The 72,089-nt window shown below is 45.4% G+C and overlaps 2 protein-coding genes and 1 pseudogene across 3 annotated transcripts; 1 reads left to right on the top strand and 2 right to left on the bottom strand.

Annotated features, from left to right (window-relative positions):
- Positions 1-20,852: 20,852 nt before the first annotated feature.
- Positions 20,853-47,751, top strand: DPH7 (diphthamide biosynthesis 7). 2 transcript variants are annotated; one of them, XM_073599819.1, is made up of 10 exons: positions 20,853-20,934; positions 23,711-23,875; positions 26,707-26,843; positions 36,048-36,135; positions 36,332-36,423; positions 36,641-36,804; positions 37,306-37,378; positions 37,641-37,706; positions 40,569-40,735; positions 45,452-47,751. In XM_073599819.1, the coding sequence occupies exons 2-10, from the start codon at positions 23,735-23,737 to the stop codon at positions 45,862-45,864; spliced, it is 1,341 nt and encodes a 446-aa protein (XP_073455920.1). In that variant the 5' UTR covers positions 20,853-20,934; positions 23,711-23,734; the 3' UTR covers positions 45,865-47,751. The 2 variants fall into 2 exon arrangements, with proteins under 2 accessions (XP_073455920.1, XP_073455919.1); XM_073599818.1 differs by having other exon boundaries at positions 36,638-36,804.
- A 1,169-nt stretch (positions 47,752-48,920) lies between these two features.
- Positions 48,921-55,292, bottom strand: MRPL41 (mitochondrial ribosomal protein L41). The gene is made up of 2 exons (XM_073599821.1): positions 55,173-55,292; positions 48,921-49,506 (listed from the first exon to the last, which is right to left on the bottom strand). The coding sequence occupies exon 2, from the start codon at positions 49,495-49,497 to the stop codon at positions 49,090-49,092; it is 408 nt and encodes a 135-aa protein (XP_073455922.1). The 5' UTR covers positions 49,498-49,506; positions 55,173-55,292; the 3' UTR covers positions 48,921-49,089.
- A 6,196-nt stretch (positions 55,293-61,488) lies between these two features.
- LOC141109155 (5S ribosomal RNA) lies at positions 61,489-61,607 on the bottom strand (annotated as a pseudogene).
- Positions 61,608-72,089: the final 10,482 nt, after the last annotated feature.

The raw sequence follows: 72,089 nt of genomic DNA, 5'->3' as shown, positions 1-72,089 counted from the left end.
GGAAAACCGTCTTTAGTGTTAGGTTCCATATTGCCACTTGTTCCACCGGGGCAAAGGGATGGTCAGAGAGGACTTCAACGACCAGGGATAAATCCCATTTGGGAAAAGACCGTCTGACAGGTGGGTGAATCTTTTAATACTCTGAGGAAAGTGACTACTAAAGGCTCTTCTGCCCATCTTTTATTTGTTGCGGCAGAAATTGCTGCTACTTGCACTTTGAGGGAACTTAGGCCAAGACCCAGATCAAGTCCTGTCTGGAGGAAATCGAGAACATCTGATGTAGAAGGAAGGATTGGATCAAACTTATTTGAGGTAGCAAATGACAAGAACTTGTCCCATATTTTTGAATATATAGCATTGGTTGCTGGCTTCCTGGCTGCTAGGAGGGTTGTTATGACCCCTGGGGAACATCCTAGGGACTCGAACCTTCCCCTCTCAACCTCCAGATTCGAAGATTCAGCTTCTGAGGGTTTGGATGAACTAAACTGCCCTGCGTCAGAAGTTGAGGGAAAGGAGGGATCCTGATTGGAGAGCTCACACTGAGGCGCATAGCTAGAGAAAACCAGGGTCTCTTTGGCCAATATGGGAGTACTGCCAGTACCTGGACTGTCTCTCTGAGAAGTCTCAGGAGGAACTTGAATATTAATGGCCGGGGGGGGAAAGGCATATGTGGTGATGAACCTCCAGGGGCATGACAGGGCATCTACTTCCTCGGCTTGCGTATACGGCAGGCGAGAGACGAATCTGGACAGTTTGGCATTCTCCGGAGTGGTAAATAGGTCTACCTGAGGAGGATCCCAGAGATTGGCAATCTGACAGAAGACCTGGGGATGAAGAGCCCACTCGTTGTTGTTGTCCAAGAAGTTCCTCGACAGCGTGTCTGCTTCCGTGTTCAACCTTCCCGGGAGATACATCGCCCTGAGGTCTAGGATGTTCTTCTCTGCCCAGAGCATAATCGGCTCTACTTCCCTGAGGAGTGATGTGCTGCGAGTGCCCCCCTGCTTCTGCAGGTATGCGACAGCTGCCTTGTTGTCCAGGTGTAAAAGTACTCTCTGGCCTCTGATCTGAGATGCCAATGAAGTCAGTGCCAAGAACGCTGCTCTCATCTCCAGGATGTTGGATACTACTCCCTGGGTGGAACAGGACCATCTCCCCTGTATCCTGGTTTCCCCGCAATGGGCTCCCCAGCCTTGTCCACTTGCGTCGGACGTAACTGTGATCCAGGAGAGGGAACCCAGATGACGAGGTTTGGAGAGGTTTTCCGGAAGAGTCCACCAATGAAGGCTCCTGCGCATTGCTCCCGTCAGCAGAATTGTCTGAGAGAGTCGCTGTTTCTTCCACTGCGCCAAGAAACCCATCTGAAAATACCTCAAATGCCAATGGGCCCAAGGAATCATCGGTATACAGGCAGACATTGTGCCAATGAGGCTCAGGCATTGCGATGCCGTTGGGTACCGGCTCGCGATGGTTTTGACCATCTTCTGGATGATAATCCTCATCTTCAGGGATGGTAATGATACTGTCCCCTCCTGGGTGTTGAACATTGCACCTAGATAGATCATCCGCTGTGTAGGCGCAAGCTGACTCTTCTCTGAGTTTATCAGCCATCCTAGTTCTCTCAGGGACTGGAGAAGAATGTCTCGGTGATACACCAACTGACCTGGACTGCTTGCTAGGAGGAGGATGTCCAAATATTGGTATATCCTCAAACCCCTCTCCCGCAGGGGAACCAGAGCGGATATTAGAATCTTGGTGAATACCCTGGGGGAGGTGCACAGACCGAAGGGCAGGGCTTGAAACTGCAGGTGGATCCGTCCTACTGCAAATCTGAGATACTTCTGAAAGGCAGGTAGAATTGGCACGTGTAAGTACGCATCCTGCAGGTCGACTGAGATCATCCAATCTGTTGGTTGTACTGCCTGAATAATTGTTTGTAGAGACTCCATCTTGAAGCTTTCTCCCTTTTTAGATCTATCACAGGCCTCCATCCACCCGTTCTCTTTGGGACCAGAAATAGAGTGGAATAGAAGCCTACGAAGCGCTCTGCCAAGGGAACCGGCACAGCTGCTCCCTGAAGTTGGAGTGACGATACGAAGTGTCTTAGGGCTTGAGCCTTCAGTGGAGAGGATGGAATTTCTGTTCTCTTGAAAGAATTTTGGAGGTGGAGGATGAGAGAAACTCCAAAAGTGCCCCCATTGGATTGTTGACAGGACCCAGGGATCCTGGCATTTGCTGGCCCAGACTGGAAAAAAGAATTTTAGCCTGGCTCCCACTGGGAGTGTCTGGGCTAATCTGGCGTCAAAAGGATTGCTTCTGCTCATGTGGAGGGGCCTTGGACTTTCTGCCCAAAAAGGATGCCTGAGTGCCCCTCCAGGGTCTTCTGCTGTCTCTGGACTGCCTTGATTGTCTAAAATCCCTAGGGTTTGACTGGCGGAACCTGGAAGAACCCCCTCTGGATCTTTGCATCCTTCTGTCTTGGGGAAGCATACCTGACTTTCCTCCTGACAACCTAGGTATGGCTTTATCCATCTTGTCTCCAAATAATGCCTTCCCGTCGAACGGGATTTTGCACCAATTTTGCTTGGAAGCCAAATCCGCCGTCCAGGGTTTCAACCACAAGGCCCTTTTTGCCATTACTGAGTGCAGCATAGATCTTGCTGAACACCTAATCGTGTCTATAGCTGCTACTCCGACGAAGTCTGCTGACAATCTAATTTCCTCCAAGGCTTTAATTATGTCCTCCTTGGGGACGTCCTGGCGCAGAGCCGTTTCAATGTTATCCGTCCAAGCTCTAATGGCATTAGACACGGAGGTGAGGGCGATCGCTGGCTTACATGCCGCTCCTGCAGCTAAATAGCTCCTCTTGAGGTCCAGGTCGATTCGTCTGTCAAGAGGATCCTTGAAAGAAGCAGAATCTTCCATAGGCAGGTAATATTTTTTGCGAGTCGCACCACTGATGCGTCTACCACAGGCATGGAGTTTAATGACTGTGTTCCCGACTCCGGTAAGGGATACAGTTTATTGAAACGGCCCAATGACAGCTTTTTATCAGTCTTTGACCACTCATTTTGAATGATTTGACTAATTTCTCCCATCAAAGGGAAGTTAGCCTGTTTCCTTTTAAGGAATGGGAAGTAGCTTTTTGCTTCCTGGGGAGGTTCTTCAGTATCCTCCCAGGATATTGCAGCTCTAACTGCCTGGATGAATGGCTTTACCAATGAATGGCTGAAGCCAGAAGGATCTGACAAATCCCCCGAGAGGTCTTCAGGTGGGGAATCTCTGGCCAGTCGGCCTGATGGAGGTAGAGGAGTACTGGCTGTGGAAGGACCGGGAAGATTAAGTTCAACATCCTGAGCCTGAGACGTCTGCGGGACTGGCTGGGCGGGAACCAAGGCCGCAAGCTCAGAGAAGGAGTCCTTCATAGTTCTTTTGAGCAGGTCCACCATCTGTTGATTTTCTAACTCGCGGCTGGACGCATAGTCCCTGAAACAGTCCTTGCAGACTACTTTGTTCGGCAGTGGACTAGCCCCACAGTCCAGCAATTCTTCTTCTTATAAGATCTAGGAGAGGGGGACCGATCCCGTCTTCTGGATCTTGATCTATGTCCAGAAAAATGGGACTCACGTCTTGACGAGCGGGACCGGTGGCGTGAAGAACGAGATCTGCGACTTGGGCTGTCGTCATCGCGGTGCCTTGAGGATTTTTCTGTCCTTGGAGTGGGCAGGGCAATGATTTTAAGAAAAAACCATGTCAGGCCAGCGAGCGCACTTTTTTTTTTTTTTTATACTCGCGTATAGGTGGTCCCATACCTAACGGAAGTGTGAGGATCTTTGTTGCGAGATGAATGGCTCATTGCGGAGTTGGGCATAAGGATCCGCTGCGGAAAATAGCAAGAAAGGTAAGGAAATAAAAATAAAAAAAAAATAAAAAAACTTAAGAGACACATTACCCATTTTGTTCTTTCCCTTTTTTTTTAAAAAAAAAAAAATACTTACCACAGAGCAGCTTAGAGAAACCTAGCAGGGCACAGCCGAGGAGACTCTGACTGATAGCCCTCAAAGCTGACCTTAAATACCCTAAGGGTGGGTGGGGCAGTCCCCATGAACCCCCAGACTCTCTCTCTTCTTTTTTTATTTATTTATTTATTTATTTTAAACTTTTTAGAAGAAAAGGGCAAAAACTGGCCCTTTTTCCAGAAACAAAGATGGCCGCCGGGGCGTCAAGAGCCCGTGCATGCGCAGTAGAGCCAAGGCCGCAAATCCGGATCGCACATGCGCAGTACGGCAGAGGGGACGCCGGACCGTGCTGCAGGAAGGTAAACAGAACACAACAAGGCCCCCACAGCAGCAGGGCAACGGATGTCGATCCTAAAGGCAGCAGCATGAAAAACGTGACAGGTACTAAACAAAAGGAACTTATTGCACCCTCTTAAGTGTATATTTTCTTTTCAAAGGGAAAAAAAAGGGAAGGATACAGAAAGGGAAGAGGGGAGGGAAAAGACATATGCATCTTTCTTTCTTTCTTTTTTTTTTTTAAAATGAGAAATGGAAAAAAATGAAAAATCACAAGCCTGGAAGAATGGGAGCTGATCCTTTTGCGACTCCTTTTGCCTTCATCATAAGATATGGTGGCAGACTGCGTTCCTGTGAGAAGACTCTGCAAGAAGACCCCAACAGATCCACAGAGGGGTTCCCAGTCTTATCAGCGCTGTGAGCGGCCCAAGAACAGGGACTGCGCACGGGAAAGGCTAAACCCGGCGGACGCTGCCAAAGGCAGAGGTATGGACATACTGCTACTCTTCACCAGCACAAGAGGTATGAGGAAAAAAAGGAGAATGTTGGGGGAGGGACTATGCCTTTAATTTATGCTATTCACTAGTCCTGAGGGAGGAGTCGAGACGGAGCTCTATCACTAGTATGCTGCCATGGAAGCACCAGGAAATATAAATGACCAACTATATGGTTAGGGAGCAAAATCTCTAATCCACTCAGAGAATAACAGACAGAAGAGATATACTGTATATACTATTAGAGGTTGAAGCTGGTAAATATCTTCAGATTCAGAGTTCAAATTTTTTTTATGTAAAGAAAAAAAAAATGTAAGACTGTTATGCCAATTTTCAGACAGTACTGTATTGTATTATATGCTGGCTATACGAAAACATTGTCTTCCTTCAAAAAAAATTTTATTTTAAGATTTTCTAATCATTTGTGGGGTCAAATCAACTTTCATTTTCAACCACAGTGATGGGAAAATTCGAAGGAGCAGAATAGAAAACTTCTTGGTCAAAGGAGTTTTCAGACAGTGTATTTGGTTTTCGTTCAGAAATTACATTCATTTTAAAACTGAATGTTAAAAGCAAGTGAAACTTTCAAACGACATTCTTTCATTCAGTGAATGTAAAAAGATTTTTCATATGAATATTCTTGTCTGGCCATACATCGATACGTGTATGACCAGCATAAGGCTCGGTTTACACCTATGCATTTTGCATTTGGTTTATGCTTTTGCTTTTTTTTTTTTTTTTTTTTTTTTATAAATTTAATTATTAGATTTAAAAAAACGCAAATCGCTGCAAAAATGCACTACATGGGTTTCTGCAGCTTCTCCACTGAAGTATATTGAACCAAAAAAAGCACTGTTGTGCGTTGGAAAAAAGTCCCTGACCCTTTCCAAATATGTAGCGAAAAAAGCATATATGTGAATGTGTCCTATAGGAAACCCATGTTAAATGAACATTTAACATGTGTTTCTGCAAAATAGCACCAAAAAACACAGGTGTAAACCAGGCCTGAGACGTGTAGTAGTAGTAGTAGTAGTAGTAGTAGTAGTAGTAGTAGTAGTAGTAGTAGCAGCATGCTTTATTAGCATATAAAGGGCTTTATTGTACAAATAGAGCAGATAATCGCTACTATAAGGAGTTCATTTATTTATACTGTGAAAGTAATAATATAGATTACTTATATCATATATATAATAATACACCCAGAAGTAGGATATATGGGCATTTTAACAAGGCGTCAGACATGAAGCTATATAAAGGGTGGAAGGGAGATTTAAATCTTTTATATTAAAGTAGTACTGAAAGCTGAGACTTTTTTAAATGGATATATTCATTTTAAATTAAATGCACAATACTGGTAAAAGTTTACTTTAAATGTTATTGTAATAGCCTTCCATTACCTCCAGTCTATCAGCCTCCACTTTCTCTGGGTTCAGATGCTGATCTTCCCTGCACACAGTCTTTAACCACTTCACGATAAAACCATAGCCGAACGACAGCTACAGCGCGGCTCGATAACTCTGGGAGGGCGTACTATGATGTCCTCCCAAAATCGCGCCCCCCCTGGGGCGCGCACACGGGAGTATCCATGACCGCCCGATCATGGTAAATGGCCGCTGACAGCGGTCGTTTACCACGTGATCGCTCCGTCAAATGACGGAGTGATCACTTTTAATCAAACCTGGCGTCATGTCCAGTTCCTCTCTCCCCTCTCTGTACCGATCGGTACAGTTTGAGGGGAGAGATCGGGTGCTGCAGCACTGTGGGCTGGATCTGTAGTGCCCACAGCGCTGCTCTGTGACAATTTGGGGACTCATCCATCCATCCATGCTCAGCAATACTCATCCATCCATCCATGCTCAGCCATCCATCAATACTCTGCGATACTCATCCATGCTCAGCCATCCATCCATAATCAGCAATGCTCAACCATCCATGCTCAGCCATCCATCCATACTCAGCAATACTCATCCATCCATCCTCAGCCATACTCAGCAATACTCATCCATGCTTAGCCATCCCATCTACCCCCATCCATACCCAGCCGTACTCAGCTGTACCAAGCCGTACCCAGCCATACTCAGTCATCCCATCCATACTTAGCCATCCCATCCCCGGCTCATCCATCCCCATTCATGCTCATCCATGCCACATCAGTTCTCATCCATGCCATTACAGTGCCTCAAAAGTGTAATAGATAGTCAAATTAGATTTGAAATGTATGCCCCAGAACACCTGACGGTGCTCCCTGCATGTTGGGCCTCTCTGTGGCCAGGCTGTGGAAAAGTCTTACACACATGTGTTATCGTTATACTCGGGAGGAGTAGGAGAATCTATTTTGGGGTGTAATTTTTGGTATGCACATGCTATGTGTTAGAAATATTGTATAAATTGACAACTTTGTGTTTCCATTGTCCTGATGCTCCAGGGCCTTTAAAAGTGCTAGAGGTAGTCAAGAAATTATACAGTATGTGTACTTTATGCTCCTAGAACACCTGATGGTGCTCCCTGCATGTTAGGCCTCTGTATGTGGCCACGCTGTGTAAAAGTCTCACACATGTGGTATTGCCATACTCAGGAGGAGTAGTAGAATGTATTTCGAGGTGTAATTTGTGCTATGCATATGCTGTGAGTGAGGAATAACCAGCTAATATAACAATTTTGTGAAAAAAAAAAAAAAGAAAAAAAAAGAAAATCTTGATTTTGCAAAGAATTTTGGAAAAAAAATTACAAATTCAAAAAACTCACCATGCCTCTTACTAAATACCTTGGAATGTCTACTTTCCAAAAAGGGATCATTTGGGGGTATTTGTACTTTTCCTGGATTGTTAGGGTCTCAAGAAATGAGATAGGCTGTCAGTACTTCAGGTGTGATCAATTTTCAGAGATTGGCACCATAGCTTGTGGACTCTATAACTTTCACAAAGACCAAATAATATACACGGATTTGGGTTATTTTTACCAAAGATATGTAGCAGTATAAATGTTGGCCACAATTTTTATGAAGAAAAATTACTAATTTGCAAAATTGTATAACAGAAACAAAGAAAAATGCATTTTTTACAGAATTTTCGATCTTTTTTCTTTTATAGAGCAAAAAATAAAAAACCCAGTAGTAATTAAATACCACCAAAAGAAAGCTTTATTTGCGTGAAAAAAGGACAAAAATTTCATATAGGTATAGTGTTGCATGACTGAGTAATTGTCATTTAAAATGTGAGAGCGCCGAAAGCTGAAAATTGGTCTGGTTATGAAGGGGGTTTAAGTGCCCAGTGGGTAAGTAGTTAAAGTAATTTTTTTTTTTTTAAACAACAAACATGTTATACGTACCTGCTCTGTGTAATTGTTTTGCACAGAGCAGCCTGGATCCTCCTCTTCTCGGGTCCTCCACCAACGCTTCTGGCTCCTCCTGCCTTTAGAGTGCCCAGGACTACATGTCCCATGAGGCATTGCTCCTCACACATTCACAAGTTCTCAGGCACTTACTGACATGTATGGACGATGTACTGAGCTGTATGTGTTCTGCACTGTATTTCCTGATATTTAATCAATTAATGCATTCTGTATGCAGGCCAACTAATCGGCTCGCCGATTAATTGATTATGAAAATAGTTGACAACTATTTTCATAATTAGTTGTTTCGGCCCTAAGTGAATGCTTCCTAAAATTTCAGGAAGCAATCATCAAAGCCCTTTTGTATCCAGCTGGTGCTGTGGTCCAAATCCAGATGCAGTTAGCTGGCTGCATGAGAGGCATTTCCAGATGTCCTCCCTGGTACCCCGACACAAAAGTCACCCCAAAAAAGATGTCTAGTAGATGCGTAATAAGGTTTGAAACCTGATTTTTCTGTTCCTGTCCAGGCCAACCTGGTCTCTGCATCAAGGACTGCTTCCATCGCTACCATACACTAGTGGAGTTTTAGTCTGGGGCACACAATTCTGCACAAGAGGAGTCTCAAGTGATGTTAGGTAGTCCAGAAACCATTTGAGAGACACTAAAATCAGAGGCTGGCAAGGTTCTTGTTCTAAAAAGTTGAAATTACAAAAAAAAGTTAAAGCAGGAAAAAAATAAGTTTTCATTGAGGTAATGTTATATCCTTATTGTTAACCATCGTTGTTTGCTTTGCAGGAACGCCAATCGGCTGCAGCACCGGTCTGTTTTTCTGACACCAACAGGATGCTGCTCTCACAATACATACGTCAGTGCCTGCAGCGCTGCAGGAGGAGATTTCTCTTTCGCAGTTATATAAATGAATGTGTATGCCCAAGCATGAGGGGCTTGGGGTGGTCAGTAGGCGGATCATTCCTGTGCTTCGGCATATCGTTTTTTCACTTTTTATCCTGGCAGAGATTTCTTCATCCACATTGATCTATGTGAATGGGGGAATCTGTTAGGTTCTTTTTTTCGTTCAGCCAACATTACATGTATGTACAGCATTAGAAAAATGGGTGGATGTGTAGTGGAAGATCCTAATAGTGGGCATAAAATGCCAGGACAGTTCAAAACACCCCCTAAATGAGGGGGTCAGCAAGCGGCTGCAGCAGTGGGAACATGTTACATGTCCCACCAGTGAACTTATTCATTACGGGGAAAAGTTCCCCATATAAGCTGTCACTTTTTGAAAAGAGGGGCCCCACCCACATGGCCACGTCATTCATTCTGGTACAGTGCTTTCCAGGCTACTAATAAAAAAAATGGTAAATGCACTTTTTTTTTTTTTTTTTTGCCTGCAATTTTTTTTTTTTTTTTTTTTTATTTAGCTGTATAAATAAAAAAAGAACAACCCAAAATAGATGCAAATACTTTAGTATGTTAGTTGTTTTATGTACCCGTAGTACAGCCCAGAAACAATGGTGCACATTTTTGCTTTTTTTTTATCCTACCTAAAACACACTGACACTAACATTGATACTAAACCTAAAAACATTTTTTACCTTAATGCATTTTTTACATTAGGATAAAAAAAATGTCAGTTTCCCTGTGCCCCCTACATGTGTGAAGGAGAAGAGAGGGGAGAAGAGATCAGCGCTGTGCATGGCTGCATCTATTCTCCCCTCTTTTCCTCTTTACACAGCATTTTAGCAGCAGCAGCAGGATCCGTTGGCTGCTGTCAATCAGATGCAGTGAAGAAGAGGAGGCGGGCCTAAGTCCCGCTGTGTAAGGCTGGCCATACATGTTCAATTTTCTTGTACAGTTTTCCTTTAGATTTACCCTAAACTATGTAGTGCAAGGGCCTGCCTTATTGGATACAATTGTAAGTTGTTTAGTATTGACCTCATATAATATGGTTTTTGGTAAATCTAAAGAAAAATTGTACAAGAAAATTGAACATGTATGGCCAGGCTAAGTCTATGGAGCGGGGCTTCATAGATACACAGGTCGGGAGCGGGCACGCACCATTTGTCCATATAGCAAACTGCTTGCTATAGGGACAAAAAAAAAAGAAGAGGAGGAGCCAAGATTGACGCCGGGGACCCAGGAAGAGGAGGATCGGGGCTGCTCTGAACAATACACTGTACAGAGCAAGTAAGTATAACGTGTTTGGTATTTTAATTTAAAAAAAATTCTGACTTTAGTAACACTTTAACCACTTCAGCCCCGGAAGGATTTACCCTCTTAAAGGGTTTGTGAACCCATTTCTAAAAGTTATGCCAGCCCCTCTATTAGAGGCTGGCATAGCACACTGTGTTAATCATTATTTTAAAACGAGTGTTGTAAATACCGATTTTTAGCTGTCTTCAGGCCAGTCACATGACTCGCGGCCGCTTTCCAGCTCCGACGGATGACTTCTGTGGGAGGGGCATTGATCTCCCTCTGACGTTAGCAGGGGGGGTAAGCCCCCCGAGGGTTTTCACACTGGAGCGGTGCGCTTGCAGGACGGTCAAAAAAATCCTGCAAGCCGCATCTTTGCAGCGCTATAGGAGCGGTGTATAAGAATAAATTAGAATCACTTGCAGAATTGAGCGATAGTGATTTGTGGGGAAATCCGTCATCGAACACTGAAAAGTAATGACAGCGACAATTCTGCAACTGAGCAAATTTCAGTGTTTTTGATTTGGTTACATTATTGAATAATTTTTATTATTATTATATTATTATTTGGTATAATTATTTATAGTGATTTATTATATTATAATGTATGATTTTGTGTTTCAAACTTTATCATACCTGGAATGTCTACTAGACTCTGGTTTGGACAGATTAAAGTGAGTTATTCCTAAGAATTACAGGCCTACAATATAAAACCCCAAATTTCCATGCAAAATAATTGTACCGCTTTGAGCATCAAAAATCTGAAATAATCATACTGCCAGGGAGGTTAAACACACCTTGAAGATTCTGAGGCCACATGGAAAAAGATGGTCAAGTGAGACTAAAATTGAATTATTTGGCCTCAACCCTGAACAATATGTCTGGTGGGAATCCAATACAGCATACAGTACCTACATCCTTTACCTACAGTAAAGCATGGAGGTGGTAATATCCTGTTATGGGGGTTTTCTCTGCAGCAGGGACTGGAGCACTTGTCAGGATTGCATGGCCTAGTCAGAGCCCAGACTTAGAATCGATTCACATCTATGCATGCTGCTTTTGAGCATTTCTGCAGTGCTTGCCGCGTTTTTGGACATGCGTTTTTTACCGCGATATGCGTTTTGTGTTTTTTCTCTACGCTGTATATAGCTGGTTGTTAAGGAGGGGGCTGGGAAGCCGGCCGCCGTGTCCTTAACAACCGACGAGTCAACAGCTGTCAGCGGGCTTCCCCGCTGAATGTAAAAAAAAAAAAAAAGAATTGCTGGTTAAAAAAATATATTGTGAAAAAAAAGTGTAGGGTCCCTGCATTTCTGCAAAATGCTTCAAAAAACACATTAGTGTGAATAGAGCCTTAAACCCCACTGAAAATCTGTGGAATGACTTGAAGACTGCAGTCCACAAATGGTCACCATCAAATCTAACTTAAACAGCTCTGCAAAGAAGAGCGGGCAAATATACTAAAGGCTGTAATTAAAGTAAAAGGTGTTTCAACAAAATACTGACACAAGGGGGTGATCCTTTTTCCAGCTTATTGATTCTGTTTTTTTATTTTTTCTGACATGTTGGTGTTATATCTTTCACTTGGATGTTATAAGTTGCACTAGTAAATATAGCTGGATAAAACAAAAACTGTGTCTGTCTTAATTTCAGGCTGCAAAGCAACAAAATGTGATTCTATACTCCATTGTAAATACATTTTAACCACTTGCTTACCGGGCACTTATACCCCCTTTCTGACTAGGCCGATTTCCAGCTAAGCAATGAGAGACTAATAGTGCCCGCAGCCATTCACATGTAATCAGCAGTGAGTACCTTCGGATGAGCGTTTCTGGACGCAGTTTACTTCCATGGCTGATCATACAGTAATTGTTGCCTGATTATATGTGAATGGCTATGGGTGCTTTCAGCCTCTCATTGTTTTTATGAGGCTTTCCACACGCAGAAACCTTGCTGAATCTCCTGCAGAAATTTTGTAGTCTGCCCCTACATGCAAATGTGAATGAGGCCTACTTTTTTTTTTTTTTTAATACTTTCCACATTTGTTCGTGCATGTGCGGCTGGAGAACTGGTTCCAGTGACATTATCTGCTGCTTCGATTGGCAGGCAGGAATGGCCAGATTTAAGGGGAGAGGTTTTTCCCTCCACGTTTGGGCATTGGATCATCACCACTGGCAGAGTGGGGAGGGAAAGTATTCAGATTCCCCTAAATTTTTCACTCTTTGTTATATTGCAGCCATTTGCTAAAATCACTTAAGTTCATTTTTTTTCCTCATTAATGTACACACAGCACCCCATATTGACAGAAAAACACAGAATTGTTGACATTTTTACAGATTTATTAAAAAAGAAAAACTGAAATATCACATGGTCCTAAGTATTCAGACCCTTTGCTCAGTATTTAGTAGAAGCACCCTTTTGATCTAATACAGCCATGAGTCTTTTTGGGAAAGATGCAACAAGTTTTTCACACCTGGATTTGGGGATCCTCTGCCATTCCTCCTCTCCAGTTCTGTCAGGTTGGATGGTAAACGTTGGTGGACAGCCATTTTTAGGTCTCTCCAGAGATGCTCAATTGGGTTTAAGTCAGGGCTCTGGCTGGGCCATTCAAGAACAGTCACGGAGTTGTTGTGAAGCCACTCCTTCATTATTTTAGCTGTGTGCTTAGGGTCATTGTCTTGTTGGGAGGTAAACCTTTGGCCCAGTCTGAGGTCCTGAGCACTCTGGAGAAGGTTTTCGTCCAGGATATCCCTGTACTTGGCTGCATTCATCTTTCCCTCAATTGCAACCAGTCGTCCTGTCCCTGCAGCTGAAAAACACCCCCACAGCATGATGCTGTCACCACCATGCTTCACTGTTGGGACTGTATTGGACAGGTGAGCAGTGCCTGGTTTTCTCCACACATACCGCTTAGAATTAGGGCAAAAAAGTTCAATCTTGGTCTCATCAGACCAGAGAATCTTATTTCTCACCATCTTGGAGTCCTTCAGGTGTTTTTTAGCAAAATCCATGCGGGCTTTTATGTGTCTTGCACTGAGGAGAGGCTTCCGTTGGGCCACTCTGCCATACAGCCCCGACTGGTGGAGGGCTGCAGTGATGGTTGACTTTCTACAAGTTTCTCCCATCTCCCGACTGCATCTCTGGAGCTCAGCCACAGTGATCTTTGGGTTCTTCTTTACCTCTTTCACCAAGGCCCTTCTCCCCCGATAGCTCAATTTGGCCGGATGGCCAGCTCTAGGAAGGGTTCTGGTCGTCCCAAACGTCTTCCATTTAAGGATTATGGAGGCCACTGTGCTCTTAGGAACCTTAAGTGCAGCAGAAATTTTTTTGTAACCTTGGCCAGGTCTGTGCCTTGCCACAATTCTGTCTCTGAGCTCTTCAGGCAGTTCCTTTGACCTCATGATTCTCATTTTCTCTGACATGCACTGTGAGCCGTAAGGTCTTATATAAACAGGTGTGTGGCTTTCCTAATCAAGTCCAATCAGTATAATCAAACACAGCTGGACTCAAATGAAGGTGTAGAACCATCTCAAGGATGATCAGAAGAAATGGACAGCACCTGATTTAAATATATGAGTGTCACAGCAAAGGGTCTGAATACTTAGGACCATGTGATATTTCAGTTTTTCTTTTTTAATAAATCTGCAAAAATGTCAACAATTCTGTGTTTTTCTGTCAATATGGGGTGCTGTGTGTACATTAATGAGGAAACAAATGAACTTAAAGCGGAGCGCTGCCGAAAATTTTTTTTTTAAAAGTCAGCAGCTACAAATACTGCAGTTGCTGACTTTTAAAACATGTACACTTACCTGTCCAGGGCGCCCGCGATGTCGGCACCCGAGGCCGAAGCGTCTCTCCGTCCTCGGGTGCTGCCGCCTCCATCTTCGGTAAGGGAATCAGGAAGTGAAGCCGTGCGGCTTCACTTCCCGGTTCCCTACTGCGCATGCGCGAGTCGCGCAGCGCAATACGGATGGTCCCTGCTGCCTCTGGGACCCGTGTGTTTCCCAGCAGGCAGTGGGGAGGGAGCAGGAAGTGGCGTAAATAACCGCAGATTCTGCGGCTATCTATGCCGGAAGTGGGTACAGATACCTGTAATATACAGGTATCTGTACCCCCCTCCCCCCTGAAAGGTGCCAACTGTGTCACCGGAGGGGGGGAGGAATCTGATGAGTGGAAGTACCACTTTTGGGTGGAACTCCACTTTAAATGATTTTAGCAAATGGCTGCAATATAACAAAGAGTGAAAAATTTAAGGGGGTCCGAATACTTTCCGTCCCCACTGTATATTATTTTCTTGTGTAAGTGAGAGCCCCTTTCTCTTCACTTTGGACCAATGGGACATTTTGAGATTTGAGTTTATGATGCTTTTATTGTTACCTTAGGTCCCCTATTTTATACTTGGAGACTTGGCATGGTGCCCGCAATTGGAAACCATAGAGGAAACTGGGTGTTGGGGGGCACATCTGTATCCATCTGCATTCGCAATCTTCCTTCTTTCTCTCTCTCCGGCTACAGAAACAGGTGTTTTAAGTTTTAATTGAAAAAGAAATACCCTCCTTGTTATGGAGGGTACACACAAGACAAGAATGGCATCACAGACAAGTATGCTCCAAAATAGTATAAAAGAGTATAAATCTTTATTACAACATCATTGTTTATGAAAAAAAAAGTGTTAAAAAGCATTGCCGCTAAAACATTACACAAGGACCACAGCATAAATGTGGGAGTATAACCTTCATATTATGTATGAGCTACAGAGACAAATGACGCATTTCGAATGAGATATTATGTAGATCATGGGTGCTCAACCTGTGGCCCTCCAGGTGTTGCGGAACTACAAGTCCCATGAGGCATTGCAAGCCACTGACAATTACAAGCATGTTTTCCAAAGACAGAGGCATGATGAGAGATGGATGGATGGATCAGATCCTCTCCATATGAAGACATCAGACAGGGCACTGCAGCATCTTCACCAACCAGGATACATCCGAGGCAGCCACCGCAAGCAACGGGGAGCAGTGAGTTCCACTTAAAGCATTACAGGCCCATTACCCCTGCAGGGGTACCAGGAGTCGGTGAGTAGGAAATCAGAAGGGGGAGCACAAAAGTCACCTGGCAACAATTTATGCACAAAAGTCACCCCTGTAAATTCCTGACCTGATACAGTGATAAACTTATGGGACTATTGCACTTTATTGTGACTCAACCTGTTGCAGCATATGCTGGATCCAGATCTCACTATATGAACTGTAGTGCATCTATATGGTTCACACTCCAAGTTTGATGTATGTACATTTGAGGCTGATGCAGAAATACATATCCTTGGGATCAATATACACCACTGCGATGCATACACTGTAGCATATATTTCAGATGTACTGTAACACTTGAGGTGCATCCAAGTGGTTGGTATATCTTAAAGGTTTGAAGTGTACCTAACTGGCTGAGTGCTTATCATTGCTATATACAGTTGTTATAGTGCAAATTGATTATTCTGGGAATATTGCACTCATTCAGGTACTTTACCTATACAATATTTCTGTTATAACTTATATATTATATTGTATTTATATATACACACAACAACAATACCTATTTTGCAGGAGACTCAGAAACGCCTCCTACCCATTCCCACTAGCTACCAACTATTGGGATATTCCCTCTTCATATACTGATTGAGGTGATATGTACATTGGTGTGTAAGACTATAATAATATAAAACCACCTCTAAGGTTTTTTCCTGTATATGCTTAGCAAATCAGGTTTTCCAGGTAGCACTATTCCTCTCTTGAATACCAATAATGGGGAACTATTCCTCCTGTTAATATTAAGAAAGTGGCACTATTCATCTCTCTAAAGCCAAAGATGGGGCATGGTTTACTCCCACTGATCCCAGGGTGTCTTCTTCTCTCAATTTCCACAGTCTAGCCCCCACTAAAGTCTGGGCAATAAACTGGCCCTTTGTTTAAAAAGCTTGGAGACCCCTGATCTAGAAGAACAAAATGCATGCCTTCGTTCCTGCCTCCTGAAGAAGTGGGTTATACCGCAAAACATGTAGAGAATTACACTATGTGTGGAGATCTTTTATTCCTTGTTTTGTACTATACACAAGGTTCTGGGGTGCTAGATCTATGTATATATAGTTGCCAAGAGAAACACTCTCCATGGTTTGAGAGGCTATGTTTTTACTGCATTTGTATATACAGTATTTATTGGTGATTTTAAACTTGTATGTAATAAAACTTTTGAGACAGCATTGTGGCAGGGCCATCTTAATAGCATCATGGGCCCCTGGGCAAAATAATGTACTGGGGCCCCTACCAGCCTGCCCCAATTTACGTACCTACTCTCAAGAATTAAAGTATAAATAGTTGATAGAATTAAACATATATTTATTAGTACTTTCAATACAATCAATTTTAAACAATAAGAAAACATGCCATTAAACAAGGACTAATCAACACAAAGGGCACAGTAGAAGGGGGGTTGGCGGGGCGGACAGAAGGGCACAGTACAGGGGGAGTCAGGAAGGCACAATATTGGGATCAGGAGGGCGCAGTACAGTTTATGGGACACTGCCTGGGCAACACGGCCATCCCGGGACAGCTTAGTAAAAAAGCGTCTCGCCAAATTGACAGTTGGCAAATATGATGTAATGCAAGATTATCATTGCATTAAGACAGCCCTGCATTGTGTTATGTGTGGATGGCATACCGAGAAAGTCCATTTTCATTTCTACTAAATACTTTTCTTTCCAGAGAACTTTTCCTGCATTTGGAAAATCTAAACATAGGAGTGTCAGTGTAAATGAAGCCAAGCTGGTAATTTACAATATGAATTTCAACCAGTTCCTGATGAATGGGCCAAATTCGCTTAGTAGGTGGCCCTGCTGGCTTCCTCCTGCCTGACATTTTCAATGAAAGGAACCAAGCTAAAAAGTATCAGCTGAACAGTGGCTGCATCCAATCAGTCCAATAGGACTACATAAGGGTCCCTTCACATTGATGCCTTCTTGCTGTGTTTTTACCTTGCTAACAACGCAATAAAAATATTTCCATTTAAATCCTAAGGGATTCTGCACACCCCTGTGCTGTGGGTGCATTGCACTTTGAAAAATCCTGCATGCTGCATTCAAAATGACACCAAAAACGCAGCTCCCCATTGAAATGAATGGAAAACATGGCAAAAAACGCATCAAAATCGCACCACAGTTGCATTTTGGTGCATTTTTTGAGTCACATGTCCATGTTTCAAAAGTGCATGCTGTTATTAGGGCCACTTATGTGAACTTGATCATCAATACCCGGAACCAGGTGGGGACTGCGGTCATGTGAGACTCATACACAATATTAGATTTTCTGTAGATTTTTGTCTTCAGATTTATCAAAACCATGTAGGGCAAGGGCCTGCCTGATTGCATACAAATTGAAACTCTTAAGGTTTGACCTCATATTATCTGGTTTTGGTAAATAAAAGACAAAAATCTGCAGAAAATCTAATAGTGCGTATGGGGTTTAAGACAATTCTCTGACTTCCTCAGGCTTCTCAGAGAGTTCATATAGGATAAAAAGCAAGGTGCGGCAAAAACTAAGTGCAGCAGAAGATGCAACAAATGGTATATTTTAGGGTTTATCGGTGCCGATACTAGGCATTTTCGCAAGTATCGGTACTCGCGAAAATGCTCCGATACCCTAACCCAATACCGGAAGTGATGTGAACTGGACACATCAGTCGCAGGCTGTCCGCTACATCTGTGCTAGGATCGGGGCTTTGTGATAACGTGTCTCCCTGCGTGCAGTGCAGTGACAAGGGAGATGGCGGCGTCCCGGCTAGTACGGTCAGGGACGGGAGGGGGGCCTCGGAAGGTATTCTGCACTTTCTCTGACCTGACCCTGATGCCTGGATCCCGACACCCCCGGATGATCTGGCTGCAGAAGCTTGCAGTGGGGGATGTCTGTGCTAGGGCCGGCCACTTCACATTAGTACAACAACGGTAAGGCATGTGCACTATGTAGCTTTTAAGGGAGGGGGGAGAAGATGAAGGCAGTAGAGGAGGTGTGACCACGAGTCAGAGTTGAGGAGGGGTGGATGGGGGATCATGTGGATGAGAATACAATGGAAAGGAGTGGAGGAGGAAAACTGAACCCTGCACTCTGCATGTAATGTGCCTGGACCCTGCACTCTGCATGTAATGTGCCTGGACCCTGCACTCTGCATGTAATGTGCCTGGACCCTGCCCTCCAAACCCCCTGTACTGTGCCCACCAGCTGCCACCTCTGTTCCCATGTGTCCCAATGACCCTCCCAAACCCACCATCTTCCCCTAGCGATCAAAGCCTTTTCCATCCCAACTCTCCCACCCTACAGTCCCTATTTTACCCAGCACTCAACTACCCTGCCCTCACTAACCCCTCTACTCCCCCCCAGCCCTCACCCAACTCCCTAACAACCTTCCCGCTCCCAAACGACCTCCAACCTACTCTTCCTAGGCAATAAGTATCGATAATTGGTATCGGTGAGTACTCGGTCTTAAAAAAGTGGCATCGGTGCATCCCTAGTATATTTAATTAAAATCAGCCAATTGGCTACTCACACTTTTATAAAAATCAATAGGCATATAACAGTATAACACTTTGGTCACTCAGCGGATCCCTGGTGGATGGTGGTGTGTAGATGTTGACATGAGAGGAGAGGAACAACCGGCTGGACATCCGTCCCGTCATCTCGGAACCAGTATGGAATGCACTCAGAGAAACATCGGAAGTGACGTCAGAACATGGAGATAACATTTCCAAGTATCCGCTTCTTCATCAGATCTAAATGGGTAGAGATCAATAGCCGTTTAGATCTGATGAAGAAGCGGATGCTTTGAAACGTTATCTCCATAGAAGACACTTCACGGCGCTTTACGACTGGCTGCGATGTACATTGTGCTAGTTCTCGGTTACCCGTGGCAACTGCATTACTTCTCCTGCTATGCTTGCCAAGTAGACCATTTTATAGTAGCTTTGCTTCATACCCCACATGTGCTTTACTGACCCTAGTTCATTTGATACACCAGGAACCATCATGCACCCGTTTAACTTTAGACCAAGCTTAGAACAGTTGATGCAACTTTACTTAAAGTCTTGGCCATACAGTTCAACTTGAACAAAAACATTAAAATGCCCCTATCTACCTCTAATTGGCTGCCCAGGCATACCTCCAAAAAGGTAGTAGTCCAGTTTAGGTATTCTCCAAGTCCTGATTGATCTCCTGATCTCAGGTGCCTCTGAGGGGCTGCAAGGTGCAGCAGTCCTCCAACACATTCACGGCATGTATGGCTAAGAGTGACTCCCCAGACCTCAGCCTGCCCCTTTTTAATATCACAGGTGGGTAGTTTGGATCCAAAAAGCCCGGAAACAGATGCACACAAGTTACCTCTTTCCCCCATCTTGGGCCAGCCACTAACTGAAATAACATTATGTAGGCGACCTGCCTACATGCCAACCAGAAAGCACACCGGAAACGCGTGTGCGTTTTAACTCATTTTTTCAACGGAGCAGTGTGAAAGCACCTTAAAGAGGAGTTCCAGCCTGTACAAAAATGTTATAGTCAACAGCTACAAATACTGCAGCTGCTGGCTTTTAATACAAGGACATTTACCTGTCCAGGTATCCCATGATGTCGGCACCCGAGCCAATCCATCCATCGACTCCGGGTGCAGGCGCCGGCATCCTTACTAAAGGAAAAGATAAGATAAATACTTTATTGTCATTGCAATGCAAATTACAATGAAATTCTATAAAAGCTCCACACATATATAAACATATAACAAACTCAACATAGGTTTGCCCCCCCCCCCCCCATATAAAAAGCCTAAAAAGAACCACCGCAGCAAAGCCCAGCCTTGCGGCTTCATGGCTGTTTCCTACTGCGCATGCGCACATCGTGCTGCGCTTTCTGAATGGTTCCACTGTCTTCTGTGACCTGTGTGTCTCCCAGAAGGCAGCGGGGGGAGGGGGGGGGTCGGAAATTTCGTAGATCGCCACACGATTGTGGCGATCTTACCCGGGAGGGGGTACCTGGTTTTGACAGGTATCCGCTCCTCCCCGAAAGGTGCCAAATGTGTCAGCCGAGGGGGGAGGAAGCAAACAAGCAAAGCTTCCCATTTTGGGTGGAGCTCCGCTTTAACATCTCCATCTCGTCTCCATAATAGGGTGAAGGTGTTTTGTAGTCCACATACATAGCAGGGAACAATGCTAACCGATAACAGTCCAGGCAGAGTGTACAGGACATGATCAGCTCACAAGATTTCTGGCTGAAAATCTATTTTATTTTTGCTCTTGTCAAGTAGAATAATGAACATTTTCAGTTTTATATTTCAGAGACCAAAAGGGAGTAAATAAGAGAACTGTATTGTTAGAAATTATACACTTAAATTAAGCATCTAAGCTAAAACAGCTGGACTTCTCCTAGCTGACTGGGCAGAAGGCAAGGATGAGCATTCACACCCTGCTCTCTTCTAAGACATTCTCTATTGGCTGAGCCTCCTGTCAGTCACTGTGCAGGGAGGCGGATCCCAGCACTGCACAGACCCGGAAGTAGTTGTAGTTCTTGTGTTGCTGGCAGTGCTGCGTGCAGGTGAGTCACATGTACATGGAATGTATGTTGTGTTCATGTCACATACATCCCATCTCCTGTACAATGGACACTGACACTGGAAGGTGCTGTGTACACATTAATACTTATAGCACACTCATACAATTTGCAGCATCATCCAAAATGCTCTACATATGTTGTTATTTTTCTTACCCATTTATTCACCTGTCTCTGTTATTGGTGATCTGTACATATGTAGAGCATCCTAGCCTGACTGCAGCAACGAGTCACATACAGTACACTTTACTTTGCCCTCAGGAGAGGGTTTTTTTTTTTTAACTTTAAAGAAACTGTAAAGCCAGTGGTAGTAAATGAAAAGGTTACGTTCTCCCTCCCCTTTCTTCTGTCTGTGTCCCATTGAGAAGAGTTTTTCCCTTCACTTCCGGTCCTGCAGGAGAGGCATCAGGTAAGTGAGAGGAAATCTCTCCAAGGTGAGAGGAAGGCCCCTCTTAGACAGCTGTCACCAGGACAAGGTGCCCCCATGGGAACATTTTCCCTATTTTGTTCTGGTGACAGCTAATGTTTTGGATTTTTCATTGTCTTCTGTCTTGGTCAAACAGACAAATAGGATAAATCTCTCTAGCAGGTGTACACACTACAATAACCCCTACCTCTGTGTAAGGACCCCGCTGTCCATCACCCTCTGCTGCTGCTGCAGGACCTCGCTATCCACTGCCCTCCACCAATGCATAATCCTGCTGTCCACTCTCATCCACCAATGCAGGACCCTGCTGTCCGCTTTTCCCTGCCAGTGCATGACCCTGCTGTCCGCTGCCAGTGCATGACCCTGCTGCCCTCTGCCGGTGCGGGACCCCGCTGCCCTCTGCCGGTGCGGGACCCCGCTGCCCTCTGCCGGTGCGGGACCCCGCTGCCCTCTGCCGGTGCGGGACCCCGCTGCCCTCTGCCGGTGCGGGACCCCGTTGCCCTCTGCCGGCGCGGGACCCCGCTGCCCGCTGCCCTCTGCCAGTGTGGGACCCTGCTGTCCTCTGTGGTGCGGGACCCTGGTGCCCGCTGCCAGTGCGGGACCCTGCTGCCCGCTGCCAGTGCGGGACCCTGCTGCCCGCTGCCCTCTGCCAGTGTGGGACCCTGCTGTCCGCTGTCCTTTGCCAGTGCGGGACCCTGGTGCCCTCTGCCAGTGCGGGACCCTGCTGTCCTCTGTGGTGCGGGACCCTGCTGCCCTCTGCCGGTTCGGGACCCTGCTGCCCTCTGCCGGTTCGGGACCCTGCTGCCCTCTGCCGGCGCGGGACCCTGGTGCCCTCTGCCGGCGCGGGACCCTGGTGCCCTCTGCCGGCGCGGGACCCTGGTGCCCTCTGCCGGCGCGGGACCCTGGTGTCCGCTGTCCTCTGTGGTGCGGGACCCTGCTGCCCTCTGCCGGCGCGGGACCCTGCTGCCCTCTGCCGGCGCGGGACCCTGGTGTCCGCTGTCCTCTGCCGGCGCGGGACCCTGCTGCCCTCTGCCGGCGCGGGACCCTGCTGCCCTCTGCCGGCGCGGGACCCCGCTGCCCTCTGCCGGCGCGGGACCCCGCTGCCCTCTGCCGGCGCGGGACCCCGCTGCCCTCTGCCGGCGCGGGACCCTGGTGCCCGCTGCCCTCTGCCAGTGCGGGACCCTGGTGCCCTCTGCCAGTGCGGGACCCTGGTGCCCTCTGCCAGTGCGGGACCCTGCTGCCCGCTGCCAGTGCGGGACCCTGCTGCCCGCTGTCCTCTGCCAGTGCGGGACCCTGCTGTCCGCTGTCCTCTGCCAGTGCGGGACCCTGGTGCCCTCTGCCGGCGCGGGACCCTGGTGTCCGCTGTCCTCTGTGGTGCGGGACCCTGCTGCCCTCTGCCGGCGCGGGACCCTGCTGCCCTCTGCCGGCGCGGGACCCTGGTGTCCGCTGTCCTCTGCCGGCGCGGGACCCTGCTGCCCTCTGCCGGCGCGGGACCCTGCTGCCCTCTGCCGGCGCGGGACCCCGCTGCCCTCTGCCGGCGCGGGACCCCGCTGCCCTCTGCCGGCGCGGGACCCCGCTGCCCTCTGCCGGCGCGGGACCCCGCTGCCCGCTGCCCTCTGCCAGTGCGGGACCCTGGTGCCCTCTGCCAGTGCGGGACCCTGGTGCCCTCTGCCAGTGCGGGACCCTGCTGCCCGCTGCCAGTGCGGGACCCTGCTGCCCGCTGTCCTCTGCCAGTGCGGGACCCTGCTGTCCGCTGTCCTCTGCCAGTGCGGGACCCTGGTGCCCTCTGCCAGTGCGGGACCCTGGTGCCCTCTGCCAGTGCGGGACCCTGCTGTCCGCTGTCCTCTGTGGTGCGGGACCCTGCTGCCCTCTGCCGGTTCGGGACCCTGCTGCCGGCGCGGGACCCTGGTGCCCTCTGCCGGCGCGGGACCCTGGTGCCCTCTGCCGGCGCGGGACCCTGGTGTCCGCTGTCCTCTGTGGTGCGGGACCCTGCTGCCCTCTGCCAGCGCGGGACCCTGCTGCCCTCTGCCAGCGCGGGACCCTGCTGCCCTCTGCCAGCGCGGGACCCTGCTGCCCTCTGCCAGCGCGGGACCCTGGTGCCCACTGCCAGTGCTTCTGTATTTGACCCATTAAAGAACAGGAACACTTTTGGTAGTATGCAGTAAAATATGTTTTTTCTTTAAATGTTTGCAGTGAACTCTCCTGTTATTATATACAGCTCAAACATAGAGACTTTTTTTTTTTTTTTTTTAGGTCCAATGTACATTTGTGTGTACATATGTTGTAATTTTGTAGAATATTTATTAAAGGTTTATATGTTTGCTCTGGTATTAGGAGAGGTAATGTCCACAGACAGACATGGCGGTGACCAGCAAGACTCAGACATTGCAGGTCACAGACACGGAGTACAGTGCGGATGCTGTGGAATGGTGTCCTGTGGATGACTGGAACACAATCCTGGCCTGTGGCACCTATCAGCTGAAGAAGCCAGACAGTGATGTGAGTACTACATACTTTTCTATTATTGGCTGAACTTCTACGTCGACTGTTATTTCCCTGCTGAAAGTGAGGAAATGAAAGTTGCAAGATGGAACAACACTGGGTTATAAGGCACTTCTCTAGACTTTTCATGTCTATGCTTAATCTGCAAACTGCCAATCTGCAGCAGTTGGAGGATGTAGAGAAGCTAAAATCTGTTTCATCAATGGCCATTTTGTACCAAGAAATTTGAACTGCCTGTACCTGAAAAAAGACAACAAGGTAAAATTGAATTTCACTGAGGAAGGGCATACACCTGATTGTACAATTTTATTTGGATCTCCCAACAACTGTCATACAAGGACCTGCCAGATTGGATATAAATTAGATTGTTCAAATAGACCCTTGCTTTACACAGTTTTGGTGAATCTACTTGAGATTGTACAACTTGATTGTAAAATGTATAGGTAAGATCTGAATCTTTATGGACCTCATATGTACATAAACAATTTTCCAAGAGAGTATAGCTGAGAGATGGCTCCGCTTACCAGAGTGGTATCACAAGTCCCAGAGCCTTTTGAAAAGGTGCTCTCATCAGTACTGCCTCGGTCATGTGTTTATTCCACACTATAAGGCACTTCCCCTGTTATTTTCATATGAATCGTTAGCCAGATGTGCAAAGGACCCCTGTCTGATTGGCTAGATCAGAGGGGTTCTGTAGACCTGAGGCTTTTGGAAGAGAGGAGAATCCCTAGTTAAATATATCCCACATTATGCATGTGTTCCAGGTCCCTAAAATGGGGTTGGACTGTATCATAAAATATTAACACATTGAAAATATTATATACATCTAGTTGATCTCTTTTAGGTGCAAATAAAATAATACTATATAGTCCCTTTAAGGAGAATCTGTCACGAGAAGTAAAACTGCAGGTATGAAGTGCATGTACCTAACAGCACACACAATTGCTGCAGCCTCCCAACCCTTCCAGTCATGGCTAGCTGGTGGACTGTTCTGATACCTCCAAGTAGTGTCAGAGCTTTCCACTAATCCTGGATCCTACACATTTCATTGGCCTATCGCTATGACGGGCTGCCATTCAGACCAATAAAAATGTGCAGGTAGGTGAGGTAGGAAGGCGCAGGCAAGCTTCAGCACTATCAGGAAGTGCTGAAGCTTTCCTGGTCAGAACTACCTGAAATTCAGCTATTGCAGAAGGTTTTGGGGAATACCATTGGTATGTGCCTACTAAGTTTTGTTACCCATTGATATGTCTCTAAAGTTGGCTTCTTACCTACACGTCTGCATTATCCAGGATTTTTATTTGCTCTAGGCAGGTTTGTTGTCTTGTGTTCATGTACCCTGCTCTTCCCATCAGTAGACCTTACATAAAAAATGGACAGCGCACTGCCCCAATTTGAACTAGCACCATTAAAAACTATGGCAAACCTATCTATGTGCACATCTGATCTTGGATATGAATTTTAGATATCTATCCCTTTCTCCTTCTTGATAGAAAGCAGTAACTGGATGCTGCTGATGAATCAGAGTCCCTTTTTAAAATGGGGAGTATATACTTTTTAGTCATTAAGGGCTTAAATAAAGCATTTCTAAAGTCCATTATTTTAAACTAAATTAATAACCATGTTATACTTGCCTGCTGTGTTCAATGGTATTGCATAGAGTGGCCCTGAAACCCCTGTTCTGGGGTCCCCCGCTGGTGCTCTGTGCTCCTCCTCTTCTGTGTCTTGCGCCATAGCAAGCCACTTGCTGTAGGAGCAAACGTGCGATCCTTAGCTGAACTGTGTTCACCGCCCACTGCTCCCTGGCATTTGCCTGACAGCACCCGTGCACAGCCCTGGATCGATTGAGAACTCAGGTAGGTCCATCCAGCAATGTGCACGAGAGCAGCAGCTCTCCCAGGTCTCGCCTCATTGGCTCACACTGTCAATCATAGCCAGTGAGGAGAGTGGAGGATGGGGCCGAGCAGCGCTCTGATTGTGCTGCTGTCAATCGTAGCCAATGAGGAGAGTGTGGTGGGGGGGAGGCCGAGCCGCGCTCTAATCGTGGCTCCAGAGTAAGCCTGTTCGAGTTCTCCCATAGCAAGATGCTTGCTATTGGGGGCACTTGGCGGGGGGGGGGGGGGGGGGGGGGGCGGGGAGCAGCCAGGACTGCTGGCAAGGGACCCAAGAAGAAGAGGATAGGGCAAAACCATTACATAGAGCAGGTAAGTATGACGGTATTAAAGGAAAAAAAAAAGAAAAATGCAAACCTTTAGAATCCCCTTAATGCTGGGAACTAATTAAGGTAAATGTTTTAGCTTTAGAACCACTTCAAGCTTTATAATAATAATAATATTATTATTACTACAGTAACATGGCAACCAGCCAAAATATTTATTCCAGGTACCTTTTATAGCCATCAATTTACGCAATGCTTTACATACACGTTGTACATTCACATCAGTCCCTGCCCTCAAGGAGCTTACAATCTAAGGTCCCTAACTCACATTCATATACTAGGGCCATTTTAGACTGGAGCCAATTAACCAACCAGCTTGTCTTTGGAGTGTGGGAGGAAACCAGAGTACCCTGAGGAAACCCAGGCAGGAACAAGGAGAACATGCAAACTCCAGGCAGGTAGTGCCATGGCTGGGATTCAAACCAGCGACCCTTTTGCTGCTAGGCGAAAGTGCTAACCACTACACCACTATGATCATTATTATTTTGACCGCTTACAAACTAGCTAAAGGTGAAAGATCATTGGTTGCTGTGAATGATGACTCTTAATCGCCTCCTCACCTTGAGCATTACTGTGTTGCCTCCAAGTAACCTGTTGTTTTACCCCATAGCATGGCGAGGAGAAAAGCGATGATCCTCATATGCGACTGGGCCGTCTTTACCTTTATAACTATGATCCCCACCAGCTTTTCTCACCTGTATCGGAACTGCAGAGGATTGAAACAGCTGCCATATTAGACATGAAATGGTAAGGATGCTCTTGCCATATAATCTTTCCTATTAAGCCCAATACAGTGTATACATTGTATATAAATGTTTAAACAACTTTACAGGATGTGATGTAAATAAGGGAAAGGCTTTCATATACAAATCAGTTTAGCCACTTCAATACAGGGCACTTATACACCTTCCTGCCCAGACCAATTTTCAGCTTTCAGTACTGTTGCAGTTTGAATGACATTTGTGCGGTCGTGCTACGCTGTACCCAAACTAAATTTTTATAATTTTGTACCCACAAATAGAGCTTTCTTTTGGTGGTATTTGATCACCTCTGCGGTTTTTATTTTTTGCGAAACAAATAAAAAAAAGACCGAAAATTTTGAAAAAAATAAAAGTTTTGCTTTTGTTTCTGTTTAAAAATTTTGTAAATAAGTAAGTTTTCTCTTTCACTGATGGGCACTGATAAGGTGGCACTGACAGGCCCTGATAAGGCGGCAGCGATGAGGTGGCACCAATGAGCGGGCACTGATATGCGGCACTGGTAGGCGGCACTGATATGCGGCACTGATGGGCACTCATGGGTGGCACTGATGGGCGACACTGATGGGCACTGAAAGGCTGCAAAGATGAGTTCTTATGGGTGGCACTGCTAGGCACTGATACGTGGCACTGATGGGCACTTATACGCCGCACTGATATGCCGCACTGATAGGCATCCCTGGTGGTAGGCATTGGAGTGGGCACTGATTGGCAGCTGCCTGAGCATTGATTGGCAGCTGCCTTTGCACTGATTAGTATGTCCCTGGGGGTCTAGGGGGCATACCTGGTGGTCCAATGTGACTGGTTTCCCTGGTGGTCCTGGGTAGGATCCGAGGGGGGGCTGTGCTGATAAACAATCAGCACAGACCCCCCCCCTGTTAGGAGAGCAGCCGATCGGCTCTCCTCTACTCGCGTCTGTCAGACGCGAGTGAGGAAAAGCCGATCACCGGCTCTTCCTATTTACATCGTGATCAGCCGTGATTGGACACAGCTGATCACGTGGTAAAGAGTCTCCGTCAGAGACTCTTTACCTAGATCGGTGCTGCGGGGTGTCAGACTGACCCCGCAACAACGATCGCCGCGATGCGCGCCCCCGGGGGCGCGCAGCGGCTCAATATCCTGCGGACGTCATATGACGTCCAGTCAGGATTTTGAAACCACTTTGCCGCCGCCATTCTGCTATATGACGGGCGGCAAGTGGTTAAGCACTTCCCGCATATGGACATACCCAGGATTTAGTTGTTCTACCATTGCCATGGCTGCAGCTGTAGCCATGACATTGGTATCTTTTTTAGAGCTGGCGATGCTCTATAATGTAAAAGTGATTCGAGGGACTAATACAGCCGCTTGGCCCACTTTTACATGTGGCAAAAGGGGGTTCCCAGACCCCACCGTCACCTTCCCAAGCTCTCCCATTCCGGGGAACCCGAGACTGAAACAGGCGGTCGGAGCAGCACACCATAGAGATGTACACACACATTCGAACATGAATGCACACATTGAGGATGCCTACATACGAAAACATTGAATTGCATGTTACATATAACCACAGTCTAAGGATATAAATTTTCAGGGTAAAGTGGGGCAGCACTGCAGAAAATTACTTTTAATCCTCATTTTCCAGCTATGTACTCTGTCCTATCTTTAAAGTACAATATACTTAATGTATAGGTTAAACCAATGGTTACATTAAAGTGTAGTTATACCCCAAACATTTTTGGATTAAGTGGGGAAGGATTAGGACCCCTCTCAGGTTTAACTATTATCTAGAACTCTGTTAGAAAGATTTTCTGTACGAGGGACAGCCTTTTACAGCACAGTAGCTTACCAATCTTCTTCAGCATCTCAGATTTCTGGGCCTGTAAAGATGTCATCTAGCGATATATAAAACCAGCGGGTGGCGTGGCTTAGCAATGGCTGAGTAAGGACGTGCACTAGAGGAGCTCCCGGCTAAGCCCGACCTAAAACGGCCACCAGATCACAATCAACCCATGCAAGCATGGCAAGAGCGATCTTAATCGATACAGGACAAGATTGGCGACCCATGGGACCCGACGCCAGACTTTTCAGCCCCGAAATCCGGCGCTATCTCAAAGCGACTCAGAGAACCTCACCGTGCGCCATTTTAGCAGCACCACGTGCGACCCATATGGAGGCAACCACCAGCACATCGCCTGCAAGCCTCTCAACACCCTCTCCAGGGCTAGACAATCTCACGGAGACCCCTTCTGCCTTCCGACCTGACATGGACAGCCCTTGCCAGAGCCGCATCGATGCAGACCTCCGCGCCATGCTGCAGGCCCTACCCACACGGGCGGACATTGAGGCCCTGATCCTCCGGATAGAAGAGACGCACATTAAAGATATCCAAGCGGTAAGAACAGAGCTGCACTCCCTCACGGACCGAGTGACCATGGGGGAAACCTCGATTTTCGCGCTGGAATCCCGAATGGCGACCCTAGTGCAAGACACCCAAGCTCTAGAGGCCCAGGAGATGCAACTGCACCTAGAGGAAATGGAGGACTGCAGTCGCCGCAATAATTTGCGACTGCGGGGACTACCTGAGGCCACGGGTCCAGAAGATTTAGCGGAGACAGTCACGGCCATATTTCACAGGATTATGGCCACCCCACAACCATCACTGGAAATTGACAGTGTGCACCGTACCCTGGGTCCCAAATCCACAGACCCTGCCAGACCCCGAGATGTCCTGTGCCGCCTGCACTGCTACGCACACAAGGAGACTATCCTTCGGAAAGCCTGGGAACACGGGGATATTGAATTTGATGGTGCGCACATCCAAATTCATCCAAATTCTCCCAGACGTCTCCAGAGCCACATTACCATGCCGGGCATTATTGAAACCAGCTCTGGAAATGGCAAGAAGACACGGATACACCTATAGATGGGGCCACCCTCTGGCAGTCATCATCCGTTCAGCCCAGGCCACCTTTACGCTTCACACGCCTGCAGACCTCCCGGCATTCTTCCCTTTCCTGGGAGGAGAACCAGTACAGGTACCGAACTGCCTGCAGAAGATACCGAGACCGATTGGACACTCAGGCCCCGCGCTGGGCAGACTCAACCAGCCTGCCCGCTCTCAGAGGTCCCAGGGGAGGCCCCACGCGCCATCCATCAGCAGAGCATGCGAGTCGTAGGTACACCCCTTTAGACTCTACAACTTGTAATACATGGGATGTTCATGCTATACCCCCCCCCCCCCCCCAACACCGCAGCTGATCTAGCGATGAGGAACTGTCACAGAGGGCCGAGCTGCTCCGCCCCTGCACACACACCCCCCCCCCCCCCAGCCTGCAGCTTGGAACTCAGTCACTGCCTCCAGGCGTAAGACGATATCAACCAGGACCCCAATCCAGGCCCTGGAGAAACGGTTGAAAACTTGTTATACCCCTTAGATGTATACCACAGCAAACCCCCACTTGCAAAGACGTGAGTAGATATGTGCAGTGCCCAGTCCAAAAGTCATTACACTCCTACTGGCCTGACTGCAGACAGCACTAACTGCCTGTTACGAGAGTGGAAAGGACTATGCTTTAAACGGCTTCCCAGGAAGAGAACACTGCACCCCCCCACATACGCGGTAGTCTGGAAGGACATCTCTCCCCCTGCACAATAAACTCTCCGTTACAGGCAATACTCAAGCAGCCTTCCAAGACAGGAACCCCCCAAGAATAACAGACGATAATGAACATACAAACGATATGGAGGGTATGAGAGCCACTGTTACTGTGGAGAGATAAGACGCATTATAAAAGGGAGGAGGGACTATCGGAGGGGGGGGGGGGTGTCAGGGGATGCCGGACTTTGCGCGAGACCTGGACTAACGGCACTACAATGACCTTGATCGAGCAGGGTAGCACGATACTTACCGGGATACCTTGCTCAAAGAACATAAGGAAACAAATTTTTCGGTTACGGGGAGGGGGGGGGGGGTTGGCTGTGGTAATGGAAAGCGGGTTACGCCCCCCCCCCCCCAGGGGTTATTTCTCCTCGAAACACCTAATAAGAGCGGACCCACAGGGATGCCGACATTGGTTGGGGGAGGCGGCTTGAATGGGGAATGTTCCCCACGAGCATTGTCACCCTGAACGTGGAGGGACTTGACGTCCCTGAAAAGAGACGGATGTTATTAAACGACATGAAACGCATGAAAGCAGACATAGTACTACTACAAGAAAACACTTTCCCCGTCCTAAAAAATAGATTCTACCCGACAGTATACCACTCTAACTATTCGGAGGCCAAATCTAGAGGAGTCTCCATCCTGATCTCGGCAAAACTCCCTTGGTCCCTAATAGATATGAGAACAGACCCGGCGGGAAGATTTTTATTCCTCAAGGGCCTGATTGGTGGAGTAAAAGTGACCATTGCAAACCTCTATGCCCCAAATAGTCAACAAGACACCTTCATTAAAAAAACACTTGGAGGAACTCCAGACATATTCGGAGGGCCAGCTCATAGTGGGAGGATACCTTAATATGCCCCTATTGACACTACATACTACACAGCTAATAGATGCGTGGCGACTTTTCCACCCAGGCGAACGAGACTACACAGTTTACTCCAGACCACACCACACATACTCGCGCATAGATTACTTCCTGATCCCACACAACCAACTGCAGGCAATCAAAGACACCACCATAGGCTCCATCACCTGGTCGGGCCACGCTCTGGTCACACGCTGATATGAGCTGAAGGACTTCTATAGGCGACAGAGGAAGCCGTGGAGGCTCAACGAGAGCTTACTACAAGACCCAGAAGTGCTGACAGATGTAATCAAAGAAATCGCACACTACTTTCATACTAATAATTCCACTGACAGTGACAGGGGACTAGTGTGGGAGGCACACAAAGTGGTGATCTGCGGGGTGCTTATAAAGCATGGAGCAAGAATAAAAAGTGAAGGACTGCACAACTAACCTCCCTCCTTAACAAACTACAGACTTTAGAAGCTAATCATAAACAGACCCCAACTGGCCCACTGGGAGACTAACTCGACACTGTACGTACACAAATCACTGACCTTGTCCACTTTGAGGCAAAGGCGGCGCTCCAAATTTGCCGCAAAAAAATATACGAATCGGGCAATAAGTGCGGGCAACTGTTAGCACAGTCGATACATACCCAGAAACTAGCATCCTATATACCACACATAAATTCCCCTACGGGGCAAAAAGCATCACTACCCCAACAAATTACACGAGAATTCAAATCATACTACGAGTCTCTCTAGAACCTACCAACAACGCAACCCCCCCCCCCCAGACCGTATGACAGATTACATTTACACCTCACTAAATGCCTACCTTGCCAACAGAGACGCGCAAACTACTAGAAGATCCCCTTATATTATTGGAGCTCCAATTGGCGATAGGAAACACCAAAGCGGGGAAAGCCCCAGGACCTGACGGCCTAACTATTCAATACTATAAGGTACTACTCCCATCCTTATCGACCTCAGTAAAAGGTAAAACATTCCACAAATCCACATTACAGGCCCAAATATCAGTTATCCCCGAGGAAGGTAAAGACCCGACCCAGTGCGGGAGCTACCGACCAATATCCTTACTCACTCAACACTGACCTTAAACTATTTACCAAGATAATAGCCTCCAGACTGCAACAACACCTACCACAACTGATTCACCTGGATCAGGTGGGCTTTGTACCGACCAGGGAAGCAAGGGACAACACTACATAAGTCCTGAACCTACTATACTCGGCCACCCTCACAAAAATAACAAGTGTCTTTATAGGCACTGAGGCTGAAAAAGCGTTCGACTGAGTAAGTTGGGCTTTCATGTTCGCAACATTACGATACGTGGGCCTAGGCAGTAATATGCTGAGTTGGGTCTTTGTGGCATATACGACACCGACAGCTAGGGTCAGGGCTAACTGTGTGACTTCAGACTCATTCCCATTCACGAACGGGACAAGACAAGGGTGTCCGCTTTCGCCCCTTCTCTTTGCATTATCCCTAGAACCATTCCTGTGCCATGTGAGACAGAACCCTAACATCACTGGAATTGCAATAAATCAAACCCAACATGAGGTGTCAGCCTATGCTGACGACCTTATGTTCTCACTCACGAAACCTAATATATCCCTCCCAAACTTGCTGAGAGAATTTGCGACTTCTGGTACGTTATCTAATCTAACAATCAATTTCTCCAAGTCGGAGGCGATGAGAGTAGGGATACCACAAACACAACTTGCACACCTCTAGGCCAACTTTAAACTGAAATGGACAAACACGGCCTTGAAATACCTTGGCACACACATCCCCCCAAACATTCGCACAACTTTACGACCTTAACTTCCCGCCCCTTCTGAAGTCTGTTAAAATCCTACTCAACCAATGGCACACAGGCCTACATTCCTGCCTTGGCCGCTGCAACATACTAAAAATGTCCATCCTCCCTAAATTCCTTTACCCTATGCAAGCATTACCAATTCACATACCCGCTACCTACTTCAACCAAGTGCAAAAAACATTCACAGAATTTATATGGGCCCGCAAAAGACCCAGACTCTCCAAAAAATTACTGGTCCTCCCTAAACAACATGGTGGCCTGGCACTACCAGATATACGTGCCTACTACCGGGCAGTACACTTAGGAAGGCTGATAGACTGGTGCCGACACCAAATTATGGACTCAACTAGAGCAAGCGCAAAGTTTAGCCCCCCCCCCTAGTTGGAACTCCATGGTGCCACTTGGCCCTCCCAGCAGAAATTAAATGTCACCCATTGATAGGCAACACAATACGGATATGCGCCCAGCTTATATCACAGAAGTCACTATCCTCCCAAAACTCTCCCCTATACCCCATACTGGGGAACCCCCAGTTTATACTGGGACTGCAGGATGTAATCTTTCGGGGTCTGAGCGATGCAGGCCTATGCCAAGCCACCCACTTTAGCTCTGGGGGACGTTGGAAAACGAACACTGAACTCTCTGACCCCACAGGACCATACCGCTTAGATTTCCTGAGATCATCTCAATTGCGACACTTTCTTAGTACCATAAAGCCCCCCCACCGACAGCAACCAACCTCTTACAACTTTAGAGGAACTCTGCACGGACTCTGGGGTGATGACACACATACACTCTCCCTTGCTTATAACCTCTTAAATACACCGCCAGCAGAATTCCTCCCCCCAGGACTACTCAAATGGGAAAAGGAACTGGATTGCAGATTCAACACTAACAAGAGACAACACATTCTTATGCCCCGTACACACGGTCGGACATTGATCGGACATTCCGACAACAAAATCCTAGGATTTTTTCTGACGGATGTTGGCTCAAACTTGTCTTGCATACACACGGTCACACAAAGTTGTCGGAAAATCCGATCATTCTGAACGCGGTGACGTAAAACACGTACGTCAGGTCTATAAACGGGGCAGTAGCCAATAGCTTTCATCTCTTTATTTATTCTGAGCATGCGTGGCACTTTGTGCGTCGGATTTGTACACACGATCGGAAATTCCGACAACGGATTTTGTTGTCGGAAAATTTTATAGCAAGCTCTCAAACTTTGTGTGTCGGAAAATCCGATGGAAAACGTGTGATGGAGCCCACACACGGTCGGAGTTTCCGACAACAAGGTCCTATCACACATTTTCCGTCGGAGAATCCGACCGTGTGTACGGGGCATTAGGCTCACACACAAATCCTCCATTTGCGCAAAAATTCAAGAGACCAACTACAAAATGTTATCACACTGGTACAGAACCCCAGCCTTACTCCACAAGTACTTTCTGGCAACATCTGACCTCTGCTGGCGCTGTAGGTCAGCCAAAGAAATGCTACACATTTTCTGGTTGTGTCCCAGACTAACACACTTTTGGCAGGTGATTAGGGAAAATTTACAGAACGTAACATCCCAGATAACCCCGCATTTTTTCTCCTACATGTGTCCAACATCCCAGAAAAGATATACAAGAAATCTGTAATCCATCACCTATTGGATGCTGCCAAGTCCTGCATCCCACTACACTGGAAATCACCACAACCGCCAACCATTGCTCTATGGCTTGAAAAAGTAGAAGAAATTTACAAAATGGAAAATCTAATCCTCACAAGCCAGAACAGGCAGGAGAAAATCACCAAAACCTGGCAATTGTGGAACATGTTCATATATTCAGATGAGGGCCAAGCCCTACGAAGACAAACACTGACCACCATAACCCTAACCACCCAGGTAACCCCAATCTAATATCAGACAGAAGAAGCTGAGCGCCTCTTGGATAGATATACTCTGGAAACTCCAAGCCTACTCCATGCTTGCGGGGAACCCCTCCCCCCTTCATCTCTTCACCCCTTTCAACAATCTCATCCCCTTTATCCTCCCCCCCCCCCATTTCTCTATTATCTTCTATCCACTGCGCTATCTCTTCTTCTACTATATTCCCCACCTCCTTACAGTAGGACACTCCTACGCTACTTTAGAAAAAGGAAAAAGAAGGGACTGAGCCAGCGGGACATCACCCAACCACATTGCACCTTAAGTGCACATTTAATTCCCTCCAAAGTGGAGGAATTTGATAACATCAAACACTCTCCCCAGGAGTCTGTTAAGTATACAGGGTTAAATCATTAAATCAGAATGATGAGAGGCTCTGAGAGCAATTAATCCACACTTGTCTTTATTCAAATCAGTTCACAAATAACCTCACCATGTACATACTGACCTCCAGCTGCAGCTCATCCACCCACTCCTGGGTTGCCAGATAACAATAATCATATTAATGGAGTACTACTATTTGTAAATTGTTGTCATGGCATAGTAATACTCCTCCTTCTGTGTATGCAACTTCTTTCTGCTCTTCTTGATTGGAAATTTCACAGGTGTTCAGGGTTAATATCAACAGCAACCTCTGCAATCTTTAACGATACAGTACTGGATTTGTGTTATTTTCACATGTACACAGATTTTCCATTTAAATTGCCTCCTCTGCCCCCCTTCCACCCCCAGGCCCCATAGCAGTGGTGTGGGCTGTAATGGCTATTGTTACACCACTGTCAGTATCAGTTCTGAAGGGAAATGAGAACTCAGCCAGTGTGTGGTGGAATATTGGAAACAGTCAAATTCCATTCAGTATGGATTTTCAAGTTTATCACCCATCAAGCAATTAAAAACGAATATCTTATTTTCTGTCTAGGTGCCACATTCCCCTCTCAGAACATCCTGTGTTGGGCATTGCTAACGCTAAGGGTGCATTAGAGCTTTATAAACTACAAGGCAGCGGGGTAAGTGTGTACATAATCCTTCATCTAGTTATACTACTGTTTAGTCCCTTGACTTGGCTTATGACAAACGCAAAGTACAGTATCGCAAAACAGCCAATCAGAACTCCTATTTAATTAATTGGCTCTATGATGTATTCTATGCGTAGCTGTTCAGCAGATCGGGTTTCTGCAGTGACTGTTTGGTTTTTTTCAGTAGGAAAGTTGTCAGGTGGAGCCTGTGCACAGCATAGATGTCGGTGATGACTGCCTGGCATTGTCCCTTGACTGGTCCACAGGAAAAAGAGAAAGGTAAGTTATGAAGAAATTGGAACAATTTGTAAAAAAAAAAAAAAAAACCCATAGTGTCCAATTAGATTTCAGCTGCAGTTTTATCTATTGACACTTGGAAAAAAAACTTTTATCTTGATATAAAAACGCCTTCTCTGTCTTTTTTTTTTTTTTCATGTTTTACACCAATCTTGCGTTCAGTTTTGTGATGTGTGCCCTGCTCTCTCCTGTTCAGTAGTTCTCCTATAAAGATCATCTGCAGCGACTCAAAGGGGCGCCTAAGTTTGGTGCAGGTAGAGGGATCCTCACCGTCCCTGGACATCCAGTGTCAGTGGGGAGCCCATGGCTTTGAAGCCTGGATTGCTGCTTTCAACTACTGGAATTCCACTATGGTGTTTTCAGGTGTGTGTAGAAACCGTAAATCTGTATTTAATATGGAATGATGTGAATGTATAAAGTAAAATGTTCTTCATTGTAAAGTTTATGCTGTCTTTTTTAATGTGTGCAAACTGTGTGTCAAGCATGTCCAAACCCTGGGATAGGAGGTCTGGGAAAGAGGACAGGACTTAGGACCATGGAAGAGTGGGGAGACATATCCAAGGAAGGGGACACGGGACTGGGGGCCGTGGAAGGGGACAAGGGACTAGGGAAGGGAACACTGCGGTCCGGGGAAGGGGACGGAATAGAAGTTGGCAGGGGGCAGGGCTGAAAGCCAACGAAGAAGACAAAACTAAGCCCTTTGAAAGGGGACAGAACTTGGGAGCATGGAGGGGGGGGACTGATGACCCTGGAAGGGCACACGACCAAGCACTGGATCCATGGCACTAAATAACATTGCATGCCATTTGGTTACAGCAGGTGAAAGTCTAAACCATAACAGCCATTCCTTATTTCTCTGGTCAGGTGGAGATGATTGTTTATTGCGAGGATGGGATACAAGATCTACACCAGACCACCCAATCTTTACCAGCAAACGGTGAGCACAAACTATTGTGTGTCCTAGTTTATAATGTATTAATGCTATCCCATTATTTGTGGTTAATTAAAACTTGGCTGTTATAGTTGTCAACATATAGGATGCTCACATTCTCAGCTATAACAGAATTTAGTGAAGAAAATCTATAAAATCTGGTTACAATTGACAATGACCTCCGTGATCAGTACTATCTTTCCAATAAGTGAATGTGACTGTCCCCAATGACAATTTGATGGTTTGTACTTGCGTCTCTCATTATCAGACATTCAATGGGAGTGTGCAGCATTCAGAGTCACCCTCTTCGTGAGAATGTTCTGGCAACAGGAAGGTGAGGAATCTGGAATCTTCTCTTTTTATATTTGAAAAACTATTATCATAAATAAGCTGTTTGTAAAAATGTATGCTTTGTCCTCCTCCCCAAATTCTTGTACTTCTTGTGGCACGCTCCAGCTTATATACCCCTTAGGCTCTTTAAGTCTATAGAAGCCCTTCTTAACTCCTTCGTATGGGGGACGACCCGACATAAATTGTCCTGGCAAGCACTTAAAAACCCCACTGAGCTAGGGGGTGCGGCGCTGCCAGATTTCAACATGTACTACCTGGCTGCACAATTGTCTCACTTTTTCTTTATAGATAAACAGGACAAAGAGCGATACCTAGCCCTGGTATGTTCCCCTCATGCCCGGGGACTAACACACCCCTTCCAAATTCTTCTTAAAGACTGTAAGGGAACTGGGCAGCTGAGTGGATGTAAAAGTCTATTGTATCATCATTGGAAAATATGGGAGGTAATAGGCCACAAACTGAAAATACCACTTACGCATTTTCACACACCATTATGGGATAACCCTAGCTTGCAAGAACTATTAACTATCCCCGATTTTAGTATATGGCTGAACCAGGGGATAAGATATTTATCTGACGTCTATTGTGATAATGTACTTAAATCATTTCAACAACTCAAGGGGGAATTTCATCTTCCCAATTCGATGCACTTTCGGTACCTCCAGCTCCGCCACGCCCTCCAAACACAGTTCAGTGATGACTCCCCTAATATAGAGTGCCTTGATGTTCTATGTATTATAACAAGCCAAGACTCCCGCAAACATATATCGGTGTTCTACAATTCTCTACTCCGACCTTCCGCAACCACTTTAGCATATAATCTGAAAGAGCGTTGGGCCCGGGACGTGGGGGAGTTGGAGGATGACGAATGGGAGGATGCATTGAGTACTAGCAAAAAGGTGTCCACTAAACTATCTGATCGCACCACACAACTGTATATTATGCATAGATCATATTTAACCCCCAATAGACTGGCTAAATTTAAACCTGACCAGAATCCATTGTGCCCTAGGTGTAATAGCCCCTCTAGCACTTTCTTCCAACCTCTCTGGACGTGCCCAGTGATACAGGATTATTGGTCCCAAATAGTTAAGTTCATACATGATGAGATGGGATCTCATCTGACGCTATGTCCGAAACAATGCCTGCTGGGAATATTCCCTGACCCTGACTCGGACAAATTCCACAAAATATTCCTACAAGAGGTATTGTTCACAGCTAGGTTACTTATAGCGAGGAAGTGGCTGCAAGACGCACCACCGACGCTTCAGGAATGGATCTCAGCAGTCAACCAGGTCTTGCCATATAAAAAAGAGATACTGTATATGTTCATAGGAAATGCCCTGCTAAATATGGTAGGATTTGGGATACGTGGCTGGGAAATGCAGCTACGTGCACAGAAATATCTAGTGACCCATTATAGTCTGGCTCCTGTATAAGGATATTTGCAAACCTTGTATTTGAGGTATGTGTGTACCCACATTCACTATGTATTCCATAATAACATAATGCGTGATATCTGACTTATGCACGACATGTAATCAGGCCACACCCTTTTGTTGCTTCCACATATTGTATAATTGTAATGATGTTGTATGTATACCATATGTGTCTCAATTTTTTCAAATAAAACACCACGTTATTTGTAAAAAAAAAAAAAAAAAAAAAAAAAAAAATGTATGCTTTGAATCCATTCATGGTACATGCAAGTTTTTGAAGCCTGCCTGCACTACTCCTAGTTCACCAGAAGATGGTAGTGAAGCGTCTCATTTCATTGTCACCCCAGTCCCGATGAGAAATTCCGTATATTTTCCGTACATCAAAGCCTATTTGGAAAACAGAAGTGAAGGAATCACATGAAGGTTTTGGCCACAGCAATTAACCAATTTTTTTATCTATTTATAACTGCAGAAACAAAGTGTCTAGGACTAGTTGTGTTCAGCTCATCTTGATAATTTTGGTGGGTTGTGGAATTTTTTTTTTAATATTTTCTGCTATCACTAAATTTATACTTTGTTATGCTGCATTTGTTCTCCATCTGCAAACTGTCTTGTGACCCTTCTACAGGTCACATTCGTTTTTGGTGAAATTTATTTTGTTTAGGAGGACTGCATCCTAACAGATGAGTCGGCCATCTTTAATAAGGTGGTGTGGTGTGGTGTTCCCGACCTTCTTTTTAATAGTTTTGGTATTCAAACACCCCTGCCTTGTCTGAAGGATGGCATCCCTATTTCATACTGTAACTTTCATTTTCACTTGCATGATTATTTAAATTTTCCAGTGGAAACCATCACATTGCCAAGGTCCTTTTTGCGCTCTTCCTGTAGGCTCCTCCCTCTTGCCCCGGAGCCTGAATCATGTTAGAGTGAGAGCACTTTTGTCAGGCAATAGAAATGTGATTGGCTTGACAGTGCAAGTGATTTGTGGTGTTAAAAAAAATATATATAGATTTCAGGTATTGATAATGGTATTTTAATAAGGATTTTTAAAATAAATATATATACACACACACGACTAAAGTGTGTGGATTTTTACATAAGACACCACCTTTTACACTTTAAAATTTGTGAATACATGGAGGAATCTGTCCAGGATTTAGGGCTTTTCGCTCATTAATTTGCATGGGAGAGCAGAGGGCTGCAGAAATAGGAGCCCTTATCTAAAAACCAGCATTTCCTAGACAAGATTTCTTAGGTGAGGTGCTGCCATAGAGGTTGACTCACTTGGTTTCGGATAAGGGACCACAGATTCAGCTGTAAAATGGACTGTAGGCTTTAAAATACTTAGTAGTTTCCTTGTTATTGGTGTTAGATTTTCGCTCCTGATGTTTCTTTTTGTATCTCAGTTATGATGAGCATGTTCTCATCTGGGACCTGCGACAGATGAAGCAGCCTGTATCTGATACCCATGTTCAGGGTGGTGTCTGGAGGCTGAAGTGGCACCCAACAGAGAGCGCCCTCCTGCTGGCTGCCTGTATGCATAGCGGCTTCCACATTCTGGACACCGCATCTGGTAAGTGAAGAAATAAAGAGCCAAGAAATTCAGCCAGGTCAAAGCTGATGGGTAGAATTACTCTGCTAGTCTTTTATCTCTCAAGGCTATACTTATTGAAATTCCCATGTGTTTCTGCTGCCGTCCAGAAGGTTATAGTGAAAGGGCACCTCTTGCAGCTAAACGCTACAATTCATTTCATAGTCTACATTATGGCAAATCAATCCATTGAGTGCTTTGGCTTTGTAAAGGTGGCAATAACTGGGTGAAACCTGAGCTAGGAAACATTTATTTACTGGCAACCATGCAAAACTGTCTTTAAAGTACAATATACTTAATGTATAGGTTAAACCAATGGTTACATTAATCACTTACCGACCGGCTCCTGTACATATATATGTCAGCACTTTGAAGATGGATATCTTGGTAACGGCAGCAGCAGCTGCTGCCACAACCGAGGTATCCATGTTTTCAGGAGCCGGTTGTGTTTACGATAATGGTGGTCTCTGTGGCGCATTCGCTGCGAGATCACAGTTATCGGCGGCGGGAGAGGTGCCACGCCACTCTCCCGCGCCCTCCGCTGCTTACCGGAGCCGTCGGTAGCGGCGGAGGCGATCGGGACCTGTCATGTCTGTGGTATGGAGACGAGTGAGGGGAAGATGGCCCCCACCCGTCTCCATACCATAGGAGGGCGGAAGCGACGTCATAACGTCAGCTCCGCCCATACGTCTTAAAGGGTCATTCTTTTGTTGTCATTTTTTCAAATGAAAAAAATGTTTTTTGTTTTTTTTGCATTTAAGTCCAAATATGAGATCTGAGGACTTTTTGACCCCAGATCTCATATTTAAGGAGGACCTGTCATGATTTTTTCTAATACAAGGGATGTTTACATTTATTGTAATAGGAATAAAAGTGATCCAATTTTTTTTTTTTTAAACAGTGAAAAAATAAATAAAATAAAGTAAAATCAGAAGAAAAAAAATGTTTTTTTAAAGCGCCCCGTCCCGACAAGCTCGCGCGCAGAAGCGAACACATATGTGAGTAGCGCCCGCATATGAAAACGGTGGTCAAACCACACATGTGAGGCATCGCCGCGACTGGTAGAGCGAGAGCAATAATTCTAGACCTTCTCTGTAACTCAAAATATGCAACCTGTAGAATTTTTTAAACGTCGCCTATGGAGATTTTTAAGGGTAAAAGTTTGACGCCATTCCACGAGCGGGCGCAATTTTGAAGCGTGACATGTTGGGTATCAATTTACTTGGCGTAACATTATCTTTCACAATATAAAAAAAAAATTGGGCTAACTTTACTGTTGTCTTATTTTTTTTATTCAAAAAAGTGAATTTTTTTCCAAAAAAGTGCGCTTATAAGACCGCTGCGCAAATACGGTGCGAAAAAAAGTATTGCAATGACCGCCATTTTATTCTCTAGGGTGTTAGAAAAAAAAACAATATATAATGTTTGGGGGGGGCTCTAAGTAAACTTGTAAACACCCAAATCTCAAACCGAGGCTAGTCCTTAAGTGGTTAAAGTGCAGTTATACCCCAAACATATATTTTTATTTGTATTTTAGTTTTGGATTAAGTGGGGAAGGATTAGGACCCCTGTCAAGTTTAACTGCTATCTGGGACTCTATTAGAAAGATTTCCTGTACAAGGGACAGCCTTTTACAGCATAGGAAGTGAAAGAAACTCTCTAACAACAACACAGAAGTAAAATTGCTTTTTTTTAATTTAAGTATAGGATTGTTTTTGTTCAGATATGGTCTGTTTCCCCAGCTGGTCCAGCCTTGACCTACCTTAACAAATCAAGCACTATACTGGTGGAAGGCCAATAAGCAATAGAAGTCCTTTCCAGAACTGTTATTACTGACAGTTCACAGCTCCCCCCAACCCACCTCCCCGTTCCATGCACCAGATCTTTATTTTATTTTGTCTAACCATATCTGACTGGTCAGAATCCGCTAAAAGTTATCTAACCTCCCCAGCCACTGCCTTTGTTTATCCACTTCCTCTACTACTGTGTCTAAGACCTCCAAGCTTGGCTCCCCGGCCACCTGCAAAATATCGCAATTCAAGTCTGCCAAATCCTCAGCGTGAAGGTGCAACCCCACTTTTTAGAGTTGGGCGATGTCGGTTGATCTTTGTAGATGCTTGGACGTCTTGCATCCTTGATGCCTGGTTGCAAGAAGTGATTTCCCAGGGCTAATCACTCATGTTTTGTTCCCTGCCCCCCTACCTCATTTTGCCACTCCAAACCTCCCTGTGTCTTCTCTCAAACTGGTAGATCTTCATCTTGAACACTCATACCTTCTGGTCGAAGGTGTTCTAGCTCTGGTCTCTGCTGCATAATGGTTTCAGGGGTTTTACTCTAATACTTTCACGGTTTCAAACCACAAGGGGGCAGTCACTCAGCCAAAGTCTTCAATGTTTATATTTGGGGACAAAATGAGATGGAATCAACTAGCTCTATCATTGCCTCCCTTTACCAGGGAGACTCCGTGGCTTCTGTGGACATAAAAGGTGTTTACCTACATGTGGACATCTTTCCAGTGCTCTAATGCTTTGCTTTAGGCCAAAGTTGGTAGTGCAGTGGCCCTATCTTCTGCATCTTGGGTGTTCATCAAGGTGCTGGCACTGTTAAACATTCCTCTCTTTACTCTAATGCACAGTATTGCTTTCCTAGTAGCTATCGCCTCTGCAAGGCCAATTCCTGAGCTGGCAGCTTTATCTTGCAAAGAGCCCTTTTTGGTCTTGCATAAGAACAAATGTGGTGTTGAGGCCCAGGACTTCTTTCCGCCCACGATAGCCTCTGCCTTCTCCCAGATAAGGAATTTGTTTTGCCACTTTTTTTTTTCTACCGCAGTTCATCAAAAGGAAATTTTCTTCCATTGTCTGGATGTTTGGGCTGTGTGAGGCTCTTCCTCATCCACTGCTTTTTTTTTTTTAAGAAAGACAGGTTTTTGTCACTCTGGGTGGCTCCGAAAAGAAGCCCGCCCTGCCTTTTCATTCTACCATCTCTGGGTGGCTTAGACAGACCCTTGTTTAGGTTTATGGCCGCAAGGATTGGATTCCCACCTGTCCTGTTAAGATCCCCATCACCGAGAATGCCCCTTGGACTTTTCAGAATCAGGCACGTTTCACAGACTTGCAAGGCTGCCACTTGTTATACCAGGAGGACATACCTAATATGCCATCACTGCTGTCCCACCAGGCTGCACAGGGTGGAAAAGATAACATGCAGGATACAAGACCTTTCTTGCAAGTAAACCCTTCCAGTCTGAAAGGCTAAGTAGGAGGACACAACCTCTACCATATAAACCCCCTGTGTAACCTGCTGTGGACATTGATATCTTGGGTGGTCTCAGTGTCTGCCTAACGAGAGCCGCCTGGGTTGCCACCTGTTCCATCTAGCCTACACGGCTTTGTAGTAATTTTATATTTTAGTTTTAACCACATGGTGTGGCGGATCACACCGGTTTATGTGGGAGCACTTTACTATACCAACATCACATACACTGATTGCCCTGAAGAAGGAGTTTTAGAACTCTGAAACATGTTTGAAATTGGCCTCTGTAACCCCTGCATGTGTATTTTATCATTATTGGGCGCCTTCGCCATTAGTAACCCTGTATCCGATTTCACTATGTTGACTTTTTATAGTGTACTGAATTACTGTTTTTTGATAATAAAATTATCTTTTAATACAAATATATATGTTTACTCTCTGAGCCTTTTAAAGTCCCAAATTTTGTGAGGGTAATTCCCTATAGCAATTTGGACTCCAGGCATTACTGCAGAATCATCCTCCTACCATATTTCAATATGCCATCTTCAGACTGGTCCTTCAGGCAGCTCTTTGAGCTCTAGGTGGACCCCAAGTCCTAGGTTTGACTTGTTAATGATTGTTTGCTGTGTTGCCTAACACTCAGTTGGACTGCTTTCGGACCTCCCAAAGGTTTAAGAGTTTCTGTGTTCCTCAATGGAGGAGAAAAACAAAGGATTTTTGTACTTACTGTAAAATCCTTTTCTCTGAGCTTATTTATGTGTGTAATCATGATCTCAGTACTGCTTTGCTTTAAAGTGGTAAAACCCACTTTGAAAAAAAAATAACAGCTGCAAGACAAAGGCATAACGCAGCACCGGCCAGCGACATCACTCCCGGGGGTTAACTCTGGGTATCGCAGCTCCGGCGCTGTGATTGGCCGGAGCCGCGATGACGTCACGTCCACGCGGGGGCCGCTGGTAACGGCACACTCACTGAAGCAACAGCATGTACGTGCCGTTGCTTCAGTGCGCATGTGCCGATGAAGTCAGCACATGCAAAAACAGGGAATATCTCTTAAGTTTTTAAGCAGGTTTAGGAGATATCTTGGGTAGCTATAGGTAAGCCTTATAGGCTTACCTGTAGCAAAAAAAGTGGTCTGTACGGGTTTTCAACTTTAAAACTGAGGTTTGTTTGAAGTAAAATGGGTTATACTGTGTGCTGACCTTAAGCTTTTGGTTGCCAGTGTTCAATCTTCTTGTAAGTGGCAGTATAATCCAAAGATTTAAGTCTTTCTGTGTTCCTCACTGGGCTCCAAGAAAATACATTTTATGGCAAGTACAAAACATGCATTTTACTAGGTTACAGTAAACACCAACTCCCTAAACTCACTAAAATGGCACAGCAGGGAGTTTATGGTAAATAGAATGTACAACCCAGTCTTATGTGGTTACTTTTGTCCCCCATTAGATGGCTCCCCCATTGCCTCCTCGTATGTTCTTCACAACTCCTTGGCCTATGGAGCGGATTGGTCCACACTATCGCTTTCATACTCGCCAGCCAGTCCTGAGCCAGCTTCCTTGCAAGCCAATGAGTCAGATGCCACAGGCTCAGATGGGGCTGCACCAAACCTTGACCAACCCATGCAGAATCTGAAAATCTTCTACGAGTCACCCACTGACAGCTTTGATGTGATTTTTGAGGACGAGCGTGGTAAATACTTGCCTGAAAGTGACCCTGTAAAGGACTTGAACAATAAGGCTCTGCCAGAAAAATCTAAGTACGGACCAGCAAACGCCAGCTTGGTGGCCACCTGCTCTTTTTATGACCATGTCCTGCATGTGTGGAGGTGGCGGTGGCAGAGAACACAGTCTGGGGAATGATGTCCTCTCTTTTTGTCCCAACCGGGTTTACCAATCTATCCTAGAACACACTACCTCCTGTAATGCTTGTTCCAAATGCTTAAAGGCCTGAAATCTATTCTGAAGGCTAGACATACCTTGGCGTATGGCCCTCTGATCTAATTTAGTATAAAAATGTACCACTTTAAAATGACAAGCCATGAAACTCACTATATATAATCAGCACTTTTAATGTTCTGTAGAATTGTATACCTGTGCTGACCTGCCACAACATATTGATAGTACCATGTTCATAGAGCAAGAGGGGAAACGCATGGTAGCTGGCTGTAAGATGTTAAAAAGTAATCGCAAAGGGGTCCTAGATTCCTGTTAGGGGTGTGGGAATTTGTAAACCTAACAGTGGAACTCCAGCTAAAACATTGTTAGTTTTTAAAAGAATAAGGAAGAGTTAGAGCCTATCAGGTTTTTATTGCTGTCTGTGGGATTTCCCCTTGATGCCAGTGCTGGTTATTATGCAGGAAGTGGGGAAATCTCCCCATGGTAGGTACCAAAGGTTTTGGCAAGTACCTTAGTCCTTATTTGCAGGGGAAGCCTCATCAGCCGATAGAAATTTTAGCGGTTCTGCACCTTTCTAGGTATTAGCAAGCAGCTTATGGTGTCGGATTTTAGGAAAGAAAAAAATTGTATATTAGTACTGGTGGAAAGAACAATATTTTGTATACAGGGAAGAGTTTTAATCCCTGCATTAAGAAAACGGAGAGGAGAAAATGGTTAAACACAGCAGGCTGATCTTATCTAAGGCTCTTCCCTATGTTTAGTCTGTGGCATAGAAGTTTCTGCCTGGAAAAGGAAATGCGCTTCCTCTATGCATGTTCTATTTCACTTTGTGTGAACCTGTGCTTTGTCCATGTAGGACAAAGCAACAGGTTCACTTAATTGCTTGCACCCCTCCCTTATACTTTAATTTTTTTTTTTTCCTGACTGCAGTAAAAAAAAAAAAAATAGCCCCGTCTAAGCTCAATCTGGACAGCGTTTATGCAAGGCTTACCATTACAACCCCCCCCCCCCCAGTTGACTAATCTAGTATAGCATTTGGATGCTTATGTATCTAGCAGTGCATTATGGGAGGAAGGGGAAAGCATTCCTTTTTTTTTTCCCCCCCTCATACCCAAAAATACTAGGTATTTTTCTGCATTTCATGGAACCCAAATTCACTTTGTGTTGGTTACACATATCACAAACTCTGCTTTAGCCTAGGTTCACACTGCTGCGGGCTAGAAATCGTACAAGTTCAGACGAACTCGCACAATTTCAAACCGGCAGTATAGTCTGATTTTTTTTGGGGGGGGGGGCTGGGGGGTGATTTGACAGACATCGGTGCGGGTTCAGGTACAGATGTCTATTCAAATCGCCCCTGAAGTTGCCAAAAGTGGTACAGGAGCTACTTTTGGGATTTGGATGGTGCCATTGCCGGCACTAGCCACTGATTTGGCATGTCAAATTTGCCCAATGTGAACGTGGGCTTAAAGTAGCTTCTGAACTGAACCATCTGGCTCCTGAAGTACATAAGCATTTTCCCATCTCAAATCGTATAGACAAGTGTATAAACATAGCCTGAATTATATGACACAGGATCCATGTGATCATCTTTATACTCCTTAAAATGTAAGAATATGAAGCAATAAGCAGATACACCATATACCTGTTCTATCACACACAATTTTTTAAAGACTTCAGCATTGTATATACAGTAACAGAGGAGCACATTTCAATATACCAGCAAAATGTATTTTTATCATAAAAGGAGGATTCTGACCCACTGCATGTTTCACTATCTACAGCACAAGCTGTTATGTATTTTTCCTACTGTGATTTATTTTTTATCAATAAAAGTGCTTGTTTGGCTAATCTCTTTAATTCTTTTCTTATGGAGGTACTAGAGAAATGGCAGCTAGTCTGAAACTCTCTCCCCAAGGAGGTCAAGTTCCAGCCAGCTTTGCCAGTCAGTGTCCATCATTTTCTAGTTTAGAAACACTTTTCTATTTTTGCAAATGAGTTTGGAAGGGTTAGAACCTTTGTTAGGGGTTCAATGATTTGTTTTATCTTGATTGCAGCAAAGCGTTTGATACAGTTCCACAATCTCATAAAAAAAAAGTTGTACAAACTAGGTTATAAAAAGGATAAGTTTACCTTTTGTAACCTTACACCCATATTTAGGGTGTAACCTGTTACAGATGAGTCGATCCCCCGTTCTGACAGCAAGGGGGAATCTTTTTCCCTGCTCCCTGTTATAAATAAAAATAAAAAATAGCTGGGTGGGGCTCTGCCTGCCCAGTTGCTTCATTAATTGACAGTGTTCATTAAGAACTTGTAATTTTCATATTCACAGAACTACCTGGGTGCTGTTGAGCTGTCTAGTAGTTCATGGAGTCTTTGACAGAGTGTAACTGCCTGCCCCTATCGGAGGTATGGGCAGACAGCTACACACAGTCTCAGAACTGTGGCATTACCGTGGGTGCAATGTTCTACAGGCTCCTAGCAAAAAAAAAAATAATGAATGCATTTTTTTTTTTAACTGCAAAGAACAAGAGGACATGACCTCAAACTAGCAGGAGGAAAATTCAAAACAAATCTCTGAAAATTATATTTTTCCGGAAGAGCAGTTGATGCTTGGAATAAACTGCCAGTATAGGTAGTAAGTCAGTCAACAATAAGTGGATTGAAACATATTATGATCAACAGATCTGTAATCTGTTGAACAAAGTAAATGGTGCAGACTTGAGGCACCACTTGGTCTTTTTCTGCTGTCACTCTTCTTTCTATGTTTACTGCTTTACCTGGCAAAAGATTTGCAAATCTGTAATTTACAGATGGCACAGCTAGTCTAGTAACACAGGCAGTTCCTATCAAGCAATGAATCTTCCTGTGTGATCTTACCACCCCTTCAAAACATGTATCCGCTCCATCACCTTCAGAGAGCTAAACTTGAAAGTGATGGACTGATCTTACTGATGCAGGTGTGTGAATGGCAAGGTTGGCCAAAATTACAAATTCTTTGGCAAATCAGTACACAAGTATATATTTCAACTGTGCATTTAGTTTTGTGCAGAGTTTCACTTGTATTTTATACAAAAGAAAAAAGGTATGACTTGTACTTTACACGGTATATTTAATTAGAAAAGAAAGTTCAATATGGGCATCAATAGGCTGTGTACATGAATCCATGATGTGACCTAATCATTCAGACTATTGAACATAATTCTTTGGATACAACTTGAATAGTTTGCCCTCCTGTGTGGTCTCAAATCCATATTTTTCTAGGTTATTAGCATCAAAGGTTCCCTCTTCAAGGTCCTTCTGTATGGCAGGAGCTGCAGTTTCCATAAACAGCTTTTCGGCTGTCATTTCCTCTTCCTCCCCTGGAGGAGCTTTGTAGGAGACGTATGGCCTCAACTTAAACCCAGTCAGATCAGGGACTATGAACTGCGGCACCATTTCTTTCACCTTGACAAACTTATGGTTGGAGGTCAGGTAACCTGTTTTCTTGCTTCCTCGTCCTCTGTTGAAGGCATTTGGTCCCATTTTACTGGTGATCTCAGCCAGCCTGTCTGAACCACGAACCAGGCCTCGGACAACATTCTGAAGCACCCCCATGATGGTTTGCTGGGAGAGAAATTTAAATATAGTTTAGGTAATAAATATAAGTTTCAGAATGTACCTAAAAATTAAGCCTGCCTCCAAGATAATGCTGATCCTGGGTAGTCAGGGACCCATCCAAAGCAAATACACACTATACAGATTTGTTGCCGCCAATGATGCGCCCTGCATATCTTGGCATTGCAGCTGCGAGTTTGTTTTAAAATTGTACAGTCGCCTCCTGGCTACAATAAAGAAGTGCAGATAATACTGGGGTGCTGTGAAGTGGCTCTGCAGCTTAGAAATGTGTGCAAACTAAACCCATGTTTTTAACGCAAACTGTTAGGATAATCTGGTTGCAGGCTGGTTGGCAAGTTGAGCTGGGTGGTAAAAATACACATTTGAGCCGCATTTTTGTCACCTGCCAACTGCCCCTCCTTAAGCTGCAACAGGCAGCGGAGGGGGAGGCTTGCATGCTATTGACCCAACATGTATGGATAAGCGCTGCAATCACGTGCAATGCACACGATTTTTGGCAAAAGTAAGGTGAAAACAGGCAGTGAGGAGGCTTCACATCGCTTCCTCGCAGTCTGTCAGCCTCTGGAAGCACATTGGGCTTCAGATGCAAGGATAATTTGGACGCATGTCGGTGAAGTGCACCCTGCCCACCCAACACCCCCATGCACAGTCACCAAACCTCTCCTTTAGCTCCTGGGAGCACATGCCTGCCACAAGTTGTTCAGAATGGCTGGTGGAGGAGGACTGGTGAAAATCTATTTCCCAATTCCCCAAACCACATGAATAGAATCTAAAAGCGCTCTGCTCTGAGCACTTCCAAGTTTAGACCTGGTAAACTCCCATGGCTCTGGCCAAGGAAAGAAGCAGATCATGCACAGTTTTTGCTGACAGGGGAGACATCAGGGGTTCAATATATCCAGATTTTTAATTAAGAATCTGTCACCTCCCAAGTGCTATCAAATAAAGGGCTTATCAGCCCCCTTGTGATAACAAAAAAGTTTTGAAATATTGAACTTTAATGAAAAGCCCCCCCCCCCACACATACACCTAGGGTGTATGTTTGTACATAAATGTCGACATGCTGCACACGCTAGAATGAGAGGAATAATTCTAGAGTCATTAGTTTGAGTAACATCTAAAACTTAAGTGCCGGCATTTTTTTTTTGTAAAGCTTCGACTATGGAGAATGAGTATCAAAGTTTTTCAGGCACAACCGTCACTCCACAGCAGTTGTGTAGGGAGTTTAAATATGACTGCTCAGTCCAGTAGGCTGCTGCGTCAATGGTGGCCTGTAGTGACATTGCAGCCAGTGGACAGAACATCTGCACTTAGCGGGGTACTAGGCATTGGACAAAACAAGCTGTCTATTGGATGCTGAGGATCTTTTGGCAAATGTTTGAGGCACTGGGTGCCAGGACAGAGGGAGTATTACTAATTATCTTTTCTGGGAGTTCTTAGATGGCAACATAGTGATTTTAAAATGTTAAAAAAAAAAAAAAAACAATCAGGCTGTCAAAATCAATTACAGGGGGTCCCCTAGTTACAAACATCCGACTTACAAACGACTCCTACTTACAAACGGAGGGAGACAACAGGAAGTGAGAGGAAATCTACCCCTAGGAAGGGAAATTCTCTCCTGTAAAAGTTAATATGGGAAAAAGGTACCTCCACTGATGCTTTATCACCAAAGCTTGTTTCCACAACAACCCAAAATTTTCAAAATCCAATTGTCATTGGGACAGAAAGTGAGGTGAAATCTTCTCAACATGGGCACAGACAGCAAAACAAATGTTATAGGGGTGTTAACCCTTCCCTATGCTATCCAAAAAGCTTAAAAATATTTTTTTTGGCTGGAGCTACACTTAAAAAATGTACCTGTTCCGACTTACAAACAGATTTAACTTAAGAACAAACCTACAGTCCCTAAATTGTAACCCGGGGACCCCCTGTATTTAGTTTGGAATAGTGTAAGGAAGAGAAACCTATCAGTTTAGTTTTTGTAACCGATTCCACCATCCACACAAACAAGGTGGAATCCCCGTCAGGACAGCGTCACTCAGTGTGTTCAGAGTACACTGATCAGTGGCTGCAGCTGCTGATTGGCTGAGAATTTTCCGACACGTCCCTTCGGTGGGTCTCTGCTGAATATCAATCTGTGTACGAGAGATACAAGTTCAGTTCCCAGGCTGTTGAGATCTACAAATACAGCCTCACATAGGGAGTCTTCCATAACTGACACCCCCCCCCCCTTCTTTGACAGGCATGGGAAGGCTGCTGAGTGTCTCTCTTTCTGCACAAACTTCTATTCACGTTAAGGCTGGTTTCACATGGGTGTTCTCCATAACCCGCATCCACCTGCTCAGCAAGGGCTCTCCCCAATGAGAAGACAGGTGACAGGTCAGTGTCAGCTCCGCTATGCAGAGTGGACACAAAGCCCCGCTGTTCTCTATGGGGGTGTCAGATGGAAACAGACCACCTATCTGTTTCCAGCCAACTGTCATCTGGACCAAATCGTATGCCGGTGGGTGTCAGCAGACATCCGCCGCTCCATAGAGCGCTATGGATGGTCCAATCAGGTCTGCCTGAAAAACTGACAGGTGGACCTGATCAGACATCCCGTGTGAAACCAGTCTAAATCTAGCCTGGCTCTATGGGGAATGGGGATATATTATTAATATTCCAGGAATCAACCCACTTTCTACAGATGGGAGAGTACTCCTTCACCTTCCAACGGAGTATTTCCTCAGGACTGCGGCAGAGACTGCTACCAGACAGAAGGGTTCATTGCGCCAGGCTGCTCAGCGCTTTTTATATTCTCATTCATATGAGTGCATTGATTTATGGTTTGACTTAAAGTTGTTGTAAAGGCAGAAGGTTTGTCTTAATGCATTCTATGCATTAAGATAAAAAGCCTTCTGTGTGCAGCAGCCCCCCTAATACTTACCTGAGCCCCATCTCTGTCCAGTGATGTCCACAATTTCCTTGGCTGTCCGGGACTCTCCCTCCTGACTGGCTGAGAGACAGCAGCGCGCCATTGGCGTGTCTGAATAAACACAGGGAGCTGTGACTCGGTTTGGGGGCCCTTATAGCAAGCTGCTTGCTGTGGGGGCACTCAACAGGAGGGAGGGCAAGCAGCAGCGAAGAGGAACCAAAGAAGAGAAGGATCCAGGCTGCTCTGTGCAAATCCACTACAAAGAGGAGGTGCGTATAACATGTTTGTTGTAAAAGTATGATTTTTTTTTTTTTTTTTTTTTTTTAATTATCCTTTACAATCACTTGAATGGGTTAAAGTGCACCCATTCAAGTGATTGTAAAAGGATAATTTAAAAAAAAAAAAAAAAAAAAAACATCATACTTTTACAACAAACATGTTATACGCACCTCTTGTAAAGGATGATTTAATAAAAAAATATATAACAAACATGTCATACTTACCTGTTCTGTGCAGTGGTTTTGCACAGAGCAGCTCTGATCCTTCTCTTTTCGGGTCCCCCACTGGCGCTCTTGGTTCTTTCCTCCCAAGTGCCCACCATAGCAAGCCGCTTGCTATGGGGGCACTCATGCCAGCTCACTCTTGAGCTGTGCTCTACCCCCCCTGGCTGTGATTGACAGCCAATGGCTCCCACTGCTGTGTCTGAGCCAATGAAGAGGGAGAGAGCCTCTGCTCTCGTGCACATTGGTGGATTGAGATCGGGCACAGGTAAGTATATGGATTTTGGGGGGGGGGGGGGGTTACCTTCACGCCTTAAGGTAAAAACAAAAACTTTCTCCCTTTTAGAACCACTTTATAATATTAGCTGAGCTAGTTCTATGGATGTTCTCTTTTTATGAATCCGCCAGCATGCAAAGGTCGCATGGAGACTCCGCCAGCTTGGTGAGCAGAGAGCTGGTGACTATCAGTCACCAGCTCTCTACTCTGCCCCTCCACACTTACTGGAGCGCTGGGCTGTGGAGGGGCTCTCTGCAGTTCGCTGAGATGGTGGCCGGTCCAGGGCTCTGGGTGGATCCCGACCATATGCTTGCGATCCTTAAAGAGCCTGCACCGGCTCTGTGACATCAGCGGGCTTCAAACGAACTGCACTCCTGTTATCCACAAGAGAAGTACAGCCAAATAAGCTTTGGCTAGACTTCTTAATTTTGAGATGAATGGAATGTACCAAAACAAAAACCACATGCACGGTTAGAAATATGTTTGAGAAAAATTTACCATCCTGCTCCTTCCAATTTTCTCATCGTCGAGTTCAAATACAAACATCGATTTGACCTCTCTTATGACTAGAACAAACAAACTTGCTTTCTTTTCCTAAGAAGTTTCATTTGAAATCCTACCCATCTATGGCCAGCTTTATAAACATTGCCTTAGGGCTCAGGCACAGGGATAAGGGAGGGGCTCAGGGGTGTTCACAACTCCACATGCCCGAGCCTGCCAGGAAGCTGACACTGTACATGGCTAATCACAGGTAGTGAGCCATTTCCCGATCTGTGCAGCAGCGGATCGGGAAATGTCTCACTGCTAAGGATGTGCTCAGGCGTGTTCGCAACCCGCACGTGCAGAGCCCGCCTGGAAGTCAGCACCGCACAGTGCTAATCACAGGCAGTGAGACATTTCTCGATCTATGCAGCCGCGGATCGGGAAAAGGTCTCACTGCTTGCGATTAGCGATGTGCAGTGCCAACTTCCTGGTGGGCTCTGCACGTGCGGGTTATGAACACACCTGAGCTCGTCCTTACTCACTGCCTGTGATTAGCACTGCCCAGTGTAAGCTTCCTGGCAGGCTCGGGCATGTGGAGTTGCAAACACGCCTGAGCCCATCCTTAACAGGGGTGTTATAGGGCCATATTATGTAAAATACGACTTTATTTCGGCATCCGGAAGCTACAGGTGTTGTGCAGAGCCACCTATACAAAATGGATTATAGGATACGGCTGTATGCAGCTCCAAGTGTAATCATGTGTACAGATGTATACCCCTGGACATAGAGGGGTTAATGTACTAAAATCAGCGGGTGCAAAATCTGATGCAGCCGTGTGCATGGTAGCCAATCAGCTTCTAACTTCAGCTTGTTCAATTAGCTTTGACAATAAAACCTGGACACTGATTGGTTTCTATGTAGAGCTGCACCAGATTTTGCACTTTCCAGTTTTAGTAAATAACCCCCTAGGGTCTGCCCCCTGGAGTGTACACACACACACACACACACACACACACACATTTACTCTGGGAGCTGTGTATACCGCCTTATCTTGTGATCCATTTATACAGGTGGTTGTACACAATAATGACAGCCATATTACATGTACCCCCCCCCTGTGTCCTCAATGCATTCCGAGTCACTGATCCCAAACACGCCTGTGATGTCACCTCTGTGTAGATCTGGCTCAATGACTTGGAAGGTACTGAAGCCTGAGGATCAGCATCACAGCCAGGTACACAGAGATCAGCAATGACATCACTACGTGTTCTCTCTATACAACTCCCCTACAAAAGCTGCCAATACACAATACGAGGAAACCTCCAGAACACTACATTCCATTAAACCACTAAATATTCCAGGAGACAGGACTGGGGACATGGGACACCTGCTTCCAGCAAACAGGTGGAGGCGCGCTCTAATCACCAGGGTGGTGGGAGGACATCCGCCTCCCCACAACACAATCCCCATACATAGAACTCACCTTCACCCACCGCTTCCAGAGCCGACCGGAAAATCAAACTCACACAACCGGAAACAGAACCCTCATGCTTGCCAAGCCTCGTTCTCACCGTCCAATCACGGCGAAATATCGAATGACGCATACCTGATTTGCATTCTGGTTTTTGATTAGAGGAATTTGTTGGCACCGCCCTTCTTCCTAATTGTGGAGGGTGTAACGTTCTGGGGATTGGTCAGGGGCGTGGCTTCCTTGTTCTATCTACAGTTCTGCACAGAAATGCTGTACTCGCTGCGAGATCACTCTGGAGAATCCTTAAAGTAATAGCGTACTCTTGAGTCATTTTTGTTTTTGGAAAAATGGTGCCCCTATGGGTGAATGTCATAATGTGTTAACCACTTGCCTACCGGGCACTTTCACCCCTTCCTGCCCAGGCCAATATTCAGCTTTCAGCGCTGTCACACTTTGACAATTACTCAGTCATGCTACACTGTACCCAAATTAAAATTGTTATTTTCTTCACTCAGATTGAGCTTTCTTTTGGTGGTATTTAATCACCACTACGTTTTTTATTTTTTGCTAAATAAATGAATAAAGACCAAAAATTTTGAAAAAACAAAACAAACTTTTCATAATTTGTTATAAAATTTAGCAGTTAATTTTTCTCCTTCACTCGTGTGCACTGATGAGGCGGCACTGATGGACACTGATGAGACAGCACTATATACGCGGCACTGATGGACACTGATGAGACAGCACTATATAGATGGCACTGATAAACACTGATGAGGCAGCACTGATGGACACTGATGAGACAGCACTTTATAGGCGGCACTGATGAACACTGATGACGCAGCACTATATAGGTGGCATTGATGGACACTGATGAGACAGCACTATATAGGCGGCACTGATGATGCAGCACTATGTAGGTGGCACTGATGGACACTGATGAGACAGCACTATATAGGCGGCACTGATGGACACTGATGAGGCTGCACTGATGGACACTGATGAGGCAGCACTATATAGGTGGTATGATGAACACTGATGAGGCTGCACTGATGGGCACTGATGAGGCAGCACTATATAGGCGGCACTGATGGACACTGATGAGGCAGCACTATATAGGTGGCATTGATGGACACTGATGAGGCTGCACTGATGGACACTGATGAGGCAGCACTATATAGATGGCACTGATGAACACTGATGAGGCAGCACTATATAGGCGGCATTGGACACACTGATGAGGCGGCACTATATAGGTGGCATTGATGGACACTGATGAGACAGCACTATATAGGCGGCACTGATGAACACTGATGACGCAGCACTATATAGGTGGCACTATTGGACACTGATGAGACAGCAGTATATAGGCTGCACTGATGGACACTGATGAAGCAGCACTATATAGGTGGCATTGATGGACACTGATGAGGCTGCACTGATGGACACTGATGAACACTGATGAGGCAGCACTATATAGGCAGCATTGATGGACACTAATGAGGCAGCACTATATAGGTGGCACTGATGAACACTGATGAGGCTGCACTGATGGACACTGATGAGGCAGCACTATATAGTTGGCACTGATGAACACTGATGAGGCTGCACTGATGGACACTGATGAGGCAGCACTATATAGTTGGCACTGATGAGGCTGCACTGATGGACACTGATGAGACAGCACTATATAGGTGGCACTGATGGACACTGATAGGTGGCACTGATAGGTGGCACTGATGAAGAGGCACTGATGAGCACTGATTGGCAGCACTGGTGGGCACTGTTTGGACTGCACTGATAATCAGGACACTAATAATTAGTGCCCCAGTTATCAGTGTACATGTGTCTTTTAGAGAAGCCGGTTATAGGCTCTCTTCTCTCTTCATGCTGTCAGCATGAGGAAAGGCGTGCCAATAACCGGCTTCTATTTACATCCGTGATCAGCTGTGATTGGACACAGCAGATCACGTGGTAAAGAGATGCTGATTGGCTCTTAACTTCAATCTGTGATCAGCTGTGCCTGGAGGACACGGTGATCACAAAGCGTGCTGCCTGCACCCCATCATATGTCATATGAGAACTAGCCAGCCGTGCTGTAGCTGTCGTTTGGCTATAGCGCGGTCGGCAAGTGGTTAATATGCACCGCAGTCTAGTACATGATGCAGTCTTACCTGTAAAGCAGATTCCTCCAGAGAGCTGTTACCACTGACAGGGCTTTCATCTTCACCCAATCTTTCTTCCAGGATCACGTGCTCCGTCCGTTTGAATAGAGGGGCCGCAATGACGTCACTCCAGCCCATGCACATCGGAGCCACGAGCCATGCACAGTACTCTCAATGGACGAGTGCACCCTTCATTTAGAGCACAGTGCACTTGCACCGGTGACAGCACCAGCTGCTACAATACAAATATGAATATCTCCTAAACAGTGCAAGTTTAGGAGATATTCACTGTACCTACAGATAAGCCATGAACGACGGTGCCAATTGACGTCCGACGTCCCACGCAAAGGGGGGATATCCGGCTCCAAGATGAGAACAATAGCCACGGGAAGGCTCAAAGACCTTAACCCTATGGCTAAACACCCCGCGCTTTGATAGTAGGGTCCCAGAGGGTTAAGGGAAATCGAGGAACAAGCAAATGGCAAGTAGTGACACCTAGTGTAGTCCACGAAAGGGACTAACAAAAAAGATGACGCCCTGGGCGTCCGTATGGTCACCTAATCCAGGTTCTATCCCCCAATGTTAAATTTGGCAACTAAACAACTGTGTGTAAAAATATCTCGAAAATTAGAAACATCCTAGGTAAATTTATACATAAGCAACTCTTAAGCCTATTAAAGTTGACCTTATTATAAACAATGACCAACATATAGAGGTATGACCCAAACAGGCATAGTGCTCAATCTAACTCTGCCAATCCAGGTTACATATCAACTACAAATACACCTGTAATTTTAAAAAAATCCAACAAAATCGATTAACGAGAAGTTAATCTCATAGATAATGGCTACGCTTAACCTATAGAAAAGGCTTAAAGCTGATGGATTCATTCAAACCCGGATGGATGGTGGCAGCCAGGGAATTAATCCATTTGGTGTCACGTTGGAGGATTTTGTCCACATTTCCCCCACTTTCATGTGTGGGCACATGCTCAAGAGCAAAAAATTTAATCTTTGATACTTGAAAGGAGTGGTAGAGTCCCATATGCCTACTTATTGGTGTCTCCATTTTTTTCTTCGAAACAAGCGACACATCGTCCCTTATTCAATGAAAAAAATAGGATTTTTAAATACAGCTTACTTGTAAAATCCTTTTCTTGAGAGTACATCACGAGACACAGAGTATTCATTACATAGTGGGTTAGATAGGCACCATCGGTGATTGGACACTGGTTAACCCCAATTAAGGAGAATTCCTCCCCTATATAACCCCTCCCATACGGGGAGGACCTCAGTTTTGTAGCAAAGCAATAGGTAACCACGTAAAACCCATAGAAGGGCGGGAGCTCTGTGTCCCGTGATGTACTCTCAAGAAAATGATTTTACAGGTAAGCTGTATTTAAAAATCGTATTTTCTTGATCATACATCACGGGACACAGAGTATTCATTACATAGTGGGATGTCCCAAAGCAATGCTCATTTGAGGGGAGGGAGACACAGATCAGAAAATAGACCGCAAACGGACCAGAGGAACTAAACTGCAGCCTGCAGTACACTGCGCCCGAAGGCGGTATCCTCTTGCCCTCTTACATCCACCTGATAGAATCTGGTGAATGTATGGACTGAAGACCAAGTCGCAGCCTTACAGATCTGAGCTATGGAGGCCTGGTGATGCACTGCCCAAGAAGCACTAACAGCCCTAGTTGAGTGCGCTTTCACATGAAAAGAAGGAGTCTTCCTCTTTATATCATAAGCCTGAAAAATAACCTGTCTAATCCATCTAGAAAGAGTGGATTTTGACGCTGCTTGGCCTTTCTTATGGCCATCCGGCAGAATAAACAAACAATCAGTTTTCTGTATCTGAGCGGTTGCCTGCAGATAGACACTGACTGCTCTAACCACATCAAGAGTGTGCAAAGATTCTTCCTCCGCGGACTGCGGATCTGGAAAAAATAGGATGGTAGGATTACATCTTGATTCAAATGGAATCCTGAAACCACCTTAGGTAAGAAGGAACGATTAGGACGCATAACAATCCTGTCCTTGTGAATAATTAAATATGGCTCTTTACAAGAAAAAGCTGGCAATTCTGATACTCTCCTAGCAGAGGATATGGCTATCAAGAAGACTAATTTTTTAGTCAAAAGCGCTAAAGGTGCCAGGTGTAGTGGCTCAAAGGGTTGTCCCTGTAAAGCCGACAACACCAAATTCAAATCCCATGGGCATACTGGAGGTTTGACTGGTGGATTCAACCGCAGTGCCCCCTGAATAAAGGCCTGGATAAGGGAATGTGAAGCAATTGGCTTCTGAAAAAAAATACAGACAAAGCCGAAATTTGGACTTTGATAGTGCTCAAAGCCAATCTCATTTCTAGGCCTGACTGAAGTAAGGTCAAGATTCTGCTAATCATATACCTTCTAGGATGCCATCCCCTGGGTTCACACCAGGAAACATATGCCTTCCAGATTTGTAGTAAATAAGCCTGGGGGGCGGCTTTCTGGCATTGACCAGAGTGGAAAGGACTGACTCCGAGAGCCCACGGTCTTTTAAAATGTGGGTCTCAGCAGCCAAGCCGTCAAATTTAGACTTCGTAAAGCAGGGTGGCAAATCGGACCCTGTGTGAGCAGATCTGGCCAGAATGGGAGGACCCAAGGCCTGCCCACTGCCATCTTTACGATCTCTGCATACCAAGGTCGTCTGGGCCAAGCCGGGGCTACTAAAAGGACCGACTTTGCTTCCCTTTTGACCCTTACCAGGAACCGCAGAAGAAGTGGGTTCGGAGGGAAAGCATACATTAGATTGTACTGATCCCATGGGATTGTCAGAGCATCTGACCCCTGAGAAGTACATCCCTTGTTCTGGACACAAATTTGTCCAGCTTCCTGTTGAATCTGGACGCGAATAGATCCACATCTGGTGTTCCCCACCTTTGACATATGGTCTGGAATATGTCGGGGTGTAGGGACCATTCTCCTGGGCATAATTGCCGGCGGCTTAAGAAATCCGCTTGCCAATTTTCCACTCCTGGGATGAATACTGCAGACAGGCAGGGAACATGGCTTTCTACTCATGCAGGAATGCGATTCACCTTTCTTTGGGCATCCAGACTTCTGGTGCCTCCTTGGTGATTGATGCAAGCCACAGCCGTGGCATTGTGGGATTGTATCTGAATAGGATGACCCTGTAGCCTGTAAGACCAGTCCATGAGGGCCAAGTAAATTGCCCGAATTTCTAGATGGGCAAGCGTCTCTCGGTTGCAGACCATCTTCCCTGCGTGCATGTTTCTTCCAGAAATGCTCCCCAGCCTGTCAGGCTGGCATCTGTGGTTACGATCTTCCATTGTAGTGGAAGAAAGGCTTTGCCTTTCAAAAGATTTTTGGTTCGTAACCACCAATTGAGGCTTTTGCGTATCCTTGGGGATAGGCACATCAGAAGATCCAAGGCATGAGTCCTTTTGTTCCAAGCTGCGAGAATGCTTCTCTGCAGGGGCCTTGAGTGAAACTGGGCAAATGGAACAGCCTCGAAATTGGCAACCATCTTTCCTAACAGTCTCATACATAGCCGAATGGATGGACTCTTTTTGCTTAATACTAAGCGGACTAGAGCTCTTACGGCCTTGACCTTTGGCTCTGGTAGAAACACCCTGCCTTGAGCGGTGTCTATGATCATGCCTAGATACTCCAACCTTGTTGAAGGTTACGGTCTTGAAGACAGCGCGGTTCAGGTGTGCCACCAATTGCTCTATGGGTAGCAAATCGTCTAGATAAGCTACCACAGTTATGCCCTGAGCTCTTAGATTTGCTAAGAGAGGTTCTAGAATTTTTGTAAAAATTCGAGGAGCTGTAGCGAGACCGAAAGGAAGGGCCACAAACTGGAAATGGCGCTGGTCTACCGCGAACCTTAGATATCTTTGGTGAGCGGGAAAAAATTGGCACATGAAGATATGCATCCTTGATATCTATTGATGCCATAAATTCTCCACCCTGCAGGGTGGAGACCACCGACCGAATTGACTGCATTCGGAAGGATCGAATGTGTAGAAACTGATTCAGATCCTTTAGATCTAGAATGGGTTTGACATCTCCATTTGGCTTTGGAACGGTTAAGAGATTTGAGTAGAACCCTGAACCCTGATCTTTTGGGTTCATTTCTACTATCACTCTAGCCTACGGCACCTGGTATTCCCAGGCGGTCTCCCATCCAGGTACTAACCAGGCCCGACCCTGCTTAGCCTCTGAGATCAGACGAGATTGGGCGCTTTCAGGGTGATGTGGCCGTACGCCCTGTGATAGTAAGCGATCTAAGGCCAGTAGTAGCGGTTCTCGCTTTACTGGATCCTTGGGAACTCTTGAGCTTAGGAAACGAGCTGGTGGAAGCTCTAGGAACTCTATTTTGTAACCTAGAGATACTGAAGAGACCACCCACTTGTTTTGAACCTCTTCCCCCCAGGCTCCTGAAAACTGTAGGAGCCTTCCCCCCACTCGGCCGAGTGGGGGCGCCCCTTCACAGGGATGTTTTGGGGCTCTGCTTGGCAGGCTTTCGTCCCCCAAGCCTTTTTCTGCCCTTGGGTGTGAACCTGGGCCTTTCCTCTGAAAGTAGATTGGGAAGGCCGTCGCCACTACTTAGAGCCTGATGTTCCAGGGGAAGGGGAAAGAGACCGTTTGAATGGTGGACGTTTACTCCTCTTAACTGGTAGGAGTGTAGATTTACCACCTGTATTTTTTTGGGATAAAATTGTCTAGGTCATCCCCAAATAGGCGTTCCCCTTTGAATGGGAAGTCAGCTAAATATCTTTTGCATGAAAGCTCTGCTGCCCAACTTTTAAGCCAAAGGGACCTGCGCATGTGTACCAACAGGAGAGACAAACGAGATGCTAGCTGGGCAGAATCCAGAATGGCATCATCATAAAACACAGCACCAGTGGAAGGTCTGCATAGTTCTCCACTTCCTCACTGGGAAGGAGGCCAAGCATCTGCTTAACCTGTTCCTTGAGGAATTAACACAAACCCACAGTTGCGACTGTAGGTTGGACTACAGCGCCAGCCATGGAGAAGGAGGCTTTAAATAAAGTTTCCAGCTTTTTATCAGTTGGATCTTTAAACACCTGAGCATTGTCCAAGGGACAGGTCATGTTTTTATTCACACAAGAGACAGCCGCATCCACAGATGGGACCTCCCACTTCTTGGTGAAGCTTTCCTCCAAAGGATAAAGCATAGAAAACCTTTTAGGAGGAGTAAACAGTTCATCAGGATGTCCCCAGTGCTCATACAACAATTTATACATTAAAGGATGAATTGGAAAGGAAAACGCAGTCTGTGGGATCCTTCTGACCCCCAGGGCAGAAACAGAGGATGTAGCGGCCTCAGCAGAGGGCATTTTAAATGTGGAACACACTAGTTCAGTATAATACTGGACCTGCTTCTTGAGTGCCTGAGAGGAAGAAGCTCTCCCCTCTTCCTCTGAATCCTCAGACTGCTCTTGATCCCTATCTCTGGATAGGGATCTCTCCTCATTGTCAGAAGAATCATCTGAAAGAGAAAGTGCAGCAGAGGGAGGGGATCTATCCCTTTTTCTGCTATCTTTTAAGGAAGCTGAAACAAAATTCATAATTCTTCCCTCAAAACCCTCCAATGTAGCCCTAAGGCAATCCTCTGTGACATACGCTGGGGCTGTAACATTTAGGAGAGGCTGCAAAACCTGACAGGGGCACTGACTCATGCTGTAAGGCTGGCTCCAGTCTTGCAGGGGAGGATGGTAATCTGCAGGCATTTTTAGGACCCCTAGACACAGGTGGTGACTTTCTTGTGCCTTTGTTACCTCCCGCCGAGACCCTCTTACGAGGAGACATAGTCCCAAGCTACAAAGCAGAGGTACTAGTACATATGCAATCACTGTTGTGCTAAAAGTCTCACAATATACATATATACTTAATACTGCACAAACCTGATGCCGAGTAGGTGTCTTAGGTTAGCCTGGATCCGACCACTTTAAGATGCTCACTGCCCAGACTCTGTGTCCATCTGTTTACAGAGCTCTGAACGCTCTGGGCTTTTAAATTAGCCACCTGGCGTCTGCACCCCTGCAGTGGAGGAAGGGAATGATTGGACACCAGCTAATCACTGAGTGTGTCTGAAAAGCACATAAGTTTGCTCATTACTCCCTCTAGTGGTGGAAATCAGATAAGACATCTCATTGAAGAAAATCCACTTGTAATATAAATATATATATAGGATTAACTTCTCTTACCTGTCCCCACTGCAGGAACTGCTGAGAACAGACAGTTTCCAGCCTTCACCCATCACGGCAGGTAGCGTTGTGCCAACCTTCAGGGTTTTTTGGGTTCCTACTCAGAGAAACCTCTTTACCTGGACCTGTAAAAGACTCTGCCAGAAACTTTCGTGCCACTCTTTTAATAGTACACCAAGCCTGGTTTTCTCAGAGCCCAGTCCTCCAATGAGAGACTTACAGGCAAAACCTTGCTTCTTCGGATGACGAGGCCCGGATACCATACCATCTTGGGAGTCAAAATATCGGCCCGAGATATGGATCCGGTCAGCATAGCCCTTTAAGCCCCCGCAGGGACCAAACTGGAGCTTTCTTCACAGCACATGTTTTACGTGACCAACCACCTTAGACACTGGTGAAAAAACTGATGTCCTCCCCATATGGGAGGGGTTATATAGGGGAGGAATTCTCCTTAATTGGAGTTAACCAGTGTCCAATCACCGATGGTGCCTATCTAACCCACTATGTAATGAATACTCTGTGTCCCGTGATGTATGATCAAGAAAAGGCCTTTTGGTCTTTCCTACATAAAACGCACCGCATTCACAATAGACCACTCCTACCGACTGGCAGTTTGCATAAAAATATGGTTAATAAATAATGCCATTTGGGTGAACAAGCTCCACTGAATTCATCATGAATCTGCAGACATTGCATCTCCCGCATGGGGCTGTGCCCTTTTGAGATTGTCCTGCTCCTCTAGAGGTCAAGTGACTGTGGACCAATTGGTCCTTCAGAGACTTAGCCCTCCTATAGGTAATTTGGGGGTATGGGTTCACATACTAAGCTATCACCTCATCTGTGGCCAGAAGGTGCCAATACTTTTAAATGATTTGGCAAACTTTTTTATGTTCCCTCATATCACGTGTTATTAAACAAACCTTTTGATCATCCTTTTTAGATATCTTTGAATGGATTAAATTGTCTCTGTCTTTTAATTTTGCTCCATGGTAAGCTTTTTTTTAACCAAGATCAACTGTAGCCTCTGTCAATCAGACTAGACTGTAGAGCCCTAGCTTCATGCTCAAAGTCCTCACTGCGACTTCAATTTCTTTTTAGTCTCAGATGTTGACTGTACGGTATACTCTGGACTAAAGCTTGTGGATGAGAGTTTGTGGCATGTAGGATCGTGTTTCCAGCTGATGGTTTTCTAAACAGAGAAGAGCCCATGGTTCCATCAGTGTTAATATAGACAGTAATATCCAAAAAATTAAGAGTTTTTTGGTCACAAGTCATGGTGAACTTTAGATTATAGTGGTTGGTCTTCAGTTTAACAGGGATGTTTTTATCGTCTATAAATCTGCGCCAAATAAGCACCTTCTTGAAAAACTCCTGAAATTCATAAGTGGAGAAAATTTCACGCTCCCCAGGTACAGTTTGGCATACAATGGGGCACATTTGGTCCCCATCTCAACACCCTGCACCTAGAGGTAGTGGGAGCGATCAAAAATAAAGATATTGTTAGTCAGGACGAAAGGCAACTCCAAAACAAAGCTATTGTATGGACTGGCCCTAGGGCCCCCGTCCAGAAATAAATTCCATCACAACTCGAACCCCCAAGTCATGGGGAATTGAGTTGTAGAGGGCCTCAACATCGAGAGCCACTAGCCATACTCTCTCCGGAACACAAGTTCCATCCAAAGATCTGAGGAGATCTACTGTATCCTGAATATATGAACTCAGGGCCCATACATGAGGATGTAGATAATCATCTATTAGCTTACTAGCTGGCTTTGTTAAGCAGCCATTCCTAGATACAATTGGACGTCCCAGCGGGTGTGCCCCCCCCAAATATCTTGTTTGTATATTGTATGGATTCTGACCAAATCCCTTTGGGTGAGGAGCACCCCACTCCCTCATCAAGTACCTCTCATTAGTGTCCACTTGTATCATGGGTGGAGACCTCATGATTCTCCCATTTAGAAGAGTGTATTGCTCTCATGGTTTAGAGATGCAGGATCTTCCAGTCTATGGACAGTGTAGGACCCACTGATCATGGGGTACTTTGATGCAGTAAGTGGGCTTAGCACCATATAGCAATATGGTGTGACCAAATCCCCTTATTTTTGATAATGTTTTTTGAAAATGTTTAGGTGTTTTAAATTAGCCTTGCTGGAGGTAAATGTCTTTTTTGCATGTGTGCGCTGTAATATTTTGCTCTGCTGTATGGTCTTATGGCTGCACCATCTTTAATGCATCTTTTAGGGTGTGCCCCCCAAATATCTTGTTTGTATATTGTATGGATTCTGACCAAATCCCTTTGGGTGAGGAGCACCCCACTCCCTCATCAAGTGCCTCTCATTAGTGTCCACTTGTGTCATGGGTGGAGACCTCATGATTCTCCCATTTAGAAGAGTGTATTGCTCTCATGGTTTAGAGATGCAGGATCTCCCAGTCTATGGACAGTGTAGGACCCACTGATCATGGGGTACTTTGACGCAGTAAGTGGGCTTAGTACCATATAGCAATATATTGTGATCAAATCCCCATATTTTTGATAATGTTTTTTGAAAATGTTTAGGTGTTTTAAATTAGCCTTGCTGGAGGTAAATGTCTTTTTTGCATGTGTGCGCTGTAATATTTTCTTCTATTGTATGGTCTTATGGCTGCACCATCTTTAATGCATCTTTTAGGGTGTGCCCCACAAATATCTTGTTTGTATATTGTATGGACTGGCCCTAGGGCCCCCGTCCAGAAATAAATCCCATCACAACTCGAACCCCCAAGTCATGGGGAATTGAGTTGTAGAGGACCTCAACATCGAGAGCCACTAGCCATACTCTCTCCGGAACACAAATTCCATCCAAAGATCTGAGGAGATCTACTGTATCCTGAATATATGAACTCAGGGCCCTTACATGAGGATGTAGATAATCATCTATTAGCTTACTAGCTGGCTCTGTTAAGTAGACATTCCTAGATACAATTGGACGTCCCAGGGGGGATTTAGCATTTTTATATATCTTTTGTAAAGCATACAAAGTAGGCAATCTGGGAATTTTTACTGTTAAAAATTCACAAGTTTTTTTGTCAATCAGACATTCAACAAAGGCTCGAGAGATCAAAATTTGATATTTTGTTTGGGCATATTTTACCTGAGCTAGAGGTATGGGTCTATACCATTGGCGGTTCAGCAGAAGATCCATAACCATAGCTTTATATTTTTCTATATTCATCACCACAATATTACCCCCCTTATCGACGGGTTTTATAATTAATTGATGGTTATTTTTGAGGGAGGTTAAAGCTTTATGATCAATTGGTGGTACCATAGAGAGAGATATGTATATGAATAGATGCCAGTTAATGATCCATCTATGGCAGGGGTCTCTAACCCCCGGGCCGCGGCCCACTACCGGGCCGTAGCCTGTTTACAGGTGGGCCGCGAAGTCTCCACATTCTGAGGTGCTGCGGCGGCGGTGGGTAAGCAGAGAGATCACCGCCAACACCGCACTTCCGTCCACACAGCCCCGCTGCTACACTGTTGAGGGTGAAGCAGGCGAGCAGAGAGATGACATCATCTCCCACCGCCCGCCCGCCCGCATCACTGCTGTTCCGCCCCCACACAGCACTGTTGGAGGTGAAGCGGAGGAGCAGAGAGATGACATCATCTCTCACCGCCCACCCCGCATCACCGCTGTTCTCTCTCTGGAACCCACCACTCCACTGCACTGCCTCTGTGCTTAGTGACAATTTGCGTCTAGGAGGCAGGAGACAGTGGCACGTGCAATCTGCATCTGGTGGCATGTGGCTGTGGCAATCTGCATCTGGTGGCATATGGCAAGTGACTGTGGCAATCTGCATCTGGTGGCATGTGGCAATCTGCATCTGGTGGCAAGTGACTGTGGCAATCTGCATCTGGTGGCATGTGACTGTGGCAATCTGCATCTGGTGGCATGTGGCAATCTGCATCTGGTGGCATGTGACTGTGGCAATCTGCATCTGGTGGCATGTGGCAATCTGCATCTGGTGGCATGTGACTGTGGCAATCTGCATCTGGTGGCATGTGGCAATCTGCATCTGGTGGCAGGCGATGTGGCAATCTGGTGATAGGCATCATGGCAAGCTGCATCTGGTGGCAAGTGACAACCTGCATCTGGTGGCAGATTCTGCATTATAGTGAGTTGAACTATTTAATTTTATATTACAATATAATAATAAAAATAATGCGCTTCAATCATCCTGACACCATATTAACCATAGCGTTGTGATGATTGAAGTGCTAACACCAGCCTTTTTCTGACAAATTGGCCGCAAAAAAACGCATCGTCACCCAAACCCCCCCCCCCCCACTCGGGCCTTGGCACAATTTTCATCCACAATGCCAGTCCCCGGTGCCAAAAATCTAAAAAATCACTGATCTATGGGGATCAATGGATAATCAATATCACTAGGATAAAGATCAAGCTATTAAAAACAATACGGCAGAGATACCTACCTAAGGCTGGCACCTTTTGTGACAAATTCCAGATAGTATAATTACCAGACTCTCAGTTTATAAATCCATCTCAGGTGAATGGCGGAAACTTCCAAGGGTAGGGGAAGGAAAAAAGGGGCGTATAAACAGTAAAGCTCCAATTCACTGAAAGCCGCCTTTGGAATCTACAACAAATAGCCACATCAATGTAAATGTCCCTATGAACCAAGGAATAAACCGAGATGAATATTGCCTACAAGGTATCCTCTCCCCCTCCTATGCTGGAACATGAATGCTGTTTGTGACTAGGCATCCCTTTATACCCCCCTCCGCCTTCAATGGCGTCAAATTGGCAGCGTATGGAGGCGTGGACACCCATTAGAGCCAGGGCGCATGCCCACGACCGGAAGTTACCTTCCTCATAGATGGATCATTAACTGGCATCTATTCATATACATATTTCTATCTATGGTCCACCAATTGATCCAAATTGGTTCACCCCTATGTCTCTGGAGCCTTTGCAATACTTTTAGATTTACTTATTGAACACACAGGTAATTCATTGACCCAGGTTTCCTGTCGGATCTCTCTGCCTAATCCAGGAATTTAATTTTTTGATGTATTTTTACATTTTATATTGTTGCTGTAAAAAAATTGTAGTGTTTCCTAAAAAATCTTTTCTATTTTTTGATTCTTTAGTGATCATACAGTATGTGCAGGGCCTGATAACAATTCTCCTGAAGAAGCCAATGGTTTGGCGAAATATGTAGAGATCTAATCAGTCTGCACCTGTCAATGTATGATCATATCGGACATGTTCTTTATGTCTTCAAATGTTTTTAATGTTTTTCAAATAAATCTGTATATTTTTTTCTAGTTTTTTTATTGTACGTTTGCACCTTTAAAATCCCCAAAACTCCTGATTTTTATGCTGGGGGAAAAATAAGTTTAACCTGCCGCACACGGAAAGCGTTCTTCACAATAAGAGCTGTGAAAATGTGGACTAGACTTCCTCAGGAGCTAGTTCTAGCCAAATCTGTAGATTGTTTATAAAAAATAGCTGGATGTATTCTCTAATGTAACTGTCTATTCATATTTATAAGTAATAACACTGTAGCCAACTTCTCAGTCGGTTACTGGCTCTTTAGCAGGGATGGACTGCACCTAAATGGGGAGGGTGTATCTCTGCTGGGAGAGAAGATGGCCAAAAAGTTAGAGGGGCTTTTAAACTAGGTGATGGGGGGGGGGGCAGATGTAGAGATAGCCAGCGTGGAAAAAGGTTCAGGGGGTAGTATTGGGGGCATTAGCAGTAGGGAGACTAAAATACCTAAACCCAAGGTAGTAAGTTGTAAATTCAAATTGCAGCCTCATAACAACGAACAAGGAGATATTAGGACAAAACTACGAGGCTTGTACACTAATGCTAGAAGTCTGGCTAACAAGATGGGAGAACTGGAGATGCTGATGTACGAGGAGGATTTCAATTTTGTGGGAATTTCAGAGACTTGGTTTGACAGCTCTCATGATTAGCTGGCAACCATTGATCGGTATTCCCTATATCGTAGAGATAGGGAGGGTAAAAAAGGGGGAGGGGTATGCCTGTATATCAGAAATGATGTGCAAGTGAATGTGAGGGACGATATTACTAATGGAGCTAGGGAAGAGGTGTAATCCTTATGGGTAGAGCTTCAAAGGGAGGAAACTAAGGGGAAAGTAATACTGGGTGTATGGTATAGGCCCCCTAACCAGGGGGAGGAGGGGGAGGCAGACCTCCTGTCACAGCTTGAAATGGCGGCATAGATGGGAGATGTCATTATAATGGGGGATTTTAATTATCCAGATAAAGATTGGGTGGAAGGAACCGTGCATTCGTCTAAGGCTCGTCATTTACTAAATGTCTTGCAGGACAATTTCATGTGTCAGATGGTGAATGCGCCAACAAGAAACAATGCATTACTAGACCTACTGATTACTAACAATACAGACCTGATCACAGAGGTGGAAATATGGGGCAACTTAGGAAACAGCGGCCACAGGACAATTTGTTTCAGTATAACTCGCAGGAATAGGAAACACAAGGGTAATACAAAAGACACTGAATTTTAAAAGCGCCAACTTCCCTAAACTGCGCTCTTTGCTAGAAGATATTAAATGGGATAAAATCCTAGGTACAAAGAACACAGAGGAAAAACAGGAGTGCTTTAAGAGCATATTAAATAAAGGTATTGGCCAGTGCATGCCAATGGGAAATAAATTTAAAAGAGTTTTAAAAAATCCAGGGTGGCTCAACTCCAACATAAAAATTCATATAAAAGCAAAAGAAAGGGCCTTCAAAAAATACAAGGCTGAGGGGTAATTGTCATCATTCCAACTTTACAAAGAATGCAATAGAGAGAAAATATAAGATAGAACACAAAAGGCACATAGCGGAGGACAGTAAGAAAAATCCCAAGAAATTCTTTAAGTATATAAATAGTAAGAAAGGGAGGCCAGAACATATTCGCCCCATAAAGGATGATGAAAGGAATCTGGTTACAAAAGACGCAGAGATGGCAAAGGTTTTGAATATATTCTTCTCATCAGTCTTCACAAAGGAAACGGGGGGGATACAGTAACCAAGGGGGTAATGCTAATTTTCATAGCATGTCACAAGAAGCATCCTCATGGCTAACAGAGGACTGAATTAGAAATAGACTTGATAAACTTAACATAAATAAGTCCCCAGGACCAGATGGCTTACACCCGAGGGTCCTTAAGGAACTCAGTCAGGTGATAGCCAGCCCATTGTTCCTAATTTTTATGGTTAGTTTACTGACTGGAATGGTACCAGCTGATTGAAGAAAAGCCAACGTGGCACCAATATTTAAAAAAGGGCAGAGATATATCCCTGTGAACTACAGGCCAGTTAGCTTAACATCAATAGTCTGCAAACTATTGGAGGTGATGATAAGGGATTATATACAAGTTTTTAGTAATGTAAATGGTATCATTAGCAGTAATCAGCATGGATTCATGAAGAATCGTTCTTGCCAGACCAATCTATTAACGTTCTATGAAGAAGTGAGTTTCCCTCTAGATAAAGGAAGGGCTGTAGATGTGGTGTATCTGGATTTTGCAAAGGCATTCGATACAGTTCCCCACAAACTTTTACTGTACAAACTAAGGTCTGTCGGCATGAACCATAGGGTGAGTACCTGGATTGAATACTGGCTACAGGGGCGAGTCTAAAGGGTGGTGATAAATAGTGAGTACTCTGGTCTGGTGTGGAAAGTGGGGTCCCCCGGGGATCTGTCCTGGGACCAATCCTGTTTAATTTATTCCTAAACGATCTGGAGGATGGGATAAACAGCGCAATCTCAGTATTTGCGGACATTACAAAGCTAAGCAGGGCAATAGCTTCTACACAGGATGTGGAAACCTTGCAAGAAGACCTAAGAAAATTACTGGGGTGGACAACTACATGGCAAATGAGGTTTAATGTTGAAAAATGCAAGATAATGCATTTGGGGGCCAGAAATATAAGTTAAAGTTACTCGCTAGGGGGGGAACCTCTGGGGAAATCTAGGATGGAAAAGGACCTGGGGGTCCTAGTAGATTACAGGCTTAGCAAAGGCATGTAATGCCAGGCTGCTGCAAGCAAAGCCAACAGAATATTGGCATGCATTAAAAAGGGGATTCATTCCAGAGATAAAACGATAATTCTCCCGCTCTACAAGACTCTGGTCCGGCCGCATCTTGAGTATACCGTTCAGTTCTGGGCACCAGTCCTCAGGAGGGATGTGCTGGAGCTGGAGAGAGTCCACAAAAGGGCAACAAAGCTAATAAAGGGACTGGAGGATCTCAGCTATGGGGAAATGCTACAAGCATTCAACTTATTCTCTCTGGAGAGGAGATGCTTGAGAGGGGATATAATATCACAAATGTACAAATACCGTACTGGTGACCCTAGCATAGGGAAAAACCTTTTCAAGGAAAGGGGATTTAAAAAGACACGCAGCCATTCACTAAAACTAGAAGAGAAGCGGTTTAACCTTAAATTGTGTAAAGGGTTCTTTACTGTC

The sequence above is a fragment of the Aquarana catesbeiana genome, linkage group LG09 (assembly GCF_042186555.1).
Source record: "Aquarana catesbeiana isolate 2022-GZ linkage group LG09, ASM4218655v1, whole genome shotgun sequence".
Taxonomy (NCBI): domain Eukaryota; kingdom Metazoa; phylum Chordata; class Amphibia; order Anura; family Ranidae; genus Aquarana; species Aquarana catesbeiana.
Note: the sequence above shows the minus strand (reverse complement) of the source record. Positions and strands in the feature narration are given on the sequence as shown.

What these genes read in the sequence shown, in the direction of transcription:
- DPH7 (XM_073599818.1), top strand. Translation starts at nt 23,735, where the DNA reads ATGGCGGTGACCAGCAAGACTCAGACATTGCAGGTCACAGACACGGAG. An exon ending in ATAAACTACAAGGCAGCGGG is followed by an intron (nt 36,136 to 36,331) that starts GTAAGTGTGTAC and finishes TTTTTTCAGTAG; the next exon opens with GAAAGTTGTCAGGTGGAGCC. An exon ending in AATGTTCTGGCAACAGGAAG is followed by an intron (nt 37,707 to 40,568) that starts GTGAGGAATCTG and finishes TTTGTATCTCAG; the next exon opens with TTATGATGAGCATGTTCTCA.
- MRPL41 (XM_073599821.1), bottom strand. Translation starts at nt 49,497, where the DNA reads ATGGGGGTGCTTCAGAATGTTGTCCGAGGCCTGGTTCGTGGTTCAGAC.